Source organism: Lactuca saligna, chromosome 1 (genome assembly GCF_052625555.1).
Source record: "Lactuca saligna cultivar CGN05327 chromosome 1, ASM5262555v1, whole genome shotgun sequence".
Lineage (NCBI taxonomy): Eukaryota > Viridiplantae > Streptophyta > Magnoliopsida > Asterales > Asteraceae > Lactuca > Lactuca saligna.
The window spans coordinates 195,076,913-195,149,001 of record NC_136417.1 but is presented as its reverse complement, the minus strand read 5'-3'; positions in this window follow the sequence as shown (position 1 = coordinate 195,149,001).

The window sequence follows — 72,089 nt, the reverse complement described above, 5'->3', positions numbered from 1 at the left end:
TTATTGAATGTGTTTCCTTGTTAGTTTGTCATTATGAACTGAAACTAAGTCATTCATAACAAATATTAATCATTCATTTTAGAACACGTATATTAAACTATAAAGGTATAGTTTGATAAATTCATAACACTAATACATTTCCATAAATGAGTTCTTACATATTACAAACGTTTTAGATAAACTATAATAGGTATAGTTTATGATATATTGCATAACACACTCGTACTAAAAGAGTACATTTATACAGAAAAGGTTTACACTCACACACATTATACGTAAACTTGTTACCCTAAATTGTGAGACATTCTCTCTATCCGTACGTCCGAGTGCGAAATATAATTCCTGGTAGTTATAATCAGAGTCTCCTGGAAGGGGAACGTGATACTTGTATATAGATCTATATTGGGTTTGACACCCCACACCTTGCTGCTAGCTACAGTGGGACCTGCAGGTCTACGGGTGACAAATGTCATTTCATTTCGCGACGCCTGAGAAACGTCGTGGCAGGTTCACATAGTCATAGTATGATTATAGCGACTCACATAGGGAGATAATAATTCATAAAGTTTACGGGATTTCATAAAAACCTAAGTTGGTTTTAGGTTGATTTAAATTCACTTTTTATATCAATTCAAACTCACGACATTTCTACTAAGTAAGAATGATTTCTTATACATTTTGGTCTTTGGTTATAAGGCTACATTATACGGATTTTAAGGAAAATATTGGATTTTTCTGAAACAAACTCGACATTTACATGTGAAAGACTTCCACTAAGTTTCATAACAAAAACTTATGAACTCACCAACCTTTGTGTTGACACTTTTCGAACAACTTGTATTCTCAGGAAATCACTAAACAGGAAATCAAGTGCTTTTGAGGATGGGACGTTAAGGCGTCAAAATTTTCATATTTTGTCAACATATTGTAATTGATTTTGAAACATGTAATTCATACAAGTGATGTAACTTTTTCAATTATATATATGTTGGTTGTGTTTGCTTAAATTACTATTGAAATTGTGGTTATGATACTATACATGAAGTCCTCCACCCCTGGACGTTTCCGCCATCCTTGGTTTGAGGGTGTGACAGATTGGTATCAGAGCACGTTTTATAGTGAATTAAGTATGTCAAACCACATAAGATATACAAACTATAAACACATTTGGGACTAAAAGTCTCTGATTCTTAAAACGCTTTAACGAGTTGTACTTTTAGAAAACAAATAATTTCTTGTTTTAAAGTATATTTACATGCATTATATACTCGCATGGTGTCATAACTTAGGAGAACATAAATTGAAAGAGGAGGAGTCGAACATTATTAGTACGCCTTAGCATGTGTAATCAGTTCTGGGAGGGATATAGCCTGATCAACTATATCCGTCCGAGAAGTAACTTACGCACACTAAGGAATAATTGTAATGAGCGACAAATCTGATAACCTAACTACACTCCATAAAGAACACGCTAAGAACCAAATATAAACATTTAAAAAATACTATAGGAGTATTTGTACATTTCTATAGCGCCAGGTTATTATTTTCCGATATGTGCTTCTTAACCCCCCCCCCCCCCCCCCCCCGTTTCTCGTGCAGACTACATGGCAGGATTTCATATACCCGGGGACCCATATTTTCCCAATCAGGGAAACGCGGGATGGATTGATGATGAGCCTGAGGAGGATCCCGAAGAGGATCCCGAAGAAGATCTTGAAGAGGATCCCGAAGAGGAGCCCGAGGAGGAAGACGAACAAGAAGAAGAAGAGGAAGACGACCAAGAAGAAGAGGAGGAAGACGAAGAAGAAGAAGAGGAAGATGATGAGATAGTCATGTTTGGGAACGAAATGGAGGAACCACCGGAAGTATTCAACCCTCCCTACATCGCGAGGGTACCCGCGCACCGTTTTGGATACAACGGACCCCAACCTCCTTGGGTAACAACGATCGAAAGATGGAGCCGACAACAACGCCAGCGATCACCATATGGCTACCAACGAGGTTACTATGATCTCACTCATGGTGGACCGGCTAACAGAGCTCTCCCCGTCACGATACAACGAATAGCAAGTATGGATGATCGTGGTAGGATGACGACCGATCAGGTCCGGGAGTTAAGCGCCATCGTACAGTCTACTACTGATCGTACCAGAGACCTGGAACGAGACTCTCACCACAGAGACCAACTCATACAAGACCTTCTCGCTGCTCAAGCAGAACCAAGAGAGTATCGGGAAAGATACATGGCACTCGAAGAGAGAATGGTTGCAGCCGAACGCAGATTGGCAGAACTACAGGGCGCATCGACATCATCGCAGCCTCCGTCAAAGAAGGGTCGCAGTGATTAGAACTCGTTACTATTCTCACGTCTTGGTAGTAAAATTTTATGAGTACGCGTTGGTGCTACTCTTTGTATGTAGGACGACCCTGCGACTAAGTGATTACACTATTCAAAGGGCTTTTGTAATGCCAAAACTATCTTTTGTAACAATGTAATGTAGACCCTTATGTTGTCAAGCTTTTCCCTCTAAACGTTATGTACTAAAAGTTATCAATGAAATTTGACATGCGTTTTATTTATTGAATGTTTGGCACTAGACATCCTAACCTGATCACACAAACAGTTTATGAATAATAAAGTTTTGATAAAATACAAGAGGGATGAAACTAGTAACACTCGACTCGTTATCACTATTGAAGTCTTACCGACTGGTCATTTTTTTTATGACAGAACCATGACACCAAGGAAAAGACTAAGACCTTCCAACAACACAGTGCCGCCTCCACCACCACCCCCGCAATTTGATCCTGCAATGTTTTAGGCTGCAGTAACGGCAGCCGTGGCGGCAGCAATGTTGCAAATGGGTACCAATGGTTCTGGCGGTTCTGGATCAGGAGCTACCAATTCCATTCATGGGGACAGCACGTGGCGTACGAAGGAGTGCTCTTACAAAGACTTCACGAATGGCAAACCCGACCCTTTTAATGGAAGCGGGGGCGTCATCACGCTGGTGCAATGGTTCGAAAGGACCGAGGCAGTTTTCGAAATCTACGCTTGTCCCGAAGCGAGCAAGGTCAAGTATGCGGCATTCACTTTCACTGGAAAAGAACTTACTTGGTGGAGTGGCCAAGTTAAATCACTTACTCCTGCAGTAGCTAACGCTATCAGCTGGGAGGATTTGAAAGCCTTAATGTTAAAGGAATACTGCCCGAGGGGCGAAATACAAAAACTTGAACAAGAACTTTGGAACCTCAGAATGACAGGCACTGATCTTGAAACTTATACTGCCTGTTTCAATGACCTAGCACTTCTCTGTCCAACAATGGTCACTCCAGAAGAGAAGAAGGTGGAACGATACCTCTGGGGGCTGTCATCCCATATTCAATATAGTGTATTGGCCTTGAAACCCACTACCTTTGAGAGTGCCAAGGAATTGGCACAACAACTCATAGATCACAGGGCTAGCCGTGGTACCGTGATAACCACCACCGACCGAACAAAAGGAGGGAACAACAAGAGGAAGTTCTGGGGCAATAAAGAGAAACAACCAATGCAGAACCCCACCAAAAAGCAACAGATTGTTGCTGTCCATGCCGCCACTACTGCTGTCACTCCAGCGCCGCCGAAACAGTACACGGGAACTCTTCCCAAGTGCAACAAGTGTAACTACCACCATAACGGTGCTTGTCGAGAGTTACACTACACTAACTGCAACAAGAAGGGACACACCGCACGATTCTGTAAAGCGACTACCCAACCCGCCGCTCAAGCCGCTACGACCGCCAACACCGGAGCAAGCCAAACCTGCTATGGATGTGGTGAAATGGGACACTTTAGGAGGAACTGCGCCAAGGCACGAGCCCCTAATACTGGGGGTGTAGGGAGAGTCCTAAATTTAGGGCAGGGAGAAGCAGTCAAGGATCCCTCAGTGGTTACTGGTACGTTCCTCCTCAATAACTCTTATGCATGCGTACTTTTTGATAGTGGGGCAGAAAGAAGTTTCATAAGTCACCAATTCAAACATATACTTAAGCAAAATTCCCAACCACTAGAAGATTCTTACGTCATAGAAATGGCAAATGGAAAGGTTGAGTGCGCTAACGATATTTACATAGGGTGTACTCTCACTCTAGACAACCATTTGTTCAAAATTGACCTTATGCCGGTCACCATAAAAAGTTTCGACATAATCATTGGTATGGATTGGTTAAGCCTTCATCGTTCCGACATTCTATGTTACGAAAGGGCCGTCCGCCTCAATCTGCCGAATGGCAACATTCTCACCGTTTATGGCAATAAGCCTAGTGCGAACCTACAAATCATCTTTTGTGTTAAAACCCAAAAGTACCTCCGAAAGCAATACCATGCATTCTTAGCCCATGTCGTAGACAAGAAACAAGAGGTGAAGGACATCAAAGAAATTCTAGAAGTATGCAACTTCCCTGATGTATTCCCAGACGATCTGCCAGGTGTACCACTCGCACGACAAGTCAAATTTCGGATCGACTTAATCCCAGGAGCTACCCCCGTCGCCAGGGCTCCATATTGCTTAGCACCGACAGAAATGCAAGAACTATCCAGCCAGTTGAATGAACTGTTGAGCAAAGGGTTCATCAGGCCAAGCTTCCAGCCCTGGGGAGCACCAGTCCTGTTTGTAAAGAAGAAGGATGGATCTTTTCGCATGTGCATAGACTACCGAGAACTAAACAAACTCACTATCAAGAACCGTTATCCCCTACCCCGAATCGATGACCTCTTCGACCAGCTCCAAGGAGCTAGCTACTTTTCAAAAATCGACCTGAGGTTGGGCCATCATCAACTACGAGTTCAGGAAGAGGATATCCCCAAGACGACATTCAGAACTCACTATGGGCACTACGAATTTGTAGTGATGCCATTCGGATTAACAAACGCGCCTGCGGTGTTCATGGATTTGATGAACCGAGTGTGTCGACCCTTCTTGGATAAATTCATTATCGTATTCATCGACGATATCTTGGTCTATTCGAGAAGCGAAGAAGAGCACAGACAACACCTACGACTAGTTCTGGATATTTTAAGAACTGAGAAGCTTTAATCCAAGTTCTCAAAGTGTGAGTTTTGGCTCCGTGAAGTAGGATTCCTTGGCCACGTAGTAAGAAAGAAAGGAATACATGTGGATCCCTCAAAGATCAAAGCAATCGAAGATTGGTCAACACCTACAACGCCAACAGAAATCCGACAGTTTTTGGGACTCGCAGGCTACTATCGAAGATTCATACAAAACTTCTCCAAGATCGCTAAGCCTCTCACCACCTTGACTCAGAAAGGCGTGGTGTTCGAATGGGAAGATAAACAAGAAGCCGCCTTCCAGACACTAAAGGAAGCCCTATGCAACACACCAGTCTTGTCTCTTCCAGAAGGAACCGATGATTTTGTGGTGTATTGTGATGCTTCAAATCAAGGCCTTAGCTGTGTGCTCATGCAAAGGGGAAAAGTCATCGCTTATGCATCAAGGCAACTTAAGACATATGAAGTTAATTATACAACCCACGAACTTGAACTGGGAGCGGTGGTGTTCGCCCTGAAGATCTGGAGGCACTACCTCTACGGCACCAAGTGCACCATCTTCACTGATCACAAAAGTCTTCAGCAGATTCTCAATCAGAAAGAACTTAACATGCGCCAAAGAAGATGGGTTGAATTACTGGATGACTACGAATGTGAAATTCGCTACCACCCGGGTAAGGCCAATGTAGTAGCCAATGCCTTAAGCAGGAAAGAATACTCAGGTCGCCGACTAAAATCCCTAGCCATGACCATCCACTCCCAACTGGCCACTCAGATCAAGGATGCCCAATTAGAAGCCTTGAAACCAGAAAACGTGGCAAGCGAAGCACTAAGAGGGATGGACAAGAACTTGGAAGTCAAAGGGGATGGAACTCGTTATCTCATGAATCGAATCTGGACACCGAAGTTCGGTAGGTACCGTGACATTGTAATGAACGAGGCCCACAAGACTCGATACTGCCTTCAACCTGGGTCAGATAAGATGTATCTAGACCTCAAAAGGTTATACTGGTAGCCAAACATGAAGGCTGAAATTTCTACTTATGTGAGCAAGTTCCTCACTTGCGCCAAGGTCAAGTTGGAATATCAGAAGACATCAGGACTACTTCAACAACCGGATATACCCGAGTGGAAGTGGGAGCGAATAACCATGGACTTCATAACCAAACTGCCTAAAACATCAGGTGGGATGGATACCATATGGGTTGTCGTGGACAGATTGACCAAGTCCGCGCACTTTCTGCCAATAAAGGAAACGGTCAAGATGGAGAAGTTAACCAGGACGTACATTAAAGAGATCGTGCGACTGCATGGTGTACCAACATCCATTATCTCTGACAGAGATAGTAGATTCACCTCGCAATTCTGGCAGTCCCTACAGAAGTCTCTGGGAACTAGGCTGGACATGAGTACAGCCTACCATCCACAAACTGACGGGCAAAGCGAGAGAACCATCCAGACATTGTAAGACATGCTGAGAGCCTGTGTGATAGATTTTGGTAAGGCATGGGATACCCATCTGCCGCTTACCGAATTCTCTTATAATAACAGCTATCACACTATCATTAGAGTCGCTCCATTCGAAGCTCTCTACGGTCGCAACTGTAGATCACCTTTGTGTTGGGCCGAAGTCGGGGATACTCAGTTAGCTAGGGGGAAAATCCCTGATAGCACCCTTACTGGGCCTGAAATCATAAGGGAAACCACAGAAAAGATCATTCAAATTCGAGAAAGACTGAAGGCGTCTCGTGATCGACAAAAGAGTTACGCGGATAAGCGACGCAAACCTTTAGAATTCCAGGTTGGAGACCGAGTACTACTAAAAGTTTCCCCCTGGAAAGGAATGATACGTTTCGGTAAACGTGGGAAACTAAACCCAAGGTACATCGGACCGTTCGAAATCCTTGCTAGGATTGGTCCTGTGGCGTACAAACTTCGACTACCACAAGAACTTAGTAACGTACACCCTACCTTCCATGTATCCAACTTAAAGAAGTGTCTGTCTGACGAGACACTCGTAATACCGCTCGACGAAATCGAAGTTAATGAAAATCTTCACTTTGTGGAGGAACCCGTTGAGATTATGGATCGAGATATCAAGAGAACGAAACATAGTCGCATCCCCATAGTGAAGGTTCGTTGGAACGCGGAACGAGGGCCTGAGTTTACCTGGGAACACGAAGCTCAAATGAAGCAAAAGTATCCGCATCTTTTCCCAAACCCTTGAAGTCCCAGCCGAATTTAAATTTCGGGACGAAATTCCCTCTAACGGGGGGATGATGTGACAATCGTCAATCCTGAGTCAAGTCGAGTCATCAAGTCAAACCGGTCAACTCGATTAAACCTTGTGTATTAGGGTTTGCGTCATGTTTATACTGTATAACTTCCTATATTAATGGGAAAACATCACTTGGGAAAAATCTTGTGTTAAAATTCCCTGAGCCTTAGAGCAAATCAATGAACTAAACTGATAAAAACCATGTTGCATACTCATCGGGAATGTGTAATATCCTTAAACAAGGCTTAACAGTGTTTACGAACCTTGCATTGAGAAGCCGGACACTCACAAATGACACACTCGAAACCTCTCTCAATCGTTTTCACTCTATCTCTCTCTATTTGAAATCTCTCTAAGTATGTGAAATCTCTCCCAAATCTCTCTAAGTATGTGAAATCTCTCCCAAATCTCTCCAAGTATGTGAAATCTCTCTCAAATATCTCTCTGTATGAGAAATCTCTCCAAGAATGTCAAATCTCTCCCAAATCTCTCCAAGTATGTAAAATCTCTCTCAAATATCTCTCTGTATGAGAAATCTCTCCAAGAATGTCAAATCTCTCCCAAATCTCTCCAAGTATGTAAAATCTCTCTCAAATATCTCTTTGTATGAGAAATCTCTCCATGAATGCCAAATCTCTCCCAAATCTCTCCAAGTATGTGAAATCTCTCCCAAATCTCTCTCTAAAGTTTCCCGTAACTTTTTAAAATCATTCGGGTCATTCCGATCCTTAACCGTGTCAAAAACGGCTTAAAACGGGGTAAAAACGAGAAAAATGGACATTAGGAACCGAAACCTCTCGAGAAGAGAGAAGCTTCTTAGGACCCGAAGGTCCTCTTAGGGACCGAGAGCAAGGAGGAGCCGAACCCTCCTGAGCCGAAGGTCCTCTCAGGGCCGAACCTCGCCCAGGAGGAACCGAACCCGAACCCTGCTTAAGAGGAACCGAACCCGAACCCCGCTTAAGAGGAACCGAACCTCGCCCCGGAAGAACCGAACCCGAAGGTACTGTTCACCACTGTTCATTCGGCACATTTCGGTCGGACGTGTCGCCTCTTATCTCCGGACCGAACCCCCCCCCCCCTCGCCTTTGCCTTCCCCTCTCGCTTCCTCGCCCCCTTTCGCTTCTCTCTGTTCGTTTTGTTTCTGGCTACAGCCCCCAGCAAGGACCGAACCTCGGCCTAGGGACCGAGAGGTCTCACTGGGAATGCCTTCCTTCCCGGTTTTCGCATAGTTTTGCGTTTAAGGCCCGTTTTTAATTATTTTAATGCGGGATTTTCACCCAAAAATCATATTTTAAGATAATAAATCCTAAATATTCACAATTTAATCATATTTTCATAAAAATATTTATTTAAATAATAAAAGCAAGCGGGTAAAGTACAAAGAGGTGGAGTGTTGACTTTGCTTTACCTTATGACACAAGCAACCACTCCCCCACCAACTCTATGACCAGCCACACCTTCCCACCTTACCTAGGTCACTTCAATGTCCCTTACACTCAATTTCTAATCATTCCCACGTTTTTAGAGTTGGAACAAAACACCCTCTCTCCTCATTTCTCTCATTTGCTCTCATTTCACTAAGTTTCAAGCACCACTTTTCTCTCAAACTTTTTCTCCACAAATTTCGAGATTCAAGGCCGATTTTCAAGTGTTCTTCCACTCTTAGTAAGTATAATTCATCCTCCTTATGATCATTTCACTTCATTATACTCAAATCATTGATTTCTTACACAAACTCCATATCTATGATGTTAGATTCTCGAAAACCTTCAAGGCATCTTCGAGTGTTCTTGAGTTAAACACTTCCATTCTTCAACAATCATCTACTGAAATCACTCAAGGTGAGTTCATACCCCTACATTTTCATGTTTTCTCAAGTTTTTAAGGGGGGGGGGGGGGGGGGGGATACAAGTTAAAACACCAAGAATATAACTAAAATTTTCTAACAGCCTTCATCAGAAAAGTTCAACCCCATTCACGGACTGTTTTGGGCATCTTAACAATTTTTGTTTTCAAAACTGTACAAGGTGCAAATAGTTCAAGTTCTTAGCTTTAAAATGACTACTTGCACATCTCCATACGATTTTTCTACAATTTATGGTGATTTTTTACAAAACTGCCTATCATTTCAAACAACAATCCGGACCGGTCTGTGATTATGAACTTTTTCACCCAAGTTGGAGGTCATTAAAAATCATGATAGAAATTATGAGTAAACTAGACACATTTTGTGAACTCTCAGAATTTACGGATCTAGTTTTCGACTTCGTATGATTTTTCCAAAACAGGGCAGAATGGCTAAAGTTAGCCAACAACATGTAAATATCATAACACTTTGTATTATGTTGAGCAAAGTGTATAATCATAAGTTCTAATTATTGAATGTGTTTCCTTGTTAGTTTGTCATTATGAACTGAAACTAAGTCATTCATAACAAATATTAATCATTCATTTTAGAACACGTATATTAAACTATAAAGGTATAGTTTGATAAATTCATAACACTAATACATTTCCATAAATGAGTTCTTACATATTACAAACGTTTTAGATAAACTATAATAGGTATAGTTTATGATATATTGCATAACACACTCGTACTAAAAGAGTACATTTATACAGAAAAGGTTTACACTCACACACATTATACGTAAACTTGTTACCCTAAATTGTGAGACATTCTCTCTATCCGTACGTCCGAGTGCGAAATATAATTCCTGGTAGTTATAATCAGAGTCTCCTGGAAGGGGAACGTGATACTTGTATATAGATCTATATTGGGTTTGACACCCCACACCTTGCTGCTAGCTACAGTGGGACCTGCAGGTCTACGGGTGACAAATGTCATTTCATTTCGCGACGCCTGAGAAACGTCGTGGCAGGTTCACATAGTCATAGTATGATTATAGCGACTCACATAGGGAGATAATAATTCATAAAGTTTACGGGATTTCATAAAAACCTAAGTTGGTTTTAGGTTGATTTAAATTCACTTTTTATATCAATTCAAACTCACGACATTTCTACTAAGTAAGAATGATTTCTTATACATTTTGGTCTTTGGTTATAAGGCTACATTATACGGATTTTAAGGAAAATATTGGATTTTTCTGAAACAAACTCGACATTTACATGTGAAAGACTTCCACTAAGTTTCATAACAAAAACTTATGAACTCACCAACCTTTGTGTTGACACTTTTCGAACAACTTGTATTCTCAGGAAATCACTAAACAGGAAATCAAGTGCTTTTGAGGATGGGACGTTAAGGCGTCAAAATTTTCATATTTTGTCAACATATTGTAATTGATTTTGAAACATGTAATTCATACAAGTGATGTAACTTTTTCAATTATATATATGTTGGTTGTGTTTGCTTAAATTACTATTGAAATTGTGGTTATGATACTATACATGAAGTCCTCCACCCCTGGACGTTTCCGCCATCCTTGGTTTGAGGGTGTGACAGATTGGTATCAGAGCACGTTTTATAGTGAATTAAGTATGTCAAACCACATAAGATATACAAACTATAAACACATTTGGGACTAAAAGTCTCTGATTCTTAAAACGCTTTAACGAGTTGTACTTTTAGAAAACAAATAATTTCTTGTTTTAAAGTATATTTACATGCATTATATACTCGCATGGTGTCATAACTTAGGAGAACATAAATTGAAAGAGGAGGAGTCGAACATTATTAGTACGCCTTAGCATGTGTAATCAGTTCTGGGAGGGATATAGCCTGATCAACTATATCCGTCCGAGAATGGCTAAAGTTAGCCAACAACATGTAAATATCATAACACTTTGTATTATGTTGAGCAAAGTGTATAATCATAAGTTCTAATTATTGAATGTGTTTCCTTGTTAGTTTTTCATTATGAACTGAAACTAAGTCATTCATAACAAATATTAATCATTCATTTTAGAACACGTATATTAAACTATAAAGGTATAGTTTGATAAATTCATAACACTAATACATTTCCATAAAGGAGTTCTTACATATTACAAACGTTTTAGATAAACTATAATAGGTATAGTTTATGATATATTGCATAACACACTCGTACTAAAAGAGTACATTCATACAGAAAAGGTTTTCACTCACACACATTATACGTAAACTTGTTACCCTAAATTGTGAGACATTCTCTCTATCCGTACGCCCGAGTGCGAAATATAATTCCTGGTAGTTATAATCAGAGTCTCCTGGAAGGGGAACGTGATACTTGTATATACATCTATATTGTGTTTGACACCCCACACCTTGCTGTTAGCTACAGTGGGACCTGCAGGTCTACGGGTGACAAATGTCATTTCATTTTCGCAACGCCTGAGAAACGTCGTGGCAGGTTCACATAGTCATAGTATGATTATAGCGACTCACATAGGGAGATAACAATTCATAAAGTTTACGGGATTTCATAAAAACCTAAGTCGGTTTTAGGTTGATTTAAATTCACTTTTTATATCAATTCAAACTCACGACATTTCTACTAAGTAAGAATGATTTCTTATACATTTTGGTCTTTGGTTATAAGGCTACATTATACGGATTTTAAGGAAAATATCGGATTTTTCTGAAACAAACGTGACATTTACATGTGAAAGACTTCCACTAAGTTTCATAACAAAAACTTATGAACTCACCAACCTTTGTGTTGACACTTTTCGAACAACTTGTATTCTCAGGAAATCACTAAACAGGAAATCAAGTGATTTTGAGGATGGGACGTTAAGGCGTCAAATTTTTCATATTTTGTCAACATATTGTAATTGATTTTGAAACATGTAATTCATACAAGTGATGTAACTTTTTCAATTATATATATGTTGGTTGTGTTTGCTTAAATTACTATTGAAATTGTGGTTATGATACTATATGTAAAGTCCTCCACCCCCGGACGTTTCCGCCATCCTTGGTTTGAGGGTGTGACAGGATATCCTTAAAATTGTCCAAGGTCTAAGAGATAAGGGTTTTCAAGGCTTATCTTGTGGTTACTTGGTGGGCAAGTAAGTGGATAAGGATAAGGACTGAAACCCTAATCCCAACCCTGTATAAAGACCCCTAAGGCCTTAGGATTTCATCCACTTGATCCCTAGAGCATCTAAGGATGATTTCTACCTCCTCCCTTCTCTCTTTATAGCCTCTCCAATTGCTTGTGGTGATTGTGAGCCATTAGAGGCACTACACTTGTGGTGCTTGCTTTCAAGACTAAGGGTTTGAAGATTTAAGTTGTTATTGCAATATAACAACAAGAGGTATGCGATCTAACCTTATATATGAATTTCGAAAATAAAATGCTACATTAGGGTTTTATCCATGGGATCATAATGTTGTGTATCTAATAGTGAAAACATAGATCCAAATTAGGGTTGCATGCACACATAGGATTGTTTGTATAAAACCCATCAGTGGTACGAGAGCCTTTGGTTAATTTGTTTTCAATTAGTATTATTCAATTGTATGAACTTGACAAATTAGGGTTTATAGCCAATAAACCCTAGGAGGCCATAGATTTCGAGATTAGGGTTTCCTAACCCTAATTTGCGAAAATCTTGAAAGGGTTTTTGAATCCTTTCCTTTTAATCTAAGATTTCGAAATCTAGGGTTTGCAAACCCTTAGATTTCGAGATTTGCCTCCTTCCCCAAGATAAGATCCTAAATTTTAGGGATTTGGATAATCGCATATCTTGTAATTATCTTTTAATGGTTAAATATGGTAATTAAAGATTTTGAATTATCCTATCCCATTACTTTCGAAATTTAAAGGGATAAAAGGGATTAGGATAAGTTAATTGTTTAAATGGTAATTATCCTCATGATTTAGATAATCCCTTATGATTTAATAATTTAAATTAATAGTTTAATTTGTAATAATTATTAAATCAAGAGTTTTAATATTTAAAATTTTAATGGTATTAAATTTCGAAAATTTTAATTTGGAGATTGAAAACCTAGTATTGTTGAAATGTTTAAAATACACCTTATACTATTATATTATTACAAGTTATATATATATATATATATATATATATATATATATATATATATATATATATATATATATACATATATATAATAATAATAATAATAATAATAATAATAATAATAAATATGCTAGTCTTACCGTTAGTAGGCCTCATTCACGAAGCCAGTCTATAAGGTGGGTATAAGGTTGCTGCCTGTAAAATGGCACTTAATGGGTGTACACTCACACCCATCACTTGCTTGATCGGTGGAGGGTCGTTAGCCGAACGGGTAGGATAGGGCAACCTCATCCTCTCATTAAAAGTATAATATGAAATACAAAGTAACGACATGGTTTTCAAAAATTTCCCAATCCTAGTTACTTTAGGAAAAGTGAATTGACGCAATCCCATGAAATTACACTTTGCACCTTGCTAAGAAGTTAGTAGAGCGTGTGTGGTTTACCGGCACACTAATTGGTTCTAAGCGAAGGTGGCAAAGGGTGATTCATTGATTATCATAGTTCGATGGAGTGTTTGTGGTTTACCGGCACGTCGAATAGGTGATTGTTACAATGAAGGCACCATGTGAATTTGCATGGTAATTCACACCTACTTTGTGATCCTCGGTATCCCAGTCACAAACGGGAGGGGCATATCTGTAACATCCGGATTTTTACCAGGTATCTTGTAAATGTAATTTTGTTGATTTGTGAGGGGGACTCGGCGAGTTGGAGCTCAGACTCGCCGAGTAGGGATGCGGAATTGGGCAATGGATCGCGCCTGGACTCGGCGAGTCCAGGATATGGACTCGGCGAGTCTGCGCTGTGTAGAGAAACCCTAAAATCCCGGGCTTAAGGCCTATTTAAAGGGCCTTATGGCCGTCATCTGTGCTCACCCAACCCCTAGAGAGAGACCCTTGTGTTCTTGAGTGATTGTGGAGAGAGAGGAGCATTTCTTGACCTTGTGTGGGCCATTTAGCAAAGAAGAAGGAGATTCTAGGCAAGAGGAAGCAAAGGAGGCTGCTATTTCGTGGATTTGGAGCTTAGATCATCAATCTAAAGGTATGTTTTCTGACCATATTCTGTTTGGTGAAGCATTATGCGATCTAGGGCTTATTATGGTCATTTATGGGATGATTTGATGCCCAATGGTTCCCTCCTTGTGTTGAGGTTACGGATCTGGACCCATAGAGGTCCAGAGAGCCTCATTCTTCAAGCTTTATGTATAACAATGGAGTCTAGGACCTTGTGTTGTGGTATTTGAGTCAAAAACATCATATATGGTCATATAGAGGTTGTATGTGCATCAAGATTGTAACTTTACGTGCTAAATGAGCTTGGAGGGACTGGATCTATGGATTGATGGATTGGATCTGACCTTATGAGCAAGATTGAGTCATTGCATGGCACAGACTCGCCGAGTCCGAAGAATAGACTCGGCGAGTAGCATGAATGTTGCCCGACCACACAGTGAGTGGCCTCGCCGAGTTGGGGAGGGTTGACTCAGTGAGTCAAGGGGGAGTCAGAATCGACAGGTGGACTGAGTCAAACTAGACTCGCCGATTCGTTCTTGAGACTCGGCGAGTTGAGTCGTGGTGGCCCCACAACTCATGCCAGGTGGAACTCGTCGAGTTGAGTGAATGCTCGACGTGTCAAGGGAGGATTCCAGGGAAATTGGTGTATACGCTCAGACTCGCCTAGTCGCTATAGCGCACTCGCCGAGTCCGGTCAAAGTTAACCGTTGACCGTTGACCAACGTTGACCTAGATTGACTTGTTATAGTATGGCCAACCCTAGTTGGGGAAGTGTTAATTAGAGATGTATTGTGCTATAGGGGGACTACAGCTCGGCAGATCGAGTGATTAGCGATTTCAGGGTTACGATTTACCGAGACACGCGAGGTGAGTCTTCTCACTATACTTTACCTTGAGTAGGTAACCAGAGTTATGTGATAAAGTATTTGTATGCTATGTATGTTATGTGTTGTACTGCATTTTTTTCTATGTGATTTATGTGGTGCATGTTTATCAGAGCTAGAACCTGAGGGTTCATAGAGTTTGGGTGCACGGACCCACAGAGTTATAGCCTAGAGTGGCTAGTATGTGTTATATGTTGTATTTTGGGGAACTCACTAAGCCTTGTGCTTACAGTGTTTGATGTTATTGTTTCAGGTACTAGTGACGACCGCGGGAAGGCGCTGGCTTGATCCGTACACACACACGTTCGGAGCTTGATATTATGATCTTGGGATTTTGTATTGTCTTGTTTGGATAATTAAAATGATTGTTTTTATGAATATTGATGGAATTATGTTTTATAAAAATTGAAAAATTTGTTTTGAAATTTACGGTGTTACAATATCGAGATTTAAACATGCCATTGAAAGGTTTCAATGTATCTCATCCAAACCTAGGAATTCTCAATGCATTTAGAGCTTAAAGTTATGTTTTCATGATGGAGAATTAGTGAATTGTCATTCACTTACCTTCAAATTGTTTGCATGTTGGATTACGGCATCCCTTTTCTAATGTGTAAATATTGATGTTGGATCCTAGCCCTAATTTTTCTTATTGGGTGATAATTAGGGATTCATATTCTAATCTATCTTTGTCCTTTCTAATTGTAGATGTCGAACGCGAACAACGCTACTGCTAGTTCATTCACATTGATGAGCCTTTTTCACATTGTACCTGCTTTAGTGTTATTTGACTCGGGTGCGAGTCGATCTTTTGTATCTTTGACATTTAGTCAGCATATCAGTGTTAGTCGTGGGGCATTGAGTCGGCCCCTGCGGGTTTCCATAGCCGCCGGCAGAGTGATTTGTGCCACAGAGGTCCTCCGGGGATGTGTATTGGAGATTTTTGGGGTTGAGTTCCCGATCGACCTGATTCCTATTGCGATGGGTGATGTCTGTGTTATAGTGGGCATGGACTGGTTGAGCCGATTCCGTGCGGTTATCGATTGCGAGCGTCAGCTGGTGACTATACGAGATCCTAATGGGGGAGTTCTTTCGGTTTACGGCGAGGGTACACGTTCTGGATCAGCCTTTTGTTCGGCTGCTAGGGCGAGGCAGTGTTTACAGCAGGGCTGTAAGAGTTTTGTGGCGTATGTGATGGATACGCGGGTGATCTCCGAGAGACCGAGTTCAGTGGATGAAGTTCCGGTGGTGCGTGAGTTTCCAGATGTCTTTCCCGAAGAGTTACCAGGTGTGCCTCCCGTGAGGCAAATAGATTTCGGTATCGATTTGGTTCCGGGAGCCGCGCCTATCGCTAAGGTTCCGTATCGCCTTGCACCTCCAGAGATGCAAGAGTTATCCTCGCAACTTCAGGAGTTGCTGGGGAAGGGGTTTATTCGGCCGAGTAGCTCGTCGTGGGGAGCACCCATCCTGTTTGTGAAAAAGAAAGATGGCTCGCATCGCATGTGTATTGATTATCGGGAATTGAATAAGCTGACGGTCAAGAACCGTTACCCGTTGCCGAGGATCGACGATTTATTCGATCAGTTACAGGGAGCATCTTGGTTCTCCAAGATTGATTTGAGGTCGGGCTATCATCAGGTGAGAGTGCGGGACGAGGACGTCCAGAAGACAGCATTCAGGACGCGTTATGGGCATTATGAGTTTGTGGTGATGCCTTTTGGGCTCACCAATTCCCCGGCTGTGTTCATGGACCTCATGAACAGGGTATGTCGGCCGATGTTGGATCAGTCGGTGATTGTGTTCATTGATGATATTCTGGTATATTCGAGATCTAGAGAGCATCTCGAGGAGCATTTGAGGGAGGTTCTTGGAGTTTTGAGATCGGAGAAACTTTATGCAAAGTTTTCCAAGTGCGATTTCTGGTTGCGGGAGGTCTAGTTTCTGGGACATCTCGTTAACCAGAAGGGGATATTGGTCGATCCGGCCAAGGTTGACGCAGTGATGAGGTGGGAGGTGCCAAGGTCACCTTCTGAGATCCGGAGTTTCCTTGGGTTGGCAGGGTATTATCGGAGGTTTATTAAGGATTTCTCCAAGATTGCGGTTCCACTCACCAGACTAACCCGCAAGGGTGTTACATTTTTATGGGGTCCCGAGCAGCAGACCTCCTTTGAGACGCTTCGCCAGAGGTTGTGTGAAGCTCCGGTATTAGCTCTTCCGGAAGGGATGGAAGGTTTTGTGGTATTCTGTGATGCATCGATTTTAGGACTGGGAGCGGTACTGATGCAGAAGGGACATGTGATAGCATATGCATCGAGGCAGTTGAAGCCTCACGAGACGAGGTACCCCACACATGATTTGGAGTTGGGGGCAGTGGTGTTCGCCCTCAAGATTTGGCGGCACTACTTGTATGGGGTTCGTTGTACGATTTACACGGACCATAAGAGCTTGAAGTACTTGATGGATCAGCCTAACCTAAATATGCGGCAGAGAAGATGGTTAGATGTGGTCAAGGATTATGATTGCGAGATCTTGTACCACCCGGGCAAGGCTAATGTGGTAGCTGACGCATTGAGTCGCAGGGCGGAGAGTACTCCACTGCGAGATGTATGTTTGAGATTGACCGTGATAGCTCCAGTTCTGGACGCCATTCGTGGGGCTCAGGCCGAGGCTGTGCGTCCGGAGATGCAGAAGAGAGAGCGGGTCGTTGGGTTGGTTTCTGAGTTTATATCGGATAGTCGAGACCTTATGACTTATCAGGGCCGGATCTGGGTACCGTTTGTGGGCGGTACGCGTACTACATTGATGGAGGAGGCTCATAGATCGAAATTTTCGATCCATCCTGGGGCTACAAAGATGTATTTGGACTTAAGGAAGGAGTATTGGTGGCCTTGTATGAAGAGGGATGTCGCATGGTTCATCGAGAGGTGTTTGACCTGTCGAAGGGTAAAGGCCGAACACCAGAGACCGCACGGCAAGTTACAGCCATTGGAGGTTCCCGAGTGGAAGTGGGAACAGATCACTATGGATTTCATCACCAAATTGTCGAGGACTGCCAGAGGAGTCGATGCAATTTGGGTGATTGTGGATAGGTTGACAAAGAGCGCTCACTTTCTTGCCATCAGTGAGAGTTCTTTGGCGGAGAAGTTGGCAGAGATTTATGTGAGGGAGGTTGTATCTCGGCATGGGGTGCCCATCTCGATTGTTTCAGACCGCGATGTGCATTTCACTTCCCGCTTCTGGAAGAAATTTCATGAGGAGTTGGGTACTAAGCTGCATTTTAGTACCGCATACCACCCCCAGACCGACGGCCAGAGTGAGCGGACGATTCAGACACTTGAGGACATGCTTCGAGCATGTGTATTGGACTTTGGGGGTAGTTGGGACACGTATTTGCCCTTGGCAGAGTTTTCCTACAATAACAGCCATCATTCGAGCATCGGTATGCCGCCCTTTGAACTGTTGTATGGTAGGAGGTGTCGGACTCCCATTTGTTGGGGAGAGGTTGGGCAAAGGGTAATGGGCAGTACAGAGATCGTGAATCAGACGACAGAGCAGATCCAGCTGGTCAGACAGAGGTTATTGACCGCTCAGAGCCGACAAAAGAGTTATGCGGATAGACGCCGGTCCGAGCTGGAATTCCAGGTCGGCGACTTCGTTCTCCTGAAGGTTTCTCCTTGGAAAGGAGTGATCCGGTTCAAGAAGAGGGGCAAATTGGGGCCCCGGTTTATAGGTCCATTTCGTGTGATTGCAAGGGTAGGCCGGGTAGCCTATCGGCTGGAGTTACCAGCAGAGTTAGGACAGATTCACAACACTTTTCATGTATCGCAGTTGAGGAAATGTATAGCCGATGAGTCGGCAGTGGTTCCATTAGAGGATATTCAGGTAGATGCAAGCCTGAATTATGCTGAGAGACCAGTGGCCATTAGGGATCGGAAGATCAAGATTTTGAGGAACAAAGAGGTACCTTTGGTATTGGTTCAGTGGCAACATCGGAGGGGATCAGAAATGACCTGGGAGCCGGAACGTATGATGCGGGAGCAGCATCCGGAGCTGTTTTAGAGCGAGACTTCGAGGGCGAAGTCTAGTTCTAGTGGGGGAGAGTTGTAACATCCGGATTTTTACCAGGTATCTTGTAAATGTAATTTTGTTGATTTGTGAAGGGGACTCGGTGAGTTGGAGCTCAGACTCGCCGAGTAGGGACGCGGAATTGGGCAATGGATCGCGCCCGGACTCGGCGAGTCCAGGATATGGACTCGGGGAGTCTGCACTGTGTAGAGAAACCCTAAAATCCCAGGCTTAAGGCCTATTTAAAGGGCCTTATGGTCGTCATCTGTGCTCACCCAACCCCTAGAGAGAGACCCTTGTGTTCTTGAGTGATTGTGGAGAGAGAGGAGCATTTCTTGACCTTGTGTGGGCTATTTAGCAAATAAGAAGGAGATTCTACGCAAGAGGAAGCAAAGGAGGCTGCTATTTCGTGGATTTGGAGCTTAGATCATCAATCTAAAGGTATGTTTTCTGACCATATTCTGTTTGGTGAAGCATTATGCGATCTAGGGCTTATTATGGTCATTTATGGGATGATTTGATGCCCAATGGTTCCCTCCTTGTGTTGAGGTTACGGATCTGGACCCATAGAGGTCCAGAGAGCCTCATTCTTCAAGCTTTATGTATAACAATGGAGTCTAGGACCTTGTGTTGTGGTATTTGAGTCAAAAACATCATATATGGTCATATAGAGGTTGTATGTGCATCAAGATTGTAACTTTACGTGCTAAATGAGCTTGGAGGGACCGGATCTATGGATTGATGGACTGGATCTGACCTTATGAGCAAGATTGAGTCATTGCATGGCACGGACTCGCCGAGTCCGAAGAACAGACTCGACGAGTAGCATGAATGTTGCCCGACCACACAGTGAGTGGCCTCGCCGAGTTGGGGAGGGTGGACTCAGTGAGTCAAAGGGGAGTCAGAATGGACAGGTGGACTGAGTCAAACTGGACTCGCCGAGTCGTTCTTGAGACTCGGCGAGTTGAGTCGTGGTGGCCCCACAACTCATGCCAGGTGGAACTTGTCGAGTTGAGTGAATGCTCGACGTGTCAAGGGAGGATTCCAGGGAAATTGGTGTATACGCTCAGACTCGCCGAGTCGCTATAGCGCACTCGCCGAGTCCGGTCAAAGTTGACCGTTGACCGTTGACCAACATTGACCTAGATTGACTTGTTATAGTGTGGCCAACCCTAGTTGGGGAAGTGTTAATTAGAGATGTATTGTGCTATAGGGGGACTACAGCTCGGCAGATCGAGTGATTAGCGATTTCAGGGTTACGATTTACCGAGACACGCGAGGTGAGTCTTCTCACTATACTTTACCTTGAGTAGGTAACCAGAGTTATGTGATAGAGTATTTGTATGCTATGTATGTTATGTGTTGTACTGCATTTTTTTCTATGTGATTTATGTGGTGCATGTTTATCAGAGCTAGAACCTGAGGGTTCACAGAGTTTGGGTGCACGGACCCACAGAGTTATAGCCTAGAGTGGCTAGTATTTGTTATATGTGGTATTTTGGGGAACTCACTAAGCCTTGTGCTTACAGTGTTTGATGTTATTGTTTCAGGTACTAGTGATGACCGCGGGAAGGCGCTGGCTTGATCCGTACACACACACGTTCGGAGCTTGATATTATGATCTTGGGATTTTGTATTGTCTTGTTTGGATAATTAAAATGATTGTTTTTATGAATATTGATGGAATTATGTTTTATAAAAATTGAAAGATTTGTTTTGAAATTTACGGTGTTACAATATCGAGATTTAAACATGCCATTGAAAGGTTTCAATGTATCTCATCCAAACCTAGGAATTCTCAATGCATTTAGAGCTTAAAGTTATGTTTTCATGATGGAGAATTAGTGAATTGTCATTCACTTACCTTCAAATTGTTTGCATGTTGGATTACGGCATCCCTTTTCTAATGTGTAAATATTGATGTTGGATCCTAGCCCTAATTTTTCTTATTGGGTGATAATTAGGGATTCATATTCTAATCTATCTTTGTCCTTTCTAATTGTAGATGTCGAACGCGAACAACGCTGCTGCTAGTTCATTCGCATTGATGAGCCTTTTTCAAAAGGTGACTTTCGATGGGACGAACTTTAGTGAATGGATAAGATACATTCGCACAATTGCTCACTACGAGGACAAGGAGTATGTCCTCGATGAGAAGCTCGAGAAGATTAACCCCGAAATCGCTACTCCGGCTGAAATAACTGTCTTCGAGACCCATGAACGTGATGCAACGAAGGTTCACTGCATCATGATAGCCACTATGAACTCCGAATTCCAAAAGTCCTATGAGGACATGTATCCTTACGAGATGCACCAAGATTTGTTGTAGAGATACCACCAAAACGTGGGACAAGAGCGTTACGAGATTTTCACTAGCATGATTTCCGCTAAGATAGGTCATGGAGAATCTCTTACCGTGCACCTGCAAAAGATGCAAAGGTATGTCGACCGTCTTCGCAAGTTGAATGTTGACTTTGGGGAAGACTTGGAAATCGACATCGTGCTTCACTCTTTGCCTCCATGTTATAATCAATTTAGGATGACCTACCACATGAACAAGGAAGAGATCACCCTAAGCAAGCTCCATGGTCTCCTTAGGGTTGCTGAAAGCAACCTAAAGGACAAATCCGTTGCACCAACTCCCAATCCACCCGCTACTCCTATTTTGGATATTGGACAAGGAAAGGGAAAGAAGAGGAAGGCTTCGTCTAAGAACCATCGAAAGGTTAAGCCCCAAGATGGTTCCTCTTCTAGTGGGACCAAGGTTGATCCCGCTAAGCCCTACCCTAACCCAAAGGAGGCAGAGTGCCACTACTACCATAAAATAGGACATTGGAAGAGAAGCTGCCCAGAGTACTTGCAAGCCATCAAGGAAGGAAAGATCAAGTCGTCTTTCGCAGGTATATACACAATTAAATCTAATGATTTATCTCATGCTATTTCTTGGGTTCTTGATACCGTTGTGGTTACCACATTTGTTCTAATGTGCAGAGACTAAGAAGAAATAGGGATGTGGAGCATGGAAGGATAAATCTAATCATGGGGAACAGAAGATCGTCGCCTGTAACCAAGATTGGAGTGTATTATTTAGTGCTTAGGAATGGTTTATGTTTAGATCTGAACAATTGTTGCTATTCGCCAGAAATGGCTAGAAACATCATTTCATTTCATGGTTTGTTTAGACAAGGTTTTAGATTATTTTTTGATAATGAGGATGGTTCTATTTTGGCTTATCTAAATGGTGTCTTTTATTTTGAAGCAATACCGTGTAATGGAATTTATGAAACTGTTATGATTATAGATAACTTAGGAAATGATTTTTTATGCATGGATTCTTCCAAAAATATGGATAAGGCATCCTTGTGGCATTGTCGTCTTGGACATGTTAACAAGAAACACATAGCCCAACTCCAAAAGGATGGAGTGTTGAAGTCATTCGACCTTAGGGAAGATGACACATGCAAGTCTTGTTTACTTGGAAAGATGACCAAGTCACCCTTCGCTGGTACTTGCGAAAGGGGCGAGGGTCTATTGGACCTCATACATACCGATGTGTGTGGACCGTTTAGATCAACCACAAAGGATGAAAACCGCTTCTACGTGACTTTTACCGATGACTATAGTAGATATGGGTATATCTATTTAATCAAGCAAAAGTCAGAAACATTTGAAAAGTTCAAAGAGTTCAAGAATGAAGTGGAGAATCAATTGGGCAGGAAAATCAAGATGCTTTGATCCGATCGAGGAGGAGAGTACCTAAGTCTTGAATTCCACAATTATCTCAAGGAGTGTGAAATAGTTTCACAATTGACGCCACCTAGGACACCGCAGCTGAATGGTGTGGCAGAAAGGCGTAATCGAACCTTGTTGGACATGGTTCACTCTATGATGAGTCGTGCTTCACTATCTATCTCTTTTTGGGGGTATGCCTTAGAGACTTCCGCCCATATCCTTAACCGAGTCCCTACTAAGAAGGTTGCCAAAACACCTCACGAGATGTGGATAGGGAAAGCTCCCTCGTTAGCACATATCATGGTTTGGGGTTGCGAGGCTTTCATAAGATGAGATACTCACGACAAGATCGAACCTCATAGTGAGCGATGTATTTTCATCGGCTACCCGCAGAAATCCTTTGGATATCTATTTTATAGACCGAAGGACAATGTTGTCTTTGTTGCGAGGAGAGGAGTTTTCCGAGAGCGAGAAATCATATGCCAAGAAGATAGTTGGAGGCAAATCGAGCTTGAAGAGATTCAAGAGTCGATAGATGAAGGAACTGATGGGTTTTGTACATAAGAACATTCCTATGTGCGCATACAAACCTTAATGCTTGGATCTAGGTTTCTCTAATTAAACATGCATTGAATCCAAGACTTCTAATGGCTAATTAGGTATAAGAACAATACAAAACCAGAGTTAGAAGCATACCTTGAAACACTTGTTTGATCTTCTTGTTCTTGGAGTTTAGAGTCACAATTTTCACTCCTCTAATGGCTTACAAACACCACCTAGCAAAGAGAATGATTTGAGAGGGAGGAGAGAGGAGGAAATCAGCCAGGGTATCCTTGCTGTAGAGGAGGTATCGATTTCCCTATCCCAAGGGGACTATTTATACTTTTAAGGCTCCTAGGGTTTCACCCTTATGTTGGATAAGGTGTCTAAGTCCATAACTATTTCTGGTATGTACTTGACCCGACCCGGCATGGTCCATTTGGGTTGCATGGCACCATGCAATTGGATAGACTAAATGAGAGAAATAACACTTGGAGATTATTAATATATTATAAGTTCTAATATATTAATAATATTATTTGATTAGTTTGATCAAGAATTAATTTATAATTAATTAAGTGATCAAAAGATAACTAATTAAATATATGGGTTGATTATGTAAACCATCCATATCTTGTATAGTGGGCTAAGAGGCTCCATGGATTATCAAGTTGGGTTCCACGCATAGGATGCTCCATGGATGCTCCATGGGAGTTACAAACCCATGGGTCATGGAAATGAAGAGTCATGACACATTAGGGTTTACATGGTGTAACCCTAGATGTGTCAACACTATATAAGAATCATATTCTCCACCAAAATCGGCTACACGTGTGAAACAAGATGGCTAGGCCAATTTCAAGTAGTGTGCATTCTCTCAAAAGTCTTTCCAAGAGCATTTGGTGTTGTGTGAAGCATTTGAGGCATCACACTGGGGGTGCTAGGCTCATAAGGTTTCAAGGAACATAAGCAACAACAAGGTAAGTTATTCTTTCTATCATTCAAGTTAAAATTGTTCCCCATGTATGCTAGATAGGAATATAGCTTTGGAATTCAACTTTGCATGATAATTAGACAAACATAGATCCAAGGTTATTAGGGTTGCATGTACACTTAGGAAGTGTTAGAATGCTCAAAACCAAACAGTGGTATCAGAGCCTAGGCTTGTTTGTTTGTTATTTGTGCTAAAAAGTTGAAGAAAGTCAAAAAACTTGCTGTCTGACTGTTGGACTCGTCGAGTCCGTGGGGGGACTCGCCGAGTTCACTTGTGTCTTCAACCTACTCGTCGAGTAGGTTAATGCACTCGACGTGCAGGGTCGACAGAGTGCAGATTTTCGACTTTAGTTGCTGGAAATAGATTAGAAAGATTACCCTAAACTGTTTTGGTACTTGAAAACTTGTTTTAGATGGTGTAATGTCTTTGCTAATTCATTTACAACAACTAGTTATCAAAATTACAAAGTTTTAAGTGTAATTTTGAATTATGAAAGTGTTCATATTCATGTCCTTGTTCTTATGATGTTTTAGATGATCAGAAGAATTATTTGTAACCTATGTGGTAGATTAATTCTTGATCATAATGTGTTTTAATGGAGTCCATAACTTGTCCTCAAGTTATGGAAAACCAAGAGTCACACTTGAATTAAAACCATTAAAAGAACACAAGAGTTAGAAAAATGAAGAGTCTTCATTTTATTACTCTATTAAACTCATAAGTTACAAGAAATGAAAAGTTTTGAAAGTTACAAAACTTTCCCTCAAGTTTTGGAACAAGTAAAGTCTTATTAAAACTTTAGTTCCGACCCTTAGAATTTTAAAAGTTAAAATTCAACCCTTATACTTATATTATTATAATTTAATAATTATATATATTTGTATAAGAACAAAGTCGTCTTACCGCTAGTACACCTCATTCACGAAGCCGATCTATAAGTTGGGTATAAGGTTGTTGCGTATAAAATGACAACTTAATGGGTGTCCATTCTTACCCACCGCTCGCTTGACTGGTGGAGGGTCGTTAGCCGAACGGGTAGGACAAGGACTTATAAATTCTCATTAAAAGTATGATGAATATTATAAAGTAACTAAATGTTTTATTAAATTCCCAATCTTAGTTACTTTAGGAAAATGTGAATAAGGTGCTAATCCATGAAATTACACTTTACACTTTGTTTAAGTCGTTGGTGGAGCGTGTGTGGTTAACCGGCACACTAACTTGGACTTAACAAGGTAGGTAAAGGGTGACTTAACGTTTATTATAGTATCGGTGGAGCGTGTGTGGTTTACCGGCACATCGATTGAGTGATAAACTTTAAGGGTACCAAGTGATTTGCATGGTTACTTCACACCTCGTTTTGTGATCCTCGGTATCCCAGTCACAAAACATGGAGGACACACTCGAGATTGAAACATGCCTTTGAAAAGTTCATTGAATCTCAAAGAATGTAGGAATTTCTAAGAACCAATCAAAAACCTAATATCTAATATTTCGGTTTTCGTGGTGGAAATTGGTGAATCGTCATTCACCTACCTTTCAAATATGTTATAGCTTGGATTACGGCATACCTCTTCTAAGTTATAATATATTGTGATTGGATCCTAGCCTTAATATTACATTTGGGTGTTTTATTAAGGACTCTCCATCTCTAAACTAATCTTGTCCTCTTCCTTCAGATGTCTTCAAACAATGCTACTTCTGGCTCTAATCCTAATGGCTCTTTTACCCTTATGAATTTGTGCGGGAAAGTCACTTTTGATGGATCCAACTTCAATGAGTGGATCAGAAACATCAGGATGATTACCCGCTACGAGGAGAAAGAATATGTCCTTGACAAGGAGCTTAAGGAGATTGATGAGACCACTGCAACTCCTCAGGAGATCGCTGACTTTCAGGCACATGAAAGGGATGCTACGAAAGTAGCATGTGTCATGATGGCCACGATGACAGCGGAACTCCAAAAGTCCTATGAGGATTTCTACCCTTATGAAATGCACCAAGATTTGATGGAAAGATACCATCAAAGTGCACGACAAGAGAGGTACGAAATCATCTGCTCCATGATAACAACCATGATGAAGGACAGGGATTCCGTTACGAGCCACATGCAGAAAATGCAAAGGTATGTGGATCGATTGTTGAAGCTTAATGTGAATTTCCCTGAGGAGCTTGCAATAGATATAATTTTGCGCTCCTTACCATCGTGTTATGATCAATTCCGCATGACATATCACATGAATAAGGAAGAGGTCACACTCAGCAAACTTCAGGGACTTCTCAAGACCGCAAAATCAGGTCTTAAGGGAAGTCGGTTGTTAACACTCCTACTCCAAACTCCACTCCGGTTTTGGCAATCGGGAAAAGTCGAGGGAAGAAGAGAAAGAGTTCTTCAAAGGGTACCAAGGTTAGGACCCTTGATGGCTCTTCTTCAAGTGGAACCAAGAAAGGTTTTGTTACTCCTTCTTCTGACCCAAAAGAGGCTGTTTGCTTCTATTCCCATGAAAAATCACATTGGAAGCAGAATTGCCCAAAATACCAGCAAGATGTGAAGGATGGGAAAGTTAAACCCAACCATGCAGGTATTTATAGTATCATTTCTAATAACTCACCTCATTCTAAATCTTGGGTCCTTGATACCGGTTGTGGTATTCACATTTGTTGTGACTTGCAGGGACTAAGAAGAAGTGAGAATGTGGAGCAAGGAAGAATAAACTTAATCAAGGGGAATAGGAAAGTTACACTTGTCACCAAGATTGGAGTTTATACTTTATCGCTAAGTAGTGGGTTAAATTTAGATTTGAATAAATGTTGTTATTCGCCAGAAATGGCAAGAAATATTATTTCCTTTCATGCATTGTATAAACAAGGTTTCACCTTTTCATTTGATAATGAAGTTCGTTCGATTAATGCTTTCTTTAATAATGTTCTTTATTTTAAAACATTACCTTGTGATGGTGTGTATGAAGCTGTATCTGTTATAGATAACTTAGGAAATAATGTTTTGTGTATTGATTCTCTTAATAATAATAACTTGGATAAAGCATCATTATGGCATTGTCGTCTTGGACATATAAGCAAGAAACGCATAGGCCAACTCCAAAAGGATGGAGTCTTGTAGTCGTTTGACCTAAAGTCAAATGATAGATGCGAATCATGCTGACTTGGAAAAATGACGAAGTCACCCTTCACAGGCTCGTGTGAGAGGGGTGAAGGTTTGTTGGACCTTGTACACACGGATGTGTGTGGACCATTCAAACATGCCACAAGGGATGCTAATCGTTATTATTTGACTTTTACTGATGATTCCAGTAGATATGGATATGTCTACTTAATCAAGCATAAGTCAGAGACTTTCGAAAGGTTTAAGGAATTTAAACAGGAAGTCGAGAATCAATTGGGCAGGAACATTAAGATGCTTCGATCCGACCGAGGTGGTGAGTATCTTAGTTTAGAGTTCCTCGACTATCTAAGGGAATGTGTGATTGTCTCACAATCGACACCTCCCAGGACACCGCAGTTGAATGGTGTGGCTGAGAGGCATAATCGAACCTTGTTAGACATGGTTTGTTCCATGATGAGTCGAGCTTCACTACCAATCTCATTCTGGGGGTATGCCTTAGAGACTGTCGCCCATATCCTTAATCTAGTCCCTACAAAGAAAGTTGCCAAAACTCCTCACGAGATGTGGACTGGTAAAGTACCCAAACTAGACCACATCAAGATTTGGGGTTGCGAGGCTTTCGTGAGATGCGAGACTCATGATAAGCTCGAATCTCGAAGCCAGAGGTGTATTTTCATCGGCTACCCACAACAATCCTTTGGTTTCCTCTTCTGCAGACCTAGTGATAATGTGGTCTTTGTAGCAAGAAGAGGAGTCTTTCGAGAAAAAGAGTTTATAAGCCAAGGAGATAGTGGGAGGCAAATTGATCTTGAAGAAATTCAAGAGTCAAGTGGTGAAGGAACTTCAAACTCTAGCCCTCAACTTGAGGAGGAAACTCCTGTTGAGCCAATTGACGAATCTGTACCTCTGAGGCGTTCCACGAGAGTTAGGAGTGCACCTAAGCATTACTATGGATTCCATATTAATGCAGAAGGTGAGACCCTTATTAGTGATGGGACACTAGTAAGTCAAGATGACCCTAACAGCTACGAGGAAGCCATGGCAGGCCCCGAGTATGCTAAATGGAAAGAGGCTATGGATAGCGAGATACAATCCATGTATGATAATCAAGTTTGGAACTTGGTTAAGAATGTACCGGGTCGTAAGACAGTAGGGTGCAAATGGATCTTCAAGAAGAAGACCTACATGGATGGTAATGTACACACTTATAAGGCTCGACTGGTCGCAAAGGGCTTCTCTCAAATTTCTGGAGTGGATTATGATGAGACCTTTTCTCCAGTAGCCAAGATTAAGTCTATTAGGGTTATGTTAGCCATAGCCGCATTTCATGACTATGAAATTTGGCAAATGGATGTCAAAACCGCTTTCCTTAATGGAAAGTTGGCTGAAGATGTTTACATGAGTCAGCCAGAAGGTTTTGTCAGCAGCGAGTACCCTAATAGAGTGTGTAAGCTTGAGAAATCCATCTATGGATTAAAGCAAGCACCTCGCAGATGGAATCTTTGCTTTGATGAAAAGGTCAAGGAATTTGGCTTTTCTAGGAGTGAAGATGAATCTTGTGTGTATGTCAAGGCTAGTGGGAATATAGTTAGCTTTTTGGTATTGTATGTGGATGACATACTACTCATAGGAAACGACATTCCAACCCTGCAGGAAGTAAAGTCCTGGCTTGGGAAGTGTTTCGCTATGAAGGACCTTGGTGAAGCTGCCTATATTTTAGGGATAAGGATCTTGAGAGATCGGAGTAAAAGACTAATTGGACTTAGTCAGAGTACCTACTTGGATAAGGTGCTGAAGAGATTCAACATGCAGGACTCCAAGAAAGGAGAGTTACCCATCCAGAGTAAAGCCAAATTGAGTAAGACATAAAGCCCTAGCACTGAGGCTGAGATAGAAGAAACGAGTCGAATACCTTATGCTTCGGCTGTAGGATCGATCATGTATGCTATGACGTGTACTCGACCTGATGTAGCCTTTTCCCTGAGCATGGTTAGCAGGTTTCAGGGGAACCCTGGCAAGGCACACTGGACTGCGGTAAAGAATATTCTCAAGTACCTACGAAGGACTAAGGACTAGGTCCTTACCCTCGGTGGGAGTGATGACTTGAGAGTTGTAGGGTATAGTGATGCTAGCTTCCAGACTGATAGGGATAATTTCTGCTCTCAGTCGGGCTAGGTCTTTACCCTAAACGGAGGAGCAATTTCTTGGAAGAGTTCCAAGCAAGAGACAGTGGCTGATTCAACTTGCGAATCAGAGTATATTGCAGCGAGCGAGGCGGAAAAGGAGGCTATATGGCTAAAGAACTTCATCGGAGACCATGGAGTTGTAGCAGCTATTAAAGAACCAATGGAAGTTTTCTGTGATAGTGAAAGCGTTGTTGCCTTAGCCAAGGAACCAAGGGATCATGGGAGATCCAGACACATCGACAGAAAATACCATTTTATTAGACATCGAATAGAAGAAGGACTCCTCGTGGCAAAGAGGGTATCATCGGATGAGAACCCAGCAGATCCCCTCACGAAGGGACCGACTCGGGTTAAGCATCTCCAGCATGCTCGGAGCATAGGGCTGAAGGATGATATTAGATTTAGTAGTTAGATAACCTCGAAATTTGTAAAGTGTAATTAACATTAGATGATAAATAAAAGGTGTTTTATTTATGAGTAAAGTGTTGCTATCTCTTGTCAATCGTTTACTATATTTCTTTTGCATGTTTTGACTTCCAGAATAATTTTGTTTGGTATAACATATTATTCAAACCTCCACAGTCGGTCATATGTCAGAAGTAGGTATGAATCAAGTGTTGGATTAGTGTCTAAGTCCATAACTATTTTGGGATGTACTTGACCCGATGGTGCATGGTCCTTTTGGGTTGCCTTCACCAAAGCAACTTGATTGGAGAAATGAATAAAGAGAGAGAGGATAATATGATTTATTAATATGTTATAAGAATAATATATTAAAGGAGAAATCATATTTGTTTAATTAATATTGGTCAATAATTAGTTAAGAATTAGTTTTGTGATCAAATGTAATTAATTAAACTAGAGGGGCTGATTTGTAATTATGTGATAGTTACAAAATAAGGTAAGGATTATCTTATTTATATGGTGGACGAATTTAAGGTTGGAAAGCCTTAGAATTCGAGTATGATAAGGATTCAAGGATTATCTTATTGGTTGCTTAATGGATAATCAACTAGATAAGGATAATGACTGAAACCCTATCTCTACACCTATATAAACACCACTAGGGTCATGAATTCGTGTATCCCTTCCCAAGAGGTCCTAGATACGAATTATAACCTCTCACCTCTCTCTTTATACCTTCTCCATTTGCTTATGGTGTTTGTGAGCCATTAGAGGAGTGACACTTGTGACTCTAAGCCTTCCAAAGTCAATACAAGGAGATTTGGGATTGTTATTGCTACATAACAATCAAGGTATGTTCTTAAACCTAATTATATGTTAATGTCGATTTCCATATGTTAGAATTAGGGTTTATAGTCTTGGATTCAAAGCATGTACAATAGAGAAACCTAGATCCAAGCATTAGGGTTTGTATGAGCACATAGGATGTCCGATGACCAAAACCCATCAGTGGTATCAGAGCCTAGCTTGGTTTCAATTGTATTGATGCATTGTATAACTGGAAAATTGTTTTTTTTTTGGGCTTTATGGCTGAGGAACTCGGCGAGTACCACTGTGTACTCGGCGAGTAGACCTCAACTCGGCGAGTACAGTGTGGTACTCGGCGAGTTCGAGCGTCAGATAATGCTTATCTTGGGATTTCTTGCTGTTTTTGCATTTGGATAGTTACCTTATCATGTTAGATCAATATAAATCCGATTTTGTGATATATATGACTATATTCTTGACCTAATTAAAGATAATTATCAATTAACAAGATAATTGTTTCCTTATAAGATAATTGATTAATTATTTTGAGTAATTGATAAATTGTTTTGCAAGAAATCATTAAGCAAATCAAATATGGATAATTATGTAACTAAATGTTAGTTTAGATTATTTGTTATTTGATCCTTGTAGTTATGAAAAGTTTCATATTTTCCCCTTTAGGTTTTATAGTTTAAATTTGAACCCAAAAGTTTTGAAGTTTTGAAATTTAAATAGTTAGAACCCTAATGTTTTGAAATGTTTCAAAACTTGCCATCAAGTTTTGGAATTTTAAAAGTTGGTTAAAAGTTAATTAGGAATGTTAAATTCTAAAACCCTAGTAATGTTTTGAAAAGTTCAAATACACCCTTATGGTTTTATTAATTAATTAAGGAGTATAATTAAAAGAGATTTAATAAATCCATAAAAGTTTAGGTTAACCATTTAATTGAGTTAAAAGTATAATTGTTAAAGTTAACCACATAGTATTTTAAAAGTATAAAATGCACCCTATACTATATATAACATTAAAAGTCTAACATTATATATATGTATGAGTAAAAGTCAGTCTTACCGTTACTAGGCCTCATTCACGAAGCTGGTCTATAAGGGGTGTTTAAGGAAATTGTCTATAAAATGGCGATTGAATGGGTATCCACTCTTACCCACCGCACTCTTGACTAGTGGAGGGTCGTTAGCCGAACGGGTAGGATAGGATGAATCCTTCCATTATAAGTATAATGAAATACAAAGTAACTAAATGTTTTTTTTTTCAAATTCCCAATCTTAGTTACTTAGGCAAAAGTGAATTGATGCAATTCCATGAAATTACACTTTGTGCCCTTGTGAAGACGTTAGTGGAGCGTGTGTGGTTTATCGGCACACTAAATGGTTCTAAGCAAAGGTAGCAAAGGGTGACTCAATGTTTGTCATAGTTCGGTGGAGCGTGTGTGGTTTACCGGCACATCGAATAGGTGATTGTAACATGTGAGGGCACCATGTAGTTTGCATGGTTATTCACACCCGCTTTGTGATCCTCGGCATCCCAGTCACAAACTAGAGGGGTATATCGAGATTTAAACATGCCATTGAAATGTTCAATGAATCTCAAAGGATCTAGGAGTTTTCATAGATTTAAAACTTAAATTTCTTTTTCGTTTTTCATGGTGGAAATTAGTGAATCGTCATTCACTTACCTTCAAATGTTCTGCGATTTGGGTTACGGCATCCCTCTCCCGAGTTGTAGGATATTGTGTTGGGTCCTAGCCTTGGAATTTCATTTGGGTGTTTTACCAAGGACTCAATCAATCAACTAACTTGAATTCGTTTTTCTCCCGATGTCAAAGTTCGACAACTATGGTCTTCTCAATCCCGTGGAACAAGCATTCCACATGAAGATGATATTCCACGATTCGATCGAGGAACAAGAAATCATGCTTCACTTCCTCCTCCTCCTCCAATTATTCTCCCTAACCCACAAGATTGTAAAATTGAAAAGTTCAATATCACTCAAGCCCTTTTGGCAAGTAAACATAAAGAGGGCAAGTCGGTGTGTGCACACGTCTTAGGGATGAAGTCACACATTGATAGGTTAAGAATGATGGGATCCGTTGTCGGTGAAGAGATGGCTGTTGATTGGGTTCTTCAGTCACTTCCTAACTCGTATAGTGAGTTCGTAAGAGAGTACTATATGATGAACCACGACGTGACACTTATAGATCTCACCTACATGCTTATTGCTGCTGAATCAACAATGGTTTGGCGTAATAGAAAAGCAAAGTTGATTGGTGAATCTGCCTTCAAGACCTCTATGGATATAGACAATGGCAATGAAAGACATGCAATGATCAAAAAGTTTGATCATAAGAGAAAGGTGATGTCTGAAGTAGTTCCATGTGTTGTTCCAAAGGAGTCAATTTGCTTTTATTGCCAAGAGAAGGGGCATTGGAGACGATGTTGCCCTACTTACCTAAGAGATCTAAGAGATGGGAGAGTCAAAAGTATGACTACGCTTTAGGTAAGAATCCACTATCTAACTCCATTAAGTTCCTATTCATTGATTCTTAATACATGATGTGATAAGATTGCATTTGAATGTTTTGAAGGATCGGTGAAATGAAAGGAAGCTTGATAAGAGAGCAAGATGAATCTAATCACAAGAGATGGATCTCGATCTCATGGACTTGAAGATTGGATTTTGAGCTTAGATAGTTATGATAGAGTTGTTAGAAATTTTCTTTTTACATAGTTTTCAATAGATTTTGCATTGTAAGGACAAATGTTTTTCCGCTGCTTTTATAAATAAAATAAATTTTGTTTGACTTATTTATTTGTTTACTTCCTTGCAATGAAATCGTTATGAAAATTGATGTTTGCATATTTCTACAACGAGTGGATATGATTCTTAGTTATGGAAATGTCAATAATTTACCAAATAGGGAGAGTTTCTCATCGCCCAAGCTTCAATTGGACAGAAAGTTGGAATCACGCAACTTGGTTGTATGATGAATGAGAAATTTCATATTTGGAAATTAGACTAATTCATTGACAAAGTGTCAACTGAAGGACTAGGAGATCGAGTACACAAAGTTGTGTGTTGATCGAGTTTACCATAAGAGTAACAAAGATATTCGTCATGATTTACTAAAGGCTTAGTAAATATGATTACACTTACAAGATTAAGTGTAATTTTGAATTGATTAAATGGTTTAGATCAATAGCAAAACGAATAAGAAGAATCAAGTAGGCAGAGAGATAAAAGTTTCTCCATTCTAAGAAGAAGGGAGAGCACCTTTTATGCTTTATGATAGGTCTTAATGATTGAGAACCATATCTCAATTGATCCTCTAAGTGAGTCTTGGTACAATTGTATGTCCAAGAAGAGGAATCAAAGATTGAAGAAATGGTCAAATCAAGAAGTCAATCATACTTCATTCCAAAACAAGTCTTAAAGTCAAGATTGTGACATTGAGTGAATAGTATTAAGAAGGTTTATAACATTCATCCATTGTGGAAAGTTGTGATGTCGTGGATAAGACAGAGACTAACTAAGACCAATTTATGAAGTGCTTTGATAAAAGCTACACTAACTCTTGAATATTTGGTTGTCAACAAATGTTTATTTGATAAGAGAATCGTATATGTCAAGGAGTCAGTGGGAGTCTTAATAGTCTTGAAAAGTTTCAAGAACAAATCAAATAAACCTTATCCATCATCACTAGCACACGAGTTGAGGTTTACAACTATCGTGAAGATATTATTTTGTTTCTGTGCCAATCTAATCGAGTTAATTATGCATGTGAGTCCTATGAGTTCTCATTTGAATGCATAAAAGGCAAGGACCTTGATCAATGGAAAGTACATTGATAGGAAAAGGTGAGCTACTTAACTACTTGGAAGACGTGGTGGGTAGTTGTGCTACCATAAGGCAAGAAATCAAGATTAAGAAAGTTCGATCCATATAAGTTTGAATTTGTCGTAAACTTTGGAGTTTAACAAATTCACATGGATAGGAACACATACACCGTTTAAATCTAAGTGTCATAAGATTTCCTCCTTCATGAAAATGATTGTGAGAAAATGCTTTCACTAAGAAAGATTTTAAAAGATAGTGATTGTAAAATTGCATTCTCGAATTCGATCATGGTTACGGCATCCCTTTCCATAATTTGAATTGTGAGGTTTGGCAATTAGTCTTAATTGTTAAGACACACATATGAACTATCTAAGGCAAAAGTGTATAAGTTCAAGAAGCCTTGATAAAAGATTATCAAAGCACTAAGTATTAGAAACATGAACTTAAGAAATTCAATAAGTATTGTTTCTCTGAAAGTTAAGATGTTTATAAATACATGTCGAAGCTAGTAGGAGCATTAGTGTTATGTTTTATAATAATCATCATGATAGTGGGAGCATAAATGTTATGATTGTATGATTATTAAGGCACGTATTGCATAGTTGGCAATATTAATTATAGAAAACAAGAGTCATACTTTGTAAAGTTGTAAGAGTTGAAAGGTTGTTTTGCTATAATTAAGGGAGAGAATATTATGCTTCATTTCAAATCTAAAGGATTAGGTTGAGAAATGTTAATAAACTTAGTCAAGGGTACATAGTGTGTTCTTAAAATTTCGATCATGATTACGGCATTCCTCTTCACAATTCGAATTTTGAGAACATAGCAAATAAAACATTGTGCGCCGTGTCCCATACGCTTCGGGTATAGGATCGATTGCAAATGCTTTAATGTTTGACCATTCTAAAATTTTCCAAATGTCTAGCGCATTTAGAGGGAAAAGGGACTAGAATCGGTTTTGACTAAAATAATTAAACAACTATCAAAGGACAATCCAAAGTTCGATGAGGATTGGTCGCTTGTGAGTAGTTGGAAGTATAGTATTGGAAATTATGGAAGTGTTTCCATATTGGATGGACAATATCGACATCATTACGAATAGATAAGATTCTATTAAGAATGAGTTGTCATATGGAAAATATGGAAGCGTGTCCATATTGGGAAGTAAATATTGAAAATCTATGACTAGATTAGAAACCTTTATGCAAAAGGATGTTCAAAGGAATGTACTTTGAGTGAGAGACATCGTATCTAAGGAATTGTCTTGCAACAATCTCCGATAGAGGACTTTGTAATATCATTGGCAATAGTCTTTGTGACTTTGGTGCAGTGACATTACGAAAGGATCGTTGCATAAAGTGTTAGAATCTAGCATATTCTATAAGTAGCGAGAATTTGATATTCTTGCACTTAAGAAAATGGATTTGGAGTTGTAAAATGAGAATCATTGGAAATGTGTTCAATTTGTCTATTTCACAAAAGTAAGAACCATAGGTAAACATTGTGTGCATGCTAGGAGCATGGGACAAGTGTAATAATTCCAGTAAAAAGTTGATTACCCGAAACGACAAATAATGAGTAATCGATATGGTGATAAATAAAACGTGTTTTGTTTATACTCAAAGGTTTGAGGTCATATGGGATTAGTATTATTCTTGTGTTTCACTTTGCATGTTTTGACTTCCAAAATAATTGAGGTTATTAAGAATAATCGAGTTATTCAAACGGGCCACAGTCGTTCATATGTTGGAAGTAGATATGAATGAAGACTATCGTGAATTGGTGTGTGGATTGTCTAATAGAGTATTAGACATAAGCAAATGTTTGCTGCAACGTTCATGAGTGCTTACAAATATGATTTGAGCATTGGATTAAACCCACGCTCACTTGGATCACTATCTCGAGTGATTAGTGAGACGATAACATCTTATATTCTTGAAACCGAGATGTGTGAGTTGTATCTTGCTGATCGGTTGCACATTGATAATATGTAAACGCACCGATAACTTGGTGTTATAAAACATATTGTTGTGTGTAATTCGGTGAGTGAGTGCAAGCGGGCATTCTATCAAAGTTTATCCGTTCCTTTTATCCAAAGTAGGATAAAAGTGATATCTTTGGGCCCCTTGATGGTTTAGTGATGACATACGTAAATGCTCGGCCGGGCTAGGGCTAATTTGATTTGTTCAATTAGTCTGTCGTCATAAATCGGAAATCGAGATATAGTACAAAGAGAATGATTTGAAATCATATCTCATACGATATCTAGAATGGAGGAATATATGATCCCTTATCTAAGGACACGCGTATCTGATATGATCAGAGTTGACAATGGCTTTGGAAAGCTACGATTGCAGATCAGGATCTGAAGTCATACGCAGAATAGTTGTTAGACTTATCCAAGTGGGAGACTGTTGGATTAGTGTCTAAGTCCATAACTATTTTGGTATGTACTTGACCCGATGGTGCATGGTCCTTTTGGGTTGCCTTCACCAAAGCAACTTGATTGGAGAAATGAATAAAGAGAGAGAGGATAATATGATTTATTAATATGTTATAAGAATAATATATTAAAGGAGAAATCATATTTGTTTAATTAATATTGGTCAATAATTAATTAAGAATTAGTTTTGTGATCAAATGTAATTAATTAAACTAGAGGGGCTGATTTGTAATTATGTGATAGTTACAAAATAAGGTAAGGATTATCTTATTTATATGGTGGACGAATTTAAGGTTGGAAAGCCTTAGAATTCGAGTATGATAAGGATTCAAGGATTATCTTATTGGTTGCTTAATGGATAATCAACTAGATAAGGATAATGACTGAAACCCTATCTCTACACCTATATAAACACCCCTAGGGTCATGAATTCGTGTATCCCTTCCCAAGAGGTCCTAGATACGAATTATAACCTCTCACCTCTCTCTTTATACCTTCTCCATTTGCTTATGGTGTTTGTGAGCCATTAGAGGAGTGACACTTGTGACTCTAAGCCTTCCAAAGTCAATACAAGGAGATTTGGGATTGTTATTACTACATAACAATCAAGGTATGTTCTTAAACCTAATTATATGTTAATGACGATTTCCATATGTTAGAATTAGGGTTTATAGTCTTGGATTCAAAGCATGTACAATAGAGAAACCTAGATCCAAGCATTAGGGTTTGTATGAGCACATAGTATGTCCTATGACCAAAACCCATCATCAAGATGGTCATGATTGGTTGCAGAGGTCTAAGGTGTTAGACAAGGCTACAAAAATCATGAGTGCTCATAAGTTCTGAGCATTGGATTCAACCCACGCTCACTGGAATCACTTCATGGAATTCTATCTCGAGTGATCGTGAGACGGTAATATCATATAAGTCTTCAAACCTAGAGATATGATTTGTTACTTACAAGTTGGTTATGCATTGATTGTACGAAAACGCATTGGTAACTCGATGTTATAAATCGTGCTTTTGTGTGTAATTCAATGAGTGGTAGAACAAACATATGAGTCGAAGTTTATCTGTTCCTTCTTGGATTAGAAGCTGATATCTGGGCCCCTCGATGATTTTGTTTTGACCTATGTACCGGGCCCGGTCAGAACTAAGTTGATGTGTTCAATTAAGTTTTTTGTCAAACAAATCGGAAATCGGGAAACAAACTGTTCGACAATAAGTAAGACATTGTTCCATGTATTTGTCCGACTGATATCTAGAACAGAGGATTATATGATCACTTATCTTAAATGGCGTACCATCATCTTCTCAGTTCCGAGAAACCTTGAAAAGAACTACGATTGCCGATCGGTTCCTGAAGTCATACTTGTAGTAATAGTTATTAGACTTATCCAAGTGGGAGACTGTTGGATAAGGTGTCTAAGTCCATAACTATTTCTGATATGTACTTGACCCGACCCATCATGGTCCATTTGGGTTGCATGGCACCATGCAATTGGATGGACTAAATGAGAGAAATAACACTTGGAGATTATTAATATATTATAAGTTCTAGTATATTAATAATATTATTTGATTAGTTTGATCAAGAAATAATTTTGAATTAATTAAGTGATCAAAAGATAACTAATTAAATATATGAGTTGATTATGTAAATCATCCATATCTTGTATAGTGGGCTAAGAGGCTCCATGGATTATCAAGTTGGGTTCCACTGTAACGCCTATGTTTCTGGGCCTGTCATTAATGATGATATAATAGTCTAGGTTAACCTTTGTAACCCGTTTTGAAATAATAGAAGTGTATTATTTGAGTATTATGTGTTTTGTGCTTAATTGCTTAATTATGTGGTTTGATTAATTAAGAATAAAAATAAACGTCAAAATTTAAGTATAAAATAAACTTGATATCTTTAGATAATGTTGTAGTAGTTGAAACAAGGTTTCCGAAGATATAAAGAATGCCGAAATCCGAGTTATAACGAAGAAGTTAGACCTGTCGAAGTTTCGCGAAAGAACCGGCAACGCTGAATGAAGTAAAAAGCGAAATTTACGTTAGAGAGATAGTTAACCTTGGTGATCTAAACGAGAATAGAAGATCTTGTTGTTAGTATTGAAGCGATAAAAAGTTCGGCGAGAACGGACGTCAAACGAAGAAGTTATGAATTTATAACAAAATTTTCTACCCCGGCCTATTAAAAATTAATTATAAAAATAAATTCAAAATTAGCCGACGTAGTCTAAACGAAAGATGTAGAGCGTAGTCTCACCTTCGCGTGGATATAAAGAGCGTCGAAAACGGAGTTCGTATAAGGAAGATATGAATTTTCGAAGTTTATTAAATAATTAATAATTAAATTTAATTATTAAACCTCGGTATTATCCGGAGGCGAGTCACCAGACTCATCCGGAGTACACCCCGCGTACAGCGAAGAGTGTCAACACTTCGGATGACGCATGCAGCGACAATTTCGGACGCAAGTACGCCTTGCGTACCCTTGTACGCCCCGCGTAAATGAGGCTCCCAGCCTCCTATAAATAGGATGCGAGGGCAGCCGGCTTCTTTGCTATTTTTCTCTCTTCTCTCTCCCGTTTTACCTCGATTTGTGTGCCAAAAGTACCCCGAAGCCCCGGTAATATTCCCGAGCCCCGAAGCAAGTCCCAAGATCCCGAAGATCCCGAGAAGTGCGGTTTCCGAGCCGAAGCTCCGTCCGCGAGAAGTTCGATTTTTGTAGAGATCTTCCACATCTGCTGAGGATTACTATTTCTACAAGCCGTAGTGATGTCCGATCATCTTCTGATCACGTGAGTGTGTAGTTACTTTCTTCTAACGCATAATTATGAAGTATTTTATACGAAATACGTGTTATGTGTATAATTTTGTTGTTATGTATGTGAATGTATATTCACTCTCTTCAAACTCATAGATCTGATTTGTTTTCTATGAAATACGTGTTATGTGGGTATGCCTCATCTGTTATGTGAAATATGTATTGGATAAAAATGCTATACAGGTTTTAAACTATGTATAAAAATATATATTTTTATCTACTAATATGTTGGGTAGAACATGGGTAGATAGTTGGTGTGTAATAAACAGATGAGAGGCCTCGATGTTGTTGTTGTTGACCTAGTTATTCAGTGAAGTATGGATAACGACCACAGACTCCTACTAGACAGTCTTGTGGAACGCTAGCAGGTTCATAACCTGTAGGTGTTGTGAACGATGTGTTCACCGGTGTACTCTATCCCCCTCATGGTTGCCTTTAGGATATCTATTGTTGAGGAAACCCCTTAGCAGTAATGTCCGTCCCGATGAAAATCCTAGATTAGGTCCCTTGAGATAGATGTTGTTTTAGGGACGTAAAGTGAGGATAACGGGAATGGGTAATCGGGATAGTGATTGGTTGGTGAAATTAAATATAATTTATTTATTGTGGGTTGAAAACCCTATATGCTCACCAGGTTCCCAAGCCTGACCCACTCAGTTTTATTTGTATTACAGGAAGTGGCACAAGGGCGTAAGATGGATGAACCATCAAGTTGTTTTTTTTACAAGTCTGTATATGTATATATTTTTTGAATGACTTGTAATGTTATTGTTTATGATTAATGGTCTGTATCGGAACATGACACCCCGAGTTTTGATTATATAATGAAAATACATTTCTTTTATGAAATGCTTTGGTAAACATTGTTTTATCATGTTTTGTTTTTTGGAACAAATTCCGCAACTCTTTCAAATCAAAAGGATTTACTCTATAATTATTGTAAAAGCATAAATGAAAATCGGTCTTTTTTGGCCGAGATTTTGGCGATGTCACAGTTGGTATCAGAGCATTAGTTTAAGCGAACTAGGAATTTGTAGGATTTCTAAACTTAAACTTAGAATGCTTAGTGGAGATTACGAGGTGTGTGTCTGTTAAATTTTAGACACAAGCACTAGTTTATTTTAGGAAAGTTGCCTAAAATGCTTTTATGTGCTAAATGTTATATGTTGCTATATATGATATTATTTGTTCGGATCTACGGTTTGTTGCCAACCGAATCTGAAGGTTTATGTGTTTAGGATTCTAAGCGTATGTATACGATATTAGAACTAGCATGTAATCGTTTCGGAGTGATAAGGATGATTTGAAATGTATCATGAACGAAGATCTAAATTTCACCTTATTCGGTGTGTAGATAAAAAATGGTGAGAACAAGGAGTGGCGTTGGAAACGCGGATGAAAAGAGGAATCAACCGCCAGTGATTGAGCAAGCACCTGTTGTAGCAGCACCAGAACAGATCACCATGGCTGGAGTACAAGCCATGATTCGGGCTATGTTAGCCGAACAAAGGGAGGAGATGCGACAAATGTTGCATAATAATAGGGACGGACTTATCATACCTATTGAGGAACCTGAATTGATTCCTGAGCAATCAAAGGAAGGGAACAATAGTCGCATTATGAGTCAAGTTGGGACTCAAGAAGAACGAAGGAACAATCCGGAAAGGAGAAACAACAACGATGGGCGAATGTACAAGAATTTCTTGGGCGCCAAACCGCCAAGTCTTTCTGGGAGCCCAAACCTGTTGAAATAATGGATTAGATCTCCAAAATGGAGATGGTATTTGAAAGTTGCGACTGTAGCAACAAACAGAAGACTGTATTTGCAGTCAGACAACTAAAGACTGGAGTATTAAGTTGGTGGAAGTTGTTGGCAGATACTATGCCACGAGGAGAAGCCTTGAAAATGTCATGGGAGGAGTTCTTGGAACAGTTAAGGGTGCAATATTGTTCAGAGATAAATCTGATTGATCTGAACAATGAGTTCTAAAACTTGAAGAAGGGGAGGATGAGCGTAGACGACTATGCTACGACATTCACTGAGAAAATGAAACTATTTCCGTACCTAGTGCCAACGGAACTCTCCAAGATTGAGAGGTTTGCTAATGGACTACCTGCCAAATTTGGTCCAACAGTCAAGATGGCAACTACTCTGAAAACGGTTGTCCGTGCAGCTAAGAATGTGGAGGCCCAACAGAAGGAAAAGGGTCTGGAAAGGATAGAGGTTGGTGAAAAGAGGAAGTTCGATGGAACTTCAGGGTCCAATAAGAAAAACAAGTTCTCGAAGTCTGGTTCGAGGGGAAGTAGAGGCGAAGCGAAATGGTGCGACAAATGTAAGAAGAAGCATCATGAAAAATGTGAGGTAGTGGCCACATGCTACAAGTGTTGAAAGCCAGGTCACTATGCCAATGAATGTACCCTCACTAAGAAAGTTTATTATGGTTGTGGTGAAGAGGGACACATGTCGAGGGACTGCCCGAAGAAGAAGGAGGCAGCTAGACCCAACATTTCGCCAAAGCCAAAGGCGAGAGCATTCCAGATGACACTGGAAGCCACTAAAGATGAAGCTGATGTCGCTTCAGGTACCTTTCTCGTTAACAATTTGCCTGCCCAAATTTTATTTGATTCTGGAGCCAACTACTCCTTTATATCTCATGAATTTGGTAGAAAACTAGCCTTGCCTGTTGATAGATTAGATAATGCTTTATTAGTCGAAGTTGCTAGTGGCAAGTTTGTACCTGTTAGCCATCATATGAAAAACATCTTAATCGACCTTAATGGGAATAAGTTTTACGAAGAATTATTACCTATCGAACTTAATGGTTTCGACATCGTGTTAGGAATGGATTGGCTTAGTGCCAATGATGCCAAGATATTGTGCAAGAAGAAGATAGTTATAGTGAACCCGCCTGGGAAGGAATCGTTTATGATGTATGTGTTGGGTTTTGAGCATTCTAACACTCCTAAGTGTACATGCAACCCTAAATACCTTGGATCTATGTTTTCTCTATTATACATGCAAATAAGAATATCCAAGGTATTATCCTAATCTATCATACAAAACATGAGTATAACAAGATAGAATACATACCTCTTTGATGTAGAAAGTCTTCATGAAGCTTGAGTGCCTAGCCCCAATAGTGTGGAAGCCTCAAATGGAATCACAATCATCAAAACTCTTAGAATAACTTGAGAGAGTCCTACACTTCATGAAATCGGCTAGCCCTTTGTTACACTCTCTAGTGGCCGATTTTTTGTCAAGAATAATATCATTATATAGTGTTACAATTAGGGTAAATCCTTAATTGTCATGGCTTTCCATTTCCTTGGATCCATGGGTTCAAATACACCATGGAGCACCCATGGACCATCCTATGGGTTTTAGCCCAACTTGATTATCCATGGAGCATTAGCCCACTATATAAGTATGGATGATTTACACAATCAACCCATATATTTAATTAGTCTTCTTTTGATCACTTAATTAATCCTAGATTAATTCTTGATCAATACTAATTAAATAATCTTATTATTCTTATTATTAATATACTAGAACTTATAATATATATATATTAATAACCAAAAGTGTCTTATTTCTCTCATTATAGTCTATCCAAGTGCATGATGGTATGCAACCCAAATGGACCATGCCGGGTCGAGTCAAGTCTTACCAATTATAGTTATGGACTTAGACATTAATCCAACAGTCTCCCACTTGGATAAGTCTAAAACTATTATTGCGTATGACATCAGGAACCAACCGACAATCGTAGCTCTCAAAAGCTTCTGTCGAACTCTGACCTTGTAGATGAACTCTGATCTTGTCAATGACTTGTCCATTAGATAAGGGATCATATAATCCTCTGTTCTCATGATATCAGCCGGACAAATACATGGAACAACGTCGTACTTATTGTCCAACAGTTTGTTTCCCGATTTTCGATTTGTTTGACAAAGAACTTAATCGAACACATCAATTCAGTTCTGACCGGCCGGTACATAGGTCACAACAAAATCATCGAGGGGCCCAGATATCGCTTCTATTTCTAGAAGGAACAGATAAACTTCGACTCATATGCTTGTTCTACTACTTGTTGAATTGTACACAAAGGCATGTTTTATAACATCAAGTTACTGATGCGTTTACGTGCAATCAATGCACAACCAACTCATAGGTAACAACTCATATCTCTAGATTTGAAGATTTATATGATATTACCGTCTCACGATCACTCGAGATAAATTCCATGAAGTGATACAAGTGAGCGTGGGTTTATTCCAATACTCATAACTTATGAGCACTCATGAATGTTGTAGCAACCATTGCCATGACTAAACTCATTTAGCCATCTACAAACCCGATTCATGACAGTCTTGATTCATACCTACTTCCAACATATGAACGACTGTGGAGTGTTTAAATAACTTAGTCATTCGGAAAGAATAACCTAGCTATTTTGGAAGTCAAAACATGCAAAGTGAAACACAATAATAATCGAATCTAATATGGTCTCAGAACCCTTTTGAATATAAATAAAACCACCTTTTCTTTATCACCATATTGATTACACATTATTCAATGTTTAAAATAATCAACTTAAGACTTGAATAAAAACAATAGTCGTCCCATGCTCCTAGCATGTACACTTTGTTTTTCTAAACAATAGTTATGCCATACCCCAAGTATGCACACTATGTTTGTCTATGATCCTTACATTGTGATGTAGATCAATTGAACATGATTCCAATGATACTCATTTCACAATCCGAAATCCTTATTGTAAATGCAAGAATTCCAAATTTATGTCATTTACTGAAATCTGTTAGATTCTAAACTTATATGCATTGATCCTCTTGTAATGATTATGCACGAAGTCAGAAAGACTTGACATCAACCATTACAGAGCATTCCAAAGGAGATCAGCTCCTTGGGAACATCCTTCTTGCATTAAGTTTCCTAATCTTACATAGATTGAATAACTTCCACCTATGGAGACATTTCCATAGTCCCATTTGACTATCACTTCCGAACAAGAGTTACCTCTTTTCAGAAAATGTCAATATGGTCCTTCCAGAATTATCACTATACTTCCAAATGTCCCTGCGCAACCAATCTTTGGCAAACCTCAAATTGTCCTCGACAATTACTTAATCACTTTAGTCATATCCAGTTCTAGACTTTTCCCTTCTAAATGCCTTAAGCATTTGGAAAATTTAGAAAGGATGAATATTATAGCACATGAAATCGATCCTATATCCGAAGCATATGGGATACTATTCATGATGTTTGTCATAAAGACATGACACTAGACCAGTCTTTTGCTACAATATTTTTCATTTGCCATGTTTTCAAAATTTAACTATGAAGAGGGATGCCGTAATCATAATCGAATTTTGAAAACGCAATATATATAGAATTTCCTTAAGTCGAACCATTCAGACATAAAATTCATATACATTCTTGACTAAAGATGATTAAAATCTCAATCTAAGCTTTAGAATTGAAATGAAGTATAATTTCCTCTCCCTTAATTATAGCAAAACAACTTTTCAACCCCTGCAACTTCACGGATTGAAACTTTGTTTTCTATAATTAACATTGCTAGCTTGCAATACTAATCATAATAATCATGCTCCCACTAACATGATGATTATCAGCATAACACTTATGCTCCCACTAGCCCTGACATATTTTCAGAAATCTACTGGACTTCTAAAATTTAGATTCATACATCCTTTCTTAGATAAATCACATGTGTGTCTAAACAATTTTCAGAACTATGAAAAGGGATGCCGTAATCATAGTCTCAATTGCTTAGGCATTTGCCATTTCTCACAAGTCCATGTTAGTGTGCCGGTTAACCACACGCGCTCCACTAATGACTTTTGAAAATGCAAATGACACAATTGATATCTACTTAAAATCTATTTAGTGAAAGCGTTTCCTCACCATCATTTTCATGAATTGGAGAGAAGCCTTATGACACTTAGATTTTATAGTGTATGAGTTCCTATCCATGCGAATTTTTCAAAACCATAATCACAAGATAAGGTTAGTGACAAATTCAGCCCTACATGGATTAAACTTATTCAATGAAAGTTTCTTGTCACCTTGGTAACACAAGGCCCACCAATGCTTCCAAGTTGAACTCTGATAACTCACATGTAAATTCAACTTATTTGAAGTAGGTACAGAAATAAGAATGTGCTAGTGATAAATTACAGGTTTCACTCTTGATTAGTTCTTGAAACTCTTTCAGGATCTTTAAGGCTCCCACTGTCCTCTTGACATATAAGTTTTCTAGTCAAGAACCATTCCTAAAACAAATATTCAAGGGATAGTGCGGATTCTTATCATGACTAACACTTCACAAAATTGGTCTTAGTTGGTCTTTGTCTCATCCAAGACATCACAACTTACCAATCTCAAATGTACAAGAGTAGAAAACATTTTACACTACATTTGATAAGTGTTTTATACCTTACTTTATGTCACTCAATGTTACAATCTTGGAATGTGACTCTAAGAATTGTTTTGGAACGAAGTATGACTCATCTTCTTGATTTTAACCAATCCAACAATTCATGACCTCTCTTCTTAGCCATAACAATGCACTAAGACGTCCTTAGAGTATGAATTTGTAATATGGTTTCTAAATCATTAAGATGATCATAAAACTGATACTAAAGTACTCTCCCATCTTTTCAGATTTGAGATACTTTTATCTTTCTGCCTAATTTAATTCTTCTTATTCGTTTTGTCATACATTGTATCCTTTCCAATGTTACAAAATTATACTTAACCTTATAAGTATAATCATATTTACTAATCTTTAGTAAATCATGACAAATCAATCTTTGTGGTGGACCTTGACCAGTGCACACTCAGTGTACCTAATTCCTTAGTCCTTCAATTGAATCACATATACATGTGATCAAAGAATTAATCTTAATTTTTCAAAGATGAAAATTCTCATTCATCATACAATACAACTTGTATGATTCCAAGTTTCTGTCCAATTGAAACTTGGGTGATGAAAAACTTTCTTCATTTGGTAAATTCAAACACTACCACAAATGAAAGAATCAAATCCACTTTCCAATATTGCTATTACTGGAAACATATAAGCAACAATTTTCCACAGATGCCATTGTAAGGATATTTTTAAAATAAATAAAATTAAAACCTTTTTTTTTCTTTTATTTTAAAACTTTGCGGAAAAACTTATCCTTACAATCCACATGAAAACCTTGTTGTTATCTATTCATAAGCAATATATTATAACTCTTAAGCAACAGCTCAAAATTCTGATTACCGAACCATGCGATCGAAACCCATCTTCGCAATCAGAATCAGCATATACTTACTTTAAGCTTCCTATCTTTTCTTTGATTCTTAAAAGACATCAGCATGTGACCCATTCACATTATGTAATAAGAATCTCCAAATAGGAACTTAATAGAGTTATACAATGTATTTTACCCGAAGTAGAGTCAAACCTCTTGACTTGATCAACCTTATGACCTTTCAAGTAAATAGGGCAGCTTCGCAACCAATGCCCCTTTCTTTGGCAATATAAACATATGGACCCTTTGATAATGGTACATGAGACTATCTCAGACTTAGCCTTTCTCTTTACCATTTGGTCAACCGAGTTGACTATGGCCGATCCCTTTCCATTGGGAAGAGAAATGCTTTTCTAGATATCCAATGCTGCCATTGCCAATGTCCATTTAAGGTTTGGGAAGTTGATCTTCTAACAAAATTTGCTTTACTAGTGTTCCAAATCATTGCTGATTCCACAACACAAAGCAAATAGATAAGATCATTAAGGCTCGTGTCATAGTCTGTCTCATAGTAGTCCCAAAGTGACCCGCTATGTTACTAAGAAAGTGATTGAACATCCAACTTTCACGAGACTTTGACACCCAACTCTCCCGTCTTGTCAATATGTGACTACATCTCCAAGATGTGACCACACCAAGACCTTAACTTGCCAATAGGGCTCGAGTGACTTTAAACTTTTCAAGAACTTGTGGGTGAGGGAGAATAATTGGAGGAGATAAAGGAAGTGAAGCATGATGTTGAGGAACATCATCTTCAAGAGATTTGGGAAGATCATAAATGTCTAAACCAGACATGTTTTGGGAGATATTCAAGATAGTTGATTTAAAGTCCTTAATATGACACCCAATATGAAATATTAAGGCTAGGACCCAACAAACTATTTTATAACTTAGAAGAGGGATGTCGTAATCCAAGCTATAAAATATTTGAAGGTAGGCGAATGACGATTCACCAATTTCCACCATGAAAAACGAAATAATTTATTAGGTTTTAATTGGATTTGAAATTCCTAGATCTTTTGAGATTCATTGAACTTTTCAATGGCATGTTTCAATCTCGAGTGTGCCCTCTCAAATTTTGTGACTGGGATGCCGAGGATCACAAAACAAGGTGTGAATAACCATACCAATTCACTTGGTATCCTTAATATTATCACCTAATCAATGTGCCGGTTAACCACACACGCTCCATTGATCTATGAAAAACATTAAGTCACCCTTCGTGGTCCTTACTAGTCCAAGTTAGTGTGCCGGTTAACCACACACGCTCCACCAACGACTTGGTAAGGTACAAAGTGTGAATTGCATGGGCTAGCACCAAATTCACATTTTTCCTAAAGTAACTAAGATTGGGAATTATTAAGATTTTAGTTACTTAGTATTTATCATTAATACTTTTAATGAAGGGAGAATTTAAAGTCATTGTCCTACCCGTTCGGCTAACGACCCTCCACCAGTCAAGCAAGCGGTGGGTGAGAGTATACACCCATTAAGTCGCCATTTTATAGGCAACAACCTTATACCCACCTTATAGACCGGCTTCGTGAATGAGGCCTACTAACGGTAAAACGACTTGTTCTTATACATATATATAATAATTAACCATTAATGTTATAAATAGTATAAGTGTTGAATTTTAACTCTTTAGAATTCTAAGGGCTAATTTGGAATTAAAGTATTCATAAGAGAAAACTTTTCAAATTCCAAAACTTGAGGGCAAGTTTTGAAACTATTCAAAACTAATTAATTCCATAACTTATGTGTTTAAAGTAGCTTTAATCCAAAAACTCTTCAAGTTCCATAACTTATGGAAGACTTTAAACAAATAAAAGAATTAACCTTTTCTTTATTTTTATAACTTATGAAATTAATTAAGGTTACACTTTATTTATTTATTTATTTATTTATTTATTAATTAAGTGACTCTTGAATTTCCATAACTTGAGGACAAGTTATGGAGTCATAAAAAAAAAATTGAATGACACAAGACTCTTCATTTTGTAACCATTACCAACTTTTATGAGTTTTATGAGTCTTTAATGTGACTCTTCATGTAACTTGAGGACAAGTTACACAAACACATTTTATACTCAACTCTTAGATTAAAATGGATTGAAAACAACTATTTCAATTAACTTTTCTATTAATCTAAGCAACTCATAAGAACAAGATAATTCATATCAAACTTCTTCATGTAATTAGTCTAAACCTTAAACTAATACAAAACATGAATCTATTGACAATTATCTTTGAAAATGGATTAGCATGAACATTACCACATTAAAAACAAGTTTATAAGTTCAAAAACAACTTAGGGTAATGTTCCTAGTCCATTTCTAGCCAAAAACCTCGAAAATATGCTGTCTGGGGTCCAACTCGTCGAGTGCATGAACAAAACTCGGTGAGTTGGATGCATTTTGCCTTGGACTCGTCGAGTCCCTTCATGGACTCGGCGAGTCTGCTGGGCTGACAGCATCAAAACTCGATTTTTCAGCTCCATTTGCAAGTATAACAAGAAAACAAGCCTAGGCTCTGATACCACTGTTGGGTTTTGAGCATTCTAACACTCCTAAGTGTACATGCAACCCTAAATACCTTGGATCTATGTTTTCTCTATTATACATGCAAATAAGAATATCAAAGGTATTATCCTAATCTATCATACAAAACATGAGTATAACAAGATAGAATACATACCTCTTTGATGTAGAAAGTCTTCATGAAGCTTGAGTGCCTAGCCCCAATAGTGTGGAAGCCTCAAATGGAATCACAATCATCAAAACTCTTAGAATAACTTGAGAGAGTCCTACACTTCATGAAATCGGCTAGCCCTTTGTTACACTCTCTAGTGGCCGATTTTTTGTCAAGAATAATATCATTATATAGTGTTACAATTAGGGTAAATCCTTAATTATCATGGCTTTCCATTTCCTTGGATCCATGGGTTCAAATACACCATGGAGCACCCATGGACCATCCTATGGGTTTTAGCCCAACTTGATTATCCATGGAGCATTAGCCCACTATATAAGTATGGATGATTTACACAATCAACCCATATATTTAATTAGTCTTCTTTTGATCACTTAATTAATCCTAGATTAATTCTTGATCAATACTAATTAAATAATCTTATTATTCTTATTATTAATATACTAGAACTTATAATATATATATTAATAACCAAAAGTGTCTTATTTCTCTCATTATAGTCTATCCAAGTGCATGATGGTATGCAACCCAAATGGACCATGCCGGGTCGGGTCAAGTCTTACCAATTATAGTTATGGACTTAGACATTAATCCAACAGTATGGGGACAAACGCTGAGTGAATTCTGGAATCATTTCCCTAATGAAAGCCAGAAAGTGTTTGACCAAGGGATGTACATCATATTTAGCATTCGTGATTGATGCTAAGAAGGAAAAGAAGGTGATGCAGAGTATTCATGTGGTGTGTGATTATCCGGAAGTATTTCCCGAAGATCTTCCTGGATTACCACCTGATAGACATGTATAGTTCAGAATAGACTTGTTACCAGGAACAACGCCAATAGCAAAAGCACCTTACCGATTAGCACCAATGGGGATGAAGGAGTTGATGATGCAACTTCAGGAGTTATTGGACAAACGTTTCATTAGACCTAGTTCATCACCCTGGGGAGCTCCGGTGTTATTCGTGAAGAAGAAAGATGGAAGTATGAGAATGTGCATTGATTACAGAGAGCTGAACAAGGCAACAATAAAGAATAGATATCCGTTGCCGAGGATTGATGACCTATTCGATCAACTACAAGGTTCAAGCTATTTCTCGAAGATCGACCTAAGGTCTGGATATCATCAGCTGAAAGTAAGAGAGTAGGATATAGAGAAGACTGCGTTCAGAACTAGATATGGACACTACGAGTTCTTGCTTATGTCGTTTGGACTAACCAATGCTCCAACAACATTCATGGATTTAATGAATAGGGTTTGTAATCCGTTCCTTGATAAATCTGTGATAGTGTTCATAGATGACATTCTGATTTACTCGAAAAGCCAGGAGGAGCATGGCAGACACTTGCGAGAAGTGTTAGAAGTCTTGAAGAAGGAGAAGTTGTATGCTAAGTTCTCCATCTGTGATTTTTGGAGTCGTGAAGTCCAATTATTGGGTCACATGGTCAACCAAAAAGGGATAATGGTTGATCCAGCAACGATTGAAGCTGTAATGAAGTGGGAACAACCAAAAAGTCCCACAGAGATCCGAAGCGTTTTAGGATTAGTCGGATATTACCGTAGCTTTATCCAAGGCTTTTCTTCGATCGCTACTCCGTTGACAGCTTTGACCCACAAAGGAGCTACTTATGCTTTAAGTGAGAAGCATAAAGAAGCATTCGAGAAGCTAAAGAAGAAACTATGCGAGGCACCGATACTTTCTCTACCCGATGGAGTTGAACACTTCGTTGTTTATAGCGATGCGTCTGGGGTTAGATTGGGTTGTGTTTTAACCCAAAGAGAAAAGGTGATAGCATATGCGTCTCGACAACTGAAAGAGCATGAAAAGAACTACCCGACTCATGATTTGGAGTTGGCAGCGGTAGTTTTTTCTCTGAAAATATGGAGGCATTACCCCTATGGCACGAAGTGCAAACTTTTCACTGATCATAAGAGTCTCCAATATCTCTTCAATCAGAAAGAGTTAAATATGAGGCAATGACGCTGGCTAGAATTACTCAAGGACTACGACTGTGAGATACTTTACCATCCCAGTAAAGCTAATGTTGTTGCTGATGCTCTCAGTCGGAAAGTCAATCTTGAAAGGAAAAGGCCAAGAGCGTTGAGAATTGAAGTTGTCTCGACTATTTTGGAAAGTATAAAGAAAGCTCAAGAGGAAGCTTCTGAAAAGAATGACCGAAAGGAGGAATGTTTGGGCAAAACTTTGGTGTTCGGTGTAAACAGTCATGGACTGAAGGTGTTTCAAGATCGGATTTGGATACCTAAGACAGGAGGAATCAGAGATCTTCTGATGGAAGAAGCTCACAAAACCATGTACTCGATTCATCCCGGTAGCACTAAAATGTATAGGTACCTAAAACCCTACTACTGGTGGCCGAAGATGAAGCTTGATGTTGCAAAGTATGTGGCTGAGTGTGTGACTTGTGCAAGAGTCAAGACACGACATCAGAAACTGTATGGGAGTTTAGAACCATTGCCTGTACGTATGGGTAAGTGGGAAGACATTGCTATGGATTTTGTCACTAAACTGCCCAGAACAAAGAATGGTCACAACATGATTTGGGTGGTCGTCAATCGATTCACTAAGAGTGCGCATTCATAGCAGCTAGGGAGAAATGGTCTATGGAAAAGCTTGCGAATTCTTATGTGAAGGAAATTGTGAGACTTCACAGTGTTCTGCTAACAATTGTGTCGGATCGTGATAGTTGTTTCACCTCAAGGTTTTGGAAAAGTCTACAAGAGGAAATGGGTACCAAGTTATGTTTAAGTACAGCTTACCATCCGCAAACTGATGGTCAGAGTGAAAGAACGACCCAAACACTTGAAGATATGCTAAGAGCATGTACCTTGGAATTCCTAGGTAACTGGGATGAACATTTACCGTTGGTAGAATTTTCCAACAATAATAGTTTCCACTCGAGCATTAAGATGGAACCTTACCAAGCTTTGTATGGACAAAAGTGTCGTACGCCGTCTTGTTGGCTTGAGGCTGGGGAAAAGCAGTTTGTGGGACCGAAGATGGTTCATCAAACTGCTGAAAAGTTGAAAATAATTAGGGAAAGAATGTTAGCGGCTTAGGATCATCAAAAGAGTTATGCTGACAAAAAGCGAAGACCGATGACTTTTGAAGTTGGGGATTCGGTTTTGCTTAAAGTCTCCCCGTGGAAGGGACTTATAAGATTTGGTAAAAGGGGAAAGTTGAGTCCAAGGTTTATTGGATCGTTTAAAGTTCTTCAAAGGATTGGGAACCAAGCTTACACACTCGAACTACCAGAAGAACTGAATGGAATTCATAACACTTTTCATGTGTGTTATTTGAGGAAGTTCACGGGGGAAGTTCCCGATATGATTCCACTTTCGGAGTTGAGAATCGATGAGAACAAAAGGTTGATTGAAGAACCAGAGGCAATTGTTGACCGAAATACTAAGAAGTTGCGATGCAAGATGGTCGAGTTAGTGCTTGTCCGATGGAAACACACGAATGGGCCGAATCTCACCTGGGAGACAGAGAGTAACATGATGGGTTGCTATCCGCATTTGTTTGTTGATGTGTGATTCCGGGGATGGAATCATTCTAAGGTGGAGAGAATTGTAACGCCTGTGTTTCTGGGCCTGTCATTAATGATGATATAATAGTCTAGGTTAACCTTTGTAACCCGTTTTGAAATAATAGAAGTGTATTATTTGAGTATTATGTGTTTTGAGCTTAATTGCTTAATTATGTGGTTTGATTAATTAAGAATAAAAATAAGTGTCAAAATTTAAGTATAAAATAAACTTGATATCTTTATATAATTTTGTAGTAGTTGAAACAAGGTTTCCGAAGATATAAAGAATGCCGAAATCTGAGTTATAACGAAGAAGTTATGACCTGTCGAAGTTTCGTGACACAACCGGCAACGCTGAATGACGTAAAAAGTGAAATTTACGTTAGAGCGATAGTTAGCCTTAGTGATCTAAACGAGAATAGAAGATCTTGTTGTTAGTATCGAAGCGATAAAAAGTTAGGCGAGAACGGACGTCAAACGAAGAAGTTATGAATTTTTAACGAAATTTTCTGTCCCGGCCTATTAAAAATAAATAATAAAAATAAAGCCAAAATTAGCCGACGTAGTCTAAATGAAAGATGTAGAGCATAGTCTCACCTTCGTGTGGATATAAAGAACGTCAAAAATGGAGTTCGTATGAGGAAGATATGAATTTTCGAAGTTTATTAAATAATTAATAATAAAATTTAATTATTAAACCTCGGTATTATCCGGAGGCGAGTCACCGGACTCATCCGGAGTACGCCCTGCGTACTCGTGTACGCCCCGCATACAACGAAGAATGTCGACACTTCGGATGACGCATGCAGTGACGATTTCGGAAGCATGTACGCCCTGCGTACCCTTGTACGCCCCGCGTAAATGAGGCTCCCAGCCTCCTATAAATAGGATGCGAGGGCAGTGGCTCCTTTGCTATTTTTCTCTCTTCTCTCTCCCGTTTTACCTCGACTTGCGTGCCAGAAGTACCCCGAAGCCACGGTAATATTCCCGAGTCCCGAAGCAAGTCCCGAGATCCCAAAGATCCCGAGAAGTGCGGTTTCCGAGCTGAAGCTCTGTCCGCGAGAAGTTCGATTTTTGTAGAGATCTTCCAAATCTGCAGAGGATTACTATTTCTACAAGCTGTAGTGTTGTCCGATCATCTTCTGATCAAGTGAGTGAGTAGTTACTTTCTTCTAACGCATAATTATGAAGTATTTTATATGAAATACGTGTTACGTGTATAATTTTGTTGTTATGTGCATGAATGTATATTCACTCTCTTCAAACTCATAGATCTGATTTGTTTTCTATGAAATACGTGTTATGTGGGTATGCCTCATCTGTTATGTGAAATATGTATTGGATAAAAATGCTATACAAGTTTTAAATTATGTATAAAAATATATATTTTTATCTACTAATATGTTGGGTAGAACATGGGTAGATAGTTGGTATGTAATAAACAGATGAGAGGCCTCGATGTTGTTGTTGTTGACCTAGTTATTCAGCGGAGTATGGATAACGACCACAGAATCCTTCTAGACAGTCTCGTGGAACGCTAGCAGGTTCATAACCTGTAGGTGTTGTGAACAATGTGTTCACCGGTGTACTCTATCCCCCTCATGGTTGCCTTTAGGATATCTATTGTTGAGGAAACCCCTTAGCTGTCCGTCCTGATGAAAATCGTAGATTAAGTCCCTTGAGATAGATGTTGTTTTAGGGACGTAAAGTGAGGATAACGGGAATGGGTAATCGGGATAGTGATTGGTTGGTTAAATTAAATATAATTTATTTATTGTGGGTTGAAAACCCTATATGCTCACCAGGCTCCCAAGCCTGACCCACTCAGTTTTATTTGTATTACAGGAAGTGGCGCAAGGGTGTAAGATGGATGAACCATCAAGTTGTTTTGTTTACAAGTCTGTATATGTATATATTTGTTGAATGACTTGTAATGTTATTGTTTATGATTAATGGTCTGTATCGGAACATGACACCTCGAGTTTTGATTATATAATGAAAGTACATTTCTTTTATGAAATGCTTTGGTAAACATTGTTTTATCATGTTTTGTTTTTGGGAACAAATTCTGCAACTCTTTCAAATCAAAAGGATTTACTCTTAAATTATTTTAAATGTATGAATGAAAATCGGTCTTTTCTGGCAAAGATTTTGGGGATGTCACATCCACCATAGGATGCTCAATGGATGCTCCATGGGAGTTACAAACCCATGGGTCTTGGAAATGAAGAGTCATGACACATTAGGGTTTACATGGTGTAACCCTAGATGTGTCAACACTATATAAGAATCATATTCACCACCAAAATCGGCTACACATGTGAAACAAGAGGGCTAGGCCGATTTCAAGTAGTGTGCATTCTCTCAAAAGTCTTTCCAAGAGCATTTGGTGTTGTGTGAAGCATTTGAGGCATCACACTTGGGATGCTAGGCTCATAAGGTTTCAAGGAACATAAGCAACAACAAGGTAAGTTATTCTATCTATCATTCAAGTTAAAATTGTTCCCCATGTATGCTAGATAGGAATATAGCCTTGGAATTCAACTTTGCATGATAATTAGACAAACATAGATCCAAGGTTATTAGGGTTGTATGTACACTTAGGAAGTGTTAGAATGCTCAAAACCCAACAGTTGGATCTCCAAAAGTTAGACTATTGGGCCAAGATTATTGCGGGCTGGTAGGGCCCATACGAGGACATAGACCCAATTTAGAAAATTGGGTCATTAGTGGGCCTATAGTGGGGCCATGGATGGGATCTTACACTCGAGTAGTGGTAAAATGGTCATTTCACCCATCAAAATATTCCCCTTTTGATTTTGTGTTTGACTTGTCATGATAGCGGGAGAGCAGCCAAAATAGCAGTCTGGGATCTTTCACTCGAGTTTTTAGCAGTTAGCATTCCGAGGAGAGTTTCCTTCCAGTAGGAACAGGACTAAGGCCACAATGCCGGCCCGTTTAGCTAGCAGTAGTTTCCGGTCTTCGGTCCGATGTAGTAGTTAGTATGTTTGATGCCTTCATGGCTCAGTCAGGATTTATGTGTTATGTGTTCCGGGCTAAGGCCCGAGGCAGTATGCAGTTTATGTGTTCATGCTAGTTGATATGGTTATGCTATGCTATGTTCAGTTAGTTAGTCTGGGCTTCAGTCCGATGCAGGGGGCAAGGCCCCAGTTAGTCCGTACTTCGGTCTGATGCAGGGGACAAGGTCCCAGTCAGTTTCCAGACTTCGGTCCAATGCAAGGGGCAAGGCCCTAGTTAGTTCGGACTGCGGTCGGATGTAGGGGACAAGGAACCAGATAGTTTCCAGACTTCGGTCCTGATGGGTTTTATATAAACAATCCTATGTGTACATGCAACCCTAGAGTTGGATCTATGTTTTCACTATTAGTTATACAACTTTATGAGCACAAAAAGAAACCTGGCATGCTACTATTATTTTCGAAATTCATATATAAAAATAGAATACATACCTTTTGTTTTTATATAGTAATAACATTATTTCATTGAATTTCCTTAGCTCTTGAAAGCAAGTACCACAAGTGTAGTACCTCTAATGGCTCACAAACACATTAGGTGAAAGGATGAATATGGGAGAGAGAGGAGATAAGGGTATCTTGCCCTAGATTTCATCCCTTTTAGGGATCCCCAAGGCTTGGACGAAATCTTAGTGCCTGAGGGTGCTATTTATACTTAAGGCTAACTAGGGTTTCAAGGTGTAAACCCTAATCCCTTAGCTTAGGGCCTAAGCAAGTCCATGGACTCCTTTCCTTAAGCCCTAGGATGAAAACTCCTAGATCCTGCTAGGATTTTTGTTCAAGCCTTAATAAAGGTGATTCAATGGCCCAAAGACTCAACTATTGAATAATTACAAAATAGCCCCTGCACTTTTAGTTAGTTCCTTTAATCCCAAAATTAATTCTAAATTAATTTCTGATTAAATACTAATTAATAATATGATTCCAAGACCAATACTAAATCCTATTTATACCCTAATTTATAATTCTTAACAATAAACCAGCCTCTCTCCTCAACAATCATCCTGTCTAGTCACCAGTGTGAAGGCAACCCAAAAGGACAATGCACAATCGGGTCAAGTACATACCAAAATAGTTATGGACTTAGACACTAATCCAACAGTCTCCCACTTGGGTAAGTCTAATAACTATTATGAGCATAACCTCAAATCCTGATTAGCAATCGTAGCTTTCAAAAGCCGCTATCAACTCTGATCTTATCAGAAGCATGTCCTTTAGATAAGGGATCTTATATTCCTCCATTCTTGATATCATATAGACTTGAAACATGGATTTAAATCATTCTGTCTATATATGTATTCTTTCCCGATTTCCGATTTACGACGACTGACAACAGACTACAATTTGAACACATCAAATTAGTCCCGGCTTGGCCAAGCGCTTAGGGTGTCATCAGTAAATCATCGAGGGGCCCACAGATATCGCTTTCATCCTACTCTGGATAAAAGAACGGATAAACTTTGATTCAATGCTTTCTTGCACTCACTCACCGAATCACACACAACAATATGTTTTATGACACCAAGTTACTGGTGCGTTTACATATTATCAATGTGTAACTGACTCGCAAGATACAAGTCACGCATCTCGGTTTCAAGAATATAAGATATTATCGTCTCACCAATCACTCGTGATAAAATCCATGAAGTGATCCAAGTGAGCGTGGGTTTAATCCAATGCTCAAAATCGTATTCATAAGCACTCATAAACGTTGAAGCAAACCTTTGTTATATCTAATACACTTTAGACAATCTACAAACCAATTCATGATACTCTTCATTCATACCTACTTCCAACATATGAACGACTGTGGTCCGTTCGAATAATTTGATTGTTCTGAACTAATTTAATTATCCAGGAAGTCAAAACATGCAAACTGAAACACAAGAATAATACTAATCCCATATGGCCCCAAACTTTGGGTATAAATAAAACATTTTATTTAATCACCATATTGATTACTCATTATTTGTTGTTTCGGGTATTTAACTTATTACTTGAATTATTACTACAATTGTCCCATGCTCTTAGCATGCACACAATGTTTACTTATGGTCCTCACTTTGTGAAATAGATCAAATGAACACATTGTCAATCATACTCAATTCAAAACTCCCAATTCTTACCATAAGTATAAGAATATCAAATTCTTGTCACTTATAGAATATGCTAGATTCTAACATTTTATGCAATGATTCTTTCGTAAAGTCATAGCTCAAAATCATCAAGACTTGGCCAATCTATATCAGAAACAATTCTATAGATATGATGTCTCTCACTCAAAGTACATTCCTTTGAACATCCTTCTTGCATAAAAGTTACTAATCCAAATATAGATTCTCAATATCTAACTCCCAATATGGAAACATTTCCATATTTGCGATATGACAACTCATTATTAATAGAATCTTATTTATTCATAATAACGTCGATATGGTCAATCCAATACCATACTTCCAACTACTCACAAGCAACCAATCTTCAGCGAACTTTGGATCGTCGTTTGATAGTTGTTTAATTATTTTAGTCAAAATCGGTTCTAGTCCTTTTTCCCTCTTAATGCGCTAGACATTTAGAAAATTTTAGAATGGTCAAATATTATAGCATTTACAATCGATCCTTTACGCGAAGCGTGTGTGACACGATGCATAATGTCTTACATAAAGATCTTATACTTTATCAATCTTCTGCCATAAAATTTTATGTGTCACGTTCTAACAATTCGAACTATGAAGAGGGATACCGTAATCATAATCGAAATTTAAGAACACACTATGTATACTTTGACTAAATTTATTAAAATTTCTCAATCTAAGCTTTAGATTTTGAAATGAAGTACAATATTATCTCCCTTAAGTATAGCAAAACAACTTTTCAACCCTTTATGACTCTTGTTTTCTATAATTAATATTGCTAACTTGCAATACTTGCCATAATAATCATAAAAGCATAACATTTATGCTCCTACTATCATGATGATTATTATCATATAAGCATAACACTTATGCTCCCACTAGCTTTGATATGTATTCAGAAAACAACTTAACTTCCAGAAAACAATACCTATTGAATTTCTTAAGTTCTTATTTCTAATACCTAATGCTTTTATAATCCTTTATCTAAGCTTCTCAAACTTATACACCTTTGCCTTAGATAGCTCTTATATGTGTCGAAACAATTCAGACTAATTGCCAAATCTCACAATTTGAATTATGAAAAGGGATGCCATAATCATAATCGAATTTGAGAACGCAATTTTCACAACCATTATCTTCTTAAAATCTCTCTTAGTGAAATAATTTCTTCACGAACGGAGAGAAATCTTATGACACTTAGATTTTAAGGTGCATGTTTTCTTATCCATGTGAATTTATCAAAAAAAAAATTCAACTCTTATGGATTGAACTTACTTAATTTTAATTTCTTACCTCATGGCAGCACGGGTGCCCACCATGTCTTCCAAGTGGTCAATAAGATTATCCCTTCCTATCAATGTACTTTCCATTGACTAGGGCATCTTGACTCTATGCAATCCACATGAGAACTCACAGAACTCACATTGCATAGTCAACTTAAATCGGAATGGCACAGAAACAAAATTATGTCAACACGATAGGTTACAAACCTCAAGTCGTGCGCTAGTGTTTACTCTTGTATAATTCTTGAATCCTTTCAAGATCTTCAGACTCCCACTGACCTCTTGACATATTAGATTCTCTTATCTAGAACAGTTCTTGATAAACAAATATCCAAGAGTTATTGTGTGTCTATATCAAGACAAAACATTACACACATTTGGTCTTAGTTGGTCTTTGGCTTTTTCAAGACATCACAACATACCAAATTCAAATGTGTAGGAGTAGGAAAAAAAATTCTACTTCACATTTGACGAATGCGTGTCACTCAATTCACAATCTTGGAGTATGATTCTAAGACTTGATTTTGGAACGAAGTATAACTCATCCTTTTGATTTAACCATTTCAACAATTTCTGATTCCTCTTCTTAGCCATACTAGTGCACTTAGAGAATCAATTGTGATATGGTTCTTAATCATTAATACCTATCATAAAACATAAAAAAAAGTACTCTCCCTTCTTCTTAGAATAGAGAAACTTTTATCTTTCTGCCTACTTGATTCTTCTTTATTCGTTCTGCTATTTATTGAAACTCTTTCAATCAACTGAGAATTACACTTAATCTCATAAGTATAATCATATTTACTTAACCTTAGTAAATCATGACGAATATCTTTGTTACTCTTGTGGTGGACTTGATCAACACACAACTTTGTGTACTCGATCTCCTAGTCCTTCACTTGACACTTTGTCAATGAATTAGTCTAATTTCCAAATATGAAATTTCTCATTCATCATGCAACCAAGTTGTATGATTCCAAGTTTCTGTCCAACTGAAACTTGGGCGATGAGAAACTTTCCCTAGTTGGTAAATTCTTGACCTTTGCACAAATAACATCATTAAGAATCAAATCCATTATTGCTAATAATAGAAACTTACAAACATCAATTTTTCATACATGCCGTTTCAAGGATAAATTAATAATATAAAATCAAAATTTATTTTATTGCGGAAAATTTTTCCTTACAATGGAACTGAAAAACTATGTTGTCACATATTTCTAAGCAATCTATTCTAACTCCAAGTAGTAGCTTAAGAATCTAATCTTCAAGCAATGCGATCGAAATCCATTTCTTCATGATTAGATTCAGCTTACTTCTTCCCTTAAGATTCCTTTCTTTTCTTCGATCCTACAAAACATCAAAATGTAGTATTATCACATCATGTATCAAGAATCTTGAATAGGAACTTAAAAGAGGTAGTTGATGGATTTTACCTAAAGTAGAGCCATACGTTTTGACTCTCCCATCTCTTAGATTTCTTAAGTAAATAGGGAAGCTTCGTATCTAATGCCCTTTCTCTTGGCAATAAAAGCAAATGGACTCTTTTGGAATGACACAAGGAACTATCTCAGAATCTACCTTTTCTGGATCTCTAATGTCACCATTTCAATATCCATTGAAGTTTGGGAGTTTGATTTACCAGACAAATTTGCTCAACCAGCTCGCCAAATCATTGCTGATTCAACAGCTATAAGCAAACAGGTCAAATCAATGAGGATCACGTCATGATCCATCATATAGTACTCTCTAACAAACTCACTATATGATTCAGGAAGCGACTGAAGAACCCAGTCAATAGCCAACTTACCTAAAATCTCGATACCCAACATCCTAATGTGTGGCTTCATCTCTAAGACGTGTACACACACAAGTTTCCTATCTTTACTTGCCAAAAGGGCTTTAGTGAGCTTGAACTTTTCAAGCCTTCAAACTTGTGGGTTACAGAGAATAATTGGAGGAGGTGGAGGAAGTGAAGCATGATCTCTTGTTCCTCGATCGAATCGTGGATCGTCATTTTAATTTGGAAAGCTTGTTCCATGGAATTTGGGAAGACCATAGTTGTCATAATTTGACATATACAAAACGGGAGAAAATTCAAGTTAAGTTGATTAGAATCCTCGATGTGACACCCAAATGAAACATTGAGGCTAGGATCCAACACAATACTCCACAACCTAGAAGAGGGATGCCGTAATCTAGTTGCAGAATATTTGAAGGTAGGTAAATGACGATTACTAATATCTACCATGAAAACGAAAAGGAAACTTAAGTTTTAAATGTATTGAAAACTCCTAGATCTTTTGAGATTCATTAAATTTTCAATGGCATGTTTAAATATCGACATGCCCCTCGATTTGTGACTGGGATGTCGAGGATCACAAAACAGGGTGTGAATAACCATGCAAACTTACATGGTGCCCCCAATGTTACAGTCACCTATTCGATGTGCCGATTAACCACACACGCTCCACCGAACTATGACAAACATTAAGTCACCCTTTGCAACCTTTGCTTAGAACCAATGAGTGTGCCGGTTAACCACACGCGCTCCACTAACGTCTTCGCAAGGGAACAAAGTGTAATTTCATGGAATTGCATCAATTCACTTTTGCCTAAAGTAACTAAGATTGAGAATTTTGTAAAAATTTAGTTACTTTATACTTCATTATACTTTTAATGGAAAGGGTTTGCCCTATCCTACCCGTTCAGCTAACGACCCTCCACCTATCCAGGAAGCAGTGGGTGAGAATGGACACCTATTAAACAGACATTTTATAGGACATAACCTTATTCCCCCCCACCCCCCCCTTATAGATCGGCTTCGTGAATGAGGCCTACTAACGGTAAGACCAGCATTTAAGTTATACATATATAATATTAGACTTTTAATGTTGTACATAGTATAAGGGTGTATTTTACACTTTTAAAATACTAGGTGGTTTAATTTTATAAATTAAACTTTTAATTTAATTAAATATAAACCATATCATTATGGATTTATTAACTCTTTTTTAATTATACACTTAATTAATTTAATAAAACCATAAGGGTGTAATTTGAACTTTTCAAAATTAGGGTTTTAGAATTTAGATTTTTTCAAAATTAAACCTTTCAATCAACCAATTTAAATTCCAAAACTTGAGGGCACGTTTTGAAACTTTTCTGTAACGACCAAAAATTTCAACAAAATTTTAAACTTTTCAAAGCATCCCAATTTCTTTAAGTTTTTACAAAAAGGTTTTCAATACATTTATTATCAGAGTATTCCCAGAACCATAATAGAAATCATAAACATGAGGAGCGGTACGATCACGCCTTTGCCTTGCCACGGTCTCCTGAAGAACCTGAAAAACATTAAACCACAACTGTAAGCCCGAAAGCTTAGTGAGATACCCCCAAAATACCAACCACATATACCATACACACGTAACATGCTATATCACAACAAATCACAGAACATCCATGCATATCGGGTCTACTGTGTGACTGGTCCGCCGTAACAGGCCTTCAGTCCACCTGGTCCACCCTCCGAGTCTAGTCATGTCCCTTGAGTCTACAGTGTGGTTGCTCCGCCCAAACCAGGCCTTCAACCCACTTGGTCCACTCTCTGAGTCTACAGTATGACTGGTCCGCCCGCATCGGGCCTTCAGTTGGCCTGGTCCAATCTCCGAGCCTCGGCATGTCTGGTCCGCCCTCGTGGGGCCTACAGCCTATCCGGACCATTGGTTGGGCCTTCGGAATAATCGGTCCGCCCTGGGAATGTTGGCCTGCAGCACAAAGCAGGTCCCGCCTCAACCCAACCCCAGTCAAATAGTCATGTGCACATAAACATTCAATCATACAACAATTCACATTCAATCAAACTAATCTAGCAGATCACGTAACACGACATACTCTAAGTAGGATACCGACCTAACAGGTCACTAGCATAGCATCACCCTATATACCAGGATACCGACCTTAACCAGGTCTCTAACAAATACCATCCTAACTACCAGGATGCAAACATAGTAAAACAGCAACATAACAACAATACTTGGATTACAATCCGATAAAGGGTCGGCCTTGTTGCCTTAGACCCTATTGATATAGTGAGGATAACTCACCTTGCAACTGCTGACTGAAAAGATAAGATCACACTGCTCCAACCTCCGACACGAACTCCACCCCTGATAAAGCCGAAAGACTAAACCCAATAAATACCATAAAATACCAAAATGCCCTTAGAAGTCAACTGGTCAACTCTTGATCAAAGTCAAAGTCAAAGTCAACCTCTGGCTGACTCTACTCGCCGAGTTAGTGTTGGATTAATGTCTAAGTCCATAACTATAATTGGTAAGACTTGACCCGACCCGGCATGGTCCATTTGGGTTGCATACCATCATGCACTTGGATAGACTATAATGAGAGAAATAAGACACTTATGGTTATTAATATATTATAAGTTCTAGTATATTAATAATAAGAATAATGAGATTATTTAATTAGTATTGATCAAGAATTAATCTAGGATTAATTATGTGATCAAAAGAAGACTAATTAAATATATGGGTTGATTGTGTAAATCATCCATACTTGTATAGTGGGCTAATGCTCCATGGATTATCTAGTTGGGCCAAAACCCATATGATGCTCCATGGTGTATTTGAACCCATGGATCCAAGGAAATGGAAAGTCATGACAATTAGGGTTTACCCTAATTGTATAACTATATAAGCATCTTATTCTTGAGGAAAAATCGGCCACTAGTGAGAGTAAGAAAGGGCTAGCCGATTTTCATGAAGTGTAGAATTCTCTCTAAGTTATTCTAAGTGTTTTGATGATTGTGAACCATTTGAGGTGTCACACTTGGGGCACTAGGCACTCAAGCTTCATGAAGACAAGCACCATCAAAAGAGGTATGTATTCTATCTTGTTATATTGTTAGTTTTGTATGCTAGATTAGGATAATACCTTGGATGTTCATATTTGCATGTATAATAGAGAAAACATAGATCCAAGCTATTTAGGGTTGCATGTACACTTAGGAGTGTTAGAATGCTCATAACCCAACAGTGGTATCAGAGCCTAGGCTTGTTTTCTTGTTATACTTGCAATAGAAGCTGAAAAATCGAAATTAGTGCTGTCAGCCCAGCAGACTCGCCGAGTCCATGAAGGGACTCGACGAGTCCAAGGCAAAATGCATCCAACTCGCCGAGTTATGTGTTGGATAAGGTGTCTAAGTCCATAACATATTTGGTATATACTTGACCCGACCGGCATGGTCCATTTGGGTTGCATCTCATCCAAACTATTATGGATAATTTTATGAGAGTTATACACATATGTTTATTAATATATTATGAGTTATAATATATTAATATGAAGTTACGTTATTTAATTAGTTTTAGTCTTAAATTAATTATGGATTAATTTAGAGATTAAAAGGAATACTAATTAAATTATGGGCTATTTGTTTTATATAGTGTGGGATAATACTCATTTGTTAATGGGCTAGGCTTATGTGGAAGTCCATGGATGATCCATGGAGCTTTTAACCCATGGATCCTTGGAAAAGGAAAAGACATGGGTTATTAGGGTTTCACCCTAACCATGCATACTATATAAGCATGCTTATGGAGCATGAAATGGAGCCTAAGAGAAAACTAGTGAACTAGTGTGTGTGTGCATGTGTGTGGCCGATTTCTATACAAGGTGTATACTCTCTCAAAGTTTTCCAAGAGTTTGTGGTGTTTGTGATTCCATTTGAGGCATTCACACTATTGGTGCTTGGCCCTCAAACTCCTAAGAACCCAACTCATCAAAAGGTATGTAATCTCTTCTAACTCTTTTATGTTGAAATGTTCCCCATGCCATGTTAGATAGGTTATAAACCTTGGAAAATTATTATTTTGCATGTATTTAGACAAACATAGATCCAAGGTTTATTAGGGTTGCATGCACACTTAGGAAGTGTTAGATTGCTCAAAACCCAACAGTGGTATCAGAGCCTAGGCTTGCTTGTTTGATACTTGATGCAAAATAGTGAAAAAAGTCGAAATCGTTGCTGTCTGCATGGTGGACTCGCCGAGTCCATTGGGGGGACTCTCCGAGTCCAAGGCAAACTTCAACCTACTCGGCGAGTAAGTTCGTGCACTCGACGAGTAGGATTGAAAGAATGCAGAATCTCGACTTTTGCTGCTGGAAATGGACTAGAAACATTACCCTAAACTGTTTTGGTGTTATAAAACTTATTTTAGTTGGTGTAATGGTTGTTCTAATCCATTTACAATAGCATATATCAAAAATCCATGATTTTATGTGTTCATATAATTCTTGAATTTTTGATGATCATGTTCATGTTCTTATGAATTTAGAAAATGATAGGAATTATTTGCTGAATTGTTTAGGATTAATTCTTTATCATTTATGTGTTTTAATGGAGTCCATAATTTGTCCTCAAGTTATGGATTACCAAAGGTCACTTTCATTTAACACACACTTAAAACACATAAGTTACATGAAAATGAAGAGTCTTCATTTTTATGAACCTTTAATTCATAAGTTATGAAATGAAGAGTTTTGCAAAGTTACAAAACTTGCCCTCAAGTTTTGGAATTTGTAAAGTTTCACACACTTTAATAAACTTTAATTCCAAACCTTAGAGTTTTAATAGTTAAAATTCAACCCTTATACTATTAAGTCGTTTTACCGTTAGTAGGCCTCATTCACGAAGCCGGTCTATAAGGTGGGTATAAGGTTGTTGCCTATAAAATGGCGACTTAATGGGTGTATACTCTCACCCACCGCTTGCTTGATCGGTGGAGGGTCGTTAGCCGAACGGGTAGAACAATGACTTTAAATCCTCATTAAAAGTATAATGAATATTATAAAGTAACTAAACTCTTTTAATTCCCAATCTTAGTTATTTTAGGAAAATGTGAACATGGTGCTAATCCATGGAATTCACACTTTGTACCTTACCAAGTCGTTGGTGGAGCGTGTGTGGTTAACCGGCACACTAACTAGGACTAGTAAGGATCACGAAGGGTGACTTAATGTTTGTCATAGATCAATGGAGCGTGTGTGGTTAACCGGCACATTGATTAGGTGATAATATTAAGAGTACCAAGTGAATTAGCATGGTTATTCACACCTTGTTTTGTGATCCTCGGCATCCCAGTCACAAAACTTGAAGGGCACAATCGAGATTGAAACATGCCATTGAAAAGTTCAATGAATCTCAAAAGAATCTAGGAATTTCAAATCCAATTAAACCTAATAAATCATTTCGTTTTCATGGTGGAAATTGGTGAATCGTCATTCACCTACCTTTCAAATATATTATTACTTAGATTACGGCATCCCTCTTCTAAGTGTAATATATTGTGATTGGATCCTAGCCTTAATATTACATTTGGGTGTCTTATTAAGGATCCTAAATATCTAATCTAAACTTACTTTCTTCTTTCAGATGTCTTCCAACACTAATGCTTCAGGCTCTAACCCAACTGGTTCTTTCTCTCTCATGAATCTTTGTGGGAGGGTCATCTTTGATGGTTCCAACTTCATGGATTGGATTAGGAACATCAGGATGGTTACTCGTTACGAGGACAAGGAATATGTCCTCGATAAGGAGTTAAAAGAACTTGATGAGTCTACTGCTACTCCTGAGGAGATCGCTGAATTCAGGACTCATGAGAGAGATGCTACTAAAGTGGCATGTATCATGATGGCCACGATGACAGCCGAGCTCCAAAAGTCGTATGAAGATTTCTACACTTTGTAGATGCACCAAGACCTGATAGAAAGGTACCATCAGAGTGCTCGTCAGGAGCGGTATGAAATAATCTCCTCCATAATAACTACCCGCATGAAGGACGGTGAATCCGTCACGGGCCACATGCAGAAGATGCAAAGGTATGTGGACCGTTTGCTGAAGCTGAATGTTAACATCCCCGAGGAGTTGGCAATTGACATCATTTTGCACTCCTTGCCTTCTTGTTATGATCATTTTCGAATGACATATCATATGAACAAGGAGGAAGTTACCCTCAGCAAGCTTCAAGGACTCTTGAAGACCGCTGAAACCGGTCTTAAGGGTAAAGCGGTTGTTACCTCTACTACTCCTACTCCAACTTCTACCCCTGTTTTAGCTATTGGGCAAGGCAAAGGGAAAAAGAGGAAGCACCCTTCGAAGGGTACCAAGGGAAAGTCTCTTGAAGGCTCCTCATCAAAGACTAAGAATGGTTCTGTCACTCCTTCTGCCATTCCCAAGGATGCTGAATGCTTTTATTGGAAAAGGCACACTGGAAGCGAAACTGCCCTAAGTACTTGCAGGATCTAAAGGATGGGAAAGTGAAACCCACCTATGCAGGTATTTACACTATATTGTCTAATTACTCAACATATTCTAACTCTTGGGTGCTTGATACAGGATGTGGTATTCACATATGTTCTGATTTGCAGGGCCTAAGAAGAAGTGAGGATGTGGAGCACGGGAAGATAAACTTAATCATGGGGAATAGGAAGGCTTCACCTGTTTCCAAGATTGGAATTTATACTTTGTTGCTTAATAATGGGTTAAAATTAGATTTGAATAAATGTGTGTACTCGTCTGAAATGGCGAGGAATATTATTTCTTTTCATGCTTTGTACAAACAAGGTTTTACCTTTTCGTTTGATAATGAATGTGGTGGTATTAATGCTTTCTTTAATAATGTGTTTTATTTTAAAGCATTACCTTGTGATGGCGTGTATGAAACTGTGTCGATTGTAGACAACTTAGGAAATAATGTGTTGTATATTGATTCTTCTACTAGCCTAGATAAAGCATCATTGTGGCATTGTCGTCTTGGACATGTAAACAAGAAACGCATAGGACAACTCCAAAAGGGTGGAGTCTTGGAATCATTTGACCTCAAATCAGATGATAGTTGTGAATCTTGTCTACTTGGAAAAATGACAAAATCACCCTTCACTGGAACTTGTGAGAGGGGTGAAGGTTTGTTGGACCTAATACATACTGATGTATGTGGGCCATTCAAAACCGCCACAAGGGACGCTAATCGGTATTATGTGACTTTTATTGATGATTTTAGTAGATATGGGTATGTCTACTTAATCAAACATAGGTCCGAAACCTTTGAAAGGTTTAAGGAATTCAAGCAGGAAGTAGAAAATCAATTGGGCAGGAACATTAAGATGCTTCGATCCGATCGAGGTGGTGAGTATCTTAGTACCGAGTTCCTTGACTACCTTAAGGAGTGTGGGATTGTCTCACAATTGACTCCTCCCAGGACACCACAGCTGAATGGTGTAGCTGAGAGGCGTAATCGTACCTTGTTGGACATGGTTCGCTCTATGATGAGTCGAGTTTCGTTACGAATCTCTTTTTGGGGGTATGCCTTAGAGACTACCGCCCATATCCTTAATCTAGTCCCTACAAAGAAGGTTACCAAAACACCTCATGAGATGTGGACTGGGAAGGTTCCCAATTTGGACCACATCAAAATTTGGGGTTGCGAAGCCTTCGTGAGGCGTGAAACTCATGATAAGCTTGAACCCCGAAGTGAAAGGTGTATTTTCATCGGCTACCCACAGAAATCCTTCGGTTACCTTTTCTACAGACCCAGTGAGAATGTGGTCTTTGTAGCACGAAGAGGGATCTTTCGCGAGAAAGAATTTATAAGCCAAGGAGACAGTGGGAGGCAGATTGATCTTGAAGAAATTCAAGAATCAATTGGTGAAGGAACCTCAGACACTAGCAATCAACCTGAGGAGGAAACTCCTGTTGATCCGGCTGACGAGTCTGTACCTCCGAGACGTTCCACACGGGTTAGGAACACACCTTCGTTTTATTATGGTTTTCATATTACTACGGAAGGTGATACGTTTATTAGTAATAGTACACTAGTAAATTTGGATGAACCTAGCAGTGTTAAGGAAGCCATGGCAGGCCCGGAGTCTGCTAAATGGAAGGAGGCTATGGACAGCGAGATACAGTCCATGTATGACAATCAAGTTTGGAACTTGGTTGACAATGTACCGGGCCGTAAAACAGTCGGGTGGAAATGGATCTTCAAAAAGAAGACAGACATGGAAGGAAAAGTGCATACTTATAAGGCTCGACTGGTTGCGAAGGGTTTTACTCAAACTCAAGGTGTTGATTATGATGAAACCTTCTCGCCGGTGGCCAAGATTAAGTCGATTAGGGTTATGTTAGCCATTGCAGCATTTCATGATTATGAAATATGGCAAATGGATGTCAAAACCGCTTTCCTTAATGGAAAGTTGGCTGAGGATGTGTACATGAATCAGCCAGAGGGTTTTGTCAATGCAGAGTACCCTAATAGAGTATGCAAGCTTGAGAAATCCATTTATGGATTAAAACAAGCATCTCGTAGCTGGAATCTTTGTTTTGATGAGAAGGTAAAGGAGTTTGGCTTCTTGAGAAGCGAAGATGAGTCTTGCGTGTATGTCAGAGCTAGTGGGAGTATAGTTAGCTTCTTGGTACTGTATGTGGATGACATACTACTCATAGGAAATGACATCCCAACCTTGCAGGAGGTTAAGTCCTGGCTTGGGAAGTGCTTTGCTATGAAGGACCTAGGGGAGGCTACCTATATCCTAGGGATAAGGATATTAAGAGAAAGGAGTAGAAGACTAATTGGACTTAGTCAGAGTCTCTACTTGGATAAGGTGTTGAAAAGGTTCAACATGGAGAATTCCAAGAAAGGAGATTTACCGATCCAAAGCAATACCAAACTGAGTAAGACTCAGAGTCCGAGTACAGAGGCAGAGATAGCTGAGATGAGCCAATTACCATATGCTTCCGCAGTTGGCTCGATCATGTATGCTATGACTTGTACCCGTCCTGATGTGGCATTTGCTTTAAGCATGGTCAACAGGTATCAGGGGAACCCTGGCAAGGCTCATTGGACCGCGGTAAAGAACATTCTCAAGTACCTGCGGAGGACTAAGGATTGGATCCTTACCCTTGGTGGCAGTGATGACTTGAGAATATTAGGGTATAGTGATGCTGGTTTTCAGACTGATAGGGATAATTTCCGCTCTCAGTCGGGCTGGATCTTTACCTTAAATGGAGGGGCAATTTCTTGGAAGAGTTCCAAGCAGGAGACGGTGGCTGATTCGACTTGTGAATCAGAGTATATAGCAGCGAGTGAAGCAGCGAAGGAGGCGATATGGCTAAAGAACTTCATCGGAGACCTTGGAGTTGTACCAGCTATTAAGGAACCTATAGAGATTTTCTGTGACAACAATAGTGCGGTTATCTTAGCCAAGGAACCAAGAGATCATGGCAGATCCCGACACATTGACAGAAAATATCACTTCATAAGACACAAGATTGAAGAAGGACTCCTTGTGACAAGGAGGATATCGTCAGATGAGAATCCTGCAGATCCCCTTACGAAGGGACTGACGAGGGTTAAGCATTTTCAGCATGCGAGACGCATCGGGCTGAGGGACGATATTAGTTTTACAGATTAGATAGTTTTCCTGAAACTTGTAAAATGTAATCGACGTTTGATGATGTATAAAATTTGTGATTTATTTATGAGTAAAGTGTTACTATCATTGTCAATTATTTACTATTGTTTCAGTTTTGCATGTTTTGACTTCCAGAATAATTAATTTATTCAAACCTCCACAATCGATCATACGTCGGAAGTAGGTATGAATCAAGATTGTCATGAATTGGGTTTGTAGATGCCTTAAAGGTGTTTAGACATGGCAATGGTTGCTGCAACATTCATGAGTACTCATAAGTTATGAGTATTGGTATAAACCCACGCTCACTTGTATCACTTCATGGA